Genomic DNA, 70,851 nt, shown 5'->3' on the forward strand with positions numbered 1-70,851 from the left:
TCGGGGCGAACAACGGTTCCCCCGGACGTCTTCTCCCGAGACCTGCATCAACCCTCCGTCAAGACCGACGACACGCCCGAGCCCGAGAAGGCCTCGGCCGAGCCTGAGGCACCCTCGGCTCAGTCCGAGGTACCCTCGGCTCGGCCCGAGGCACCCTCGGCCCAACCTGAGGCACCCTCGGCCCAACCTGAGGCACCCTCGGCTCAGTCCGAGGCACCCTCGGCCCAGCCCGAGGCACCCTCGGTTCGGCCCGAGGTACCCTCGGCCCCCGAGGGTGAGGCACTACGCATCGAGGAGTAGCGAAGCGGGGTCACGCCTAATCGAAACTGGCAGACCCCATACCTGCAATATCTCCATCGAGGAGAGCTACCCCTCGACCGAGCCGAAGCTCGGCGGTTGGCGCGGCGCGCCAAGTCGTTTGTCTTGCTGGGGGACGGGAAGGAACTCTACCACCGCAGCCCCTCAGGCATCCTCCAGCGATGCATTTCCATCGCCGAAGGCCAGGAGCTCCTACAAGAGATACACTCGGGGGCTTGCGGCCATCACGCAGCACCTCGAGCCCTTGTTGGAAACGCCTTCCGACAAGGTTTCTACTGGCCGACGGCGGTGGCCGACGCCACTAGAATTGTCCGCACCTGCGAAGGGTGTCAGATCTACGCAAGGCAGACTCACCTGCCCGCTCAGGCCCTACAGACGATACCCATCACCTGGCCTTTTGCTGTGTGGGATCTGGACCTCGTCGGCCCTTTGCAGAAGGCACCCGGGGGCTACACGCACCTGTTGGTCGCCATCGACAAATTCTCCAAGTGGATCGAGGTCCGACCCCTAAACAGCATCAGGTCCGAACAGGCGGTGGCGTTCTTCACCAACATCATCCATCGCTTTGGGGTCCCGAACTCCATCATCACCGACAACGGCACCCAGTTCACCGGCAGAAAGTTCCTGGACTTCTGCGAGGATCACCACATCCGGGTGGACTGGGCCGCCGTGGCTCACCCCATGACGAATGGGCAAGTAGAGCGTGCCAACGGCATGATTCTACAAGGACTCAAGCCTCGGATCTACAACGACCTCAACAAGTTCGGTAAGCGATGGATGAAGGAACTCCCCTCGGTGGTCTGGAGTCTGAGGACAACGCCGAGCCGAGCCACGGGCTTCACGCCGTTCTTTCTAGTCTATGGGGCCGAGGCCATCCTGCCCACAGACTTAGAATACGGTTCCCCGAGGACGAGGGCCTACGCCGACCAAAGCAACCAAGCTAATCGAGAAGACTCGCTAGACCAGTTGGAAGAGGCTCGGGACATGGCCTTACTACACTCGGCGCGGTACCAGCAGTCCCTGCGACGCTACCACGCCCGAGGGGTCCGGTCCCGAGACCTCCAGGTGGGCAACCTGGTGCTTCGGCTACGACAAGACGCCCGAGGGTGGCACAAGCTCACGCCTCCCTGGGAAGGGCCGTTCGTCATCGCCAAAGTTTTGAAGCCCGAAACGTACAAGCTGGCCAACAGTCAAGGCGAGGTCTACAGCAACGCTTGGAACATCCAACAGCTACGTCGCTTCTACCCTTAAGATGCTTTCAAGTTGTTCGTATACCTCGTTCCCACGCAAAGTTTAGTCATCAAGGAAGGGTCAGCCTTGCCTTGGCAAAGCCCGACCCTCCCTCGGGGGCTAAAAGGGGGGAACCCCCTCTGCGTCGAAATTTTCCTCGAAAAAAGATCCTTTCTGCCAGAATGTTTTTCGTGCTTTTCGACTACTTCGAAAGTGGATCCTAAAAACGACGGAGTACACGTAAGCAACCAAGGCTGACCTAGCCGAGGGACTCCTACGCCTCCGGGATACGGATACCTCACTCATCACCTTCTGCGATAAGCAACTCGCGTTCGGATAAGTGATTCCGCGGGCCGAACAAGTCTTCACGCTCGAAAGCTCCTCTGCCGAAGCGAATCTTCGGGCCTTCTCGACTGCGTCGGTGATAGAACCCTATGGATGGGCAAGAGTGCGCGTAAGCGGCAAGGTCGACCGAGCTGAGGGATTCCTACGCCTCTAGGACACGGATACCTCACTCATCACCTTCCGTGAAAAGCAACTCTCGCTCGCACAGACAATTCTGTTACCGACGAAAAAGTCCAGATACTCGAAACAAGAGGAAAAGAAGCGCAGCTTTACAACACGACGATGGTGTGTTTGGGCCTCGGCGGCCGCAGAAAACACACGCTACAAGATAATCCGATCCTGCAGGCTCGGATCTTGACAGTTGAAGGGAGCAGCAGCACCCTCGGCGTCAACTACACCTTCGGAGAGGTCCGACCTAGCCTCGGACGGCGACGCGGTCCGAGGATCTCCACTCTGAAGGACGACGTCATCACCACGCCCAGGCCATCACCGCCAGGGTCTCCTCCAGGAATCCGGCTCAAGCAGACGGCTCGGCCGGTCACCCCGAGGTCTCGGCCAGCTGTCCCCCGAAGACATCAGCCCGGCCCGAGGCCTCGACAACTCAATTCCGGCGTCGGTCCCGCCAGTGGACGACTCGGCCAGGCTCTGGCCGACCAAGTCTTCTTTTCGAGCCAACTCTGCCTCTGTCCGTGCTGACACCGCTACCCCTGGCTTCGGCTCATCGAAGAGCGGCCGAGGGGTTCCTTTAACTAAGCAAGAGAAGCCTCGGACAGCAAGGCCGACTGAGCCGAGGGACTCCTACGCCTCCGGGATACGGATACCTCACTCGTCACCTTTGCACGGGGCGACTCACGCTTGGTGATGAGGTTCAGATAACCAACAGGCGAGTCTTAGTGCTCGAAAATGAGGAAAAAACACGGCTCCGCGCCAAAAATACATACATGTTCAGGCCCTGATAGCCACAATGAACAAAAGACCGACATTCAAGGTGCCATTACAAACGGAACCCCGGTTCCACCTCCGCAGGTACGAACAACCCCACACGATTGGGGGGGCTGCGGAGCAATAGAAGGCCGACGGACGGCTCACCGTCGCCCGCTCCAGCAGTAGCGACAACGACCCCCGCTACGGGTGGCCGAACTGTAGCAGCGATGGCCTCAGGGCAGACGCCGCTGCAACCTTGCCCTCGCCCACGACGACGCTCGAGGGGCGAGGACAAGTACAAAGAGCCGGAGGCCTGAAGCGCGGATGGTGGCGGTGATCCCGTCGGCGACGGGGACTTCTCGAGCCGCCCCCACCTCGGCACCGACGACAGGGGCCGTCAGCCCTCCGGCAGATCCCCACTCAAATCCTCCCGGACGAGTGGAGTACCGACCTCCACGCGGAGGCGCCGTACCGGTGCAAAGGCAGGACAGCCCCAGAACACGAACGCCGCCCTAGCAGCGCGCGACGTCTTGGGCGGTCCTCCCGTGCGCGCGGCGCGACAACCGCCCTTGCGGCAGGAGGGGGCACCAGGAGCCAAGCCGGCGAGCCCAACGCGCTGAAGCTGACGACGCCCGCCGTCGACCAGCCCCACGTTGTCGAAGACCGCCCCTCTCGCAGGGCCAGTGAGCGCCCTCTCCCTCGAATGCTGAAGGAGAGGCTGACCCACGAACCCGTGCGGGAGGTAGAGCTCCGGCTCAACCCGGCCTCCGCCCCAGCGAGGATGATGAACATCCTTGAAGATGAGGGTGGGACCAAGATCGCAGCCCGGTTTGCTTCTCCCCACCCAGGGGCTGGTGGTCACCGTCTTGGGTGACCACCGGCGAGGGGATGCAACCGGGCTGACTGATGAAAATCCTTGAAGCCGAACGATGGCTGAAAGGTACCAACTTCCACAAAGTTGCGTTCCTCCAACGACGAGGCGGAAGGATTGCGGGTGTCCCCCATCTGGGGGCTCGGAAGGTGGAAAGACACGATGCATAAGGGAGCGTGAAGACATGGTCGCCTTTCAAGGGGGTCACCCTCCTTTTAAAGGCGACTCTCCCTACTTGCGTCCCCAGCCATCGTGGGCTGAGTCTTCTCCAACACGCTCCAATTTCCTCCCCCTATGGTGCGGGGGCTGGGTCCCACGCGTCATGCAAGCTGGCCTAGGGCAGAAGAAGCCAAACCGCCACGCGCGGTGCATGCAACCGCCCAGCGGTTACAAGCATTCCTCTACTTTCGCCCAGACCAGTGGGTGAAAGGGCGGACAGCCGTGCAGGCGGCATGCAACCGCGCCAAGTGGGCGCGCCCCTCCGACTTCCAACGCACCCAGCATGGAGGCCCAGGCCCACGCGTCATGCAACCGGCGCGCCGGTTGCTACATGCGAGCAACTGCACCGCCACTCGCACCACTACCATGCCTCCTCGACTGTGGAACCAGTACCGCGACTCGAGGCAACCCTGCGTACGACCCAGTAGTGCCAGCCAGGCGCGACGGTCAATACGGCCAAAAATGGGCCGGCAGTAATGGCGGTGGCAGGCGGGCAGGAGCAGCGGTCACGTCATCAGCCAAGCTTACGTCCCATCCAAGGGCAGCGAGAGAACCCTCTCTCACGGCGTGAAGACGGCGCGCCCGTGTTCCGTTCCTCGAACGGATCGCACACGCGCAACGGCCGCCCCACGAACCACTCGCCCCGTCACATTAACTCCGCGGCGGGACAGGCGGCGCCTCTGGCAGGGGAAGCGAGCGACGCTTCGCCTTCGCCATAATGACCGCGTCAAAAAAGGTACGCCACGTCATTCGATTTTGTACCCTTTTCCTTTTCCTCTTTCTCTCTCTTACAACAGGGACCGGGAAAGGGGGATACCCCGAAAAGGATCCTTCTCCGTGAAGGAAACAGGCCCCGAGCCTCCCTACTGATCAGAGGTTCAAAGGCTGGCCCCTTGGAGGGGTTTAACAGCCGCCTCGGAGCGCGTGGGCTCCACACCCACTACTGGTCAGAGGTTCGAAGGCCGACCCCTCGGAAGGGTTCAACGGCCGCCTCAGGCCACTCGGGCTCCGCGCCCACTACTGATCAGGGGTTCGTAGGCTGGCCCTCGAAGGGTTCACAGCCGCCTCAGACACAGAGCGAGGGATGACCCTGGGTACGTTCGATACATAACCAAGGCTCGGGCTACGCTCCCGAGGTACCCTAGGACATTTCCGAGACCAGCGGGAACGATCTTGTAACGGAATCCCATCAGAGGGAGGCATCGAGCCCTCGGACCCCGTCGGAAGGGGACCGGGTCCAGCAGATCACCCGCAGGTACTTTTGAGCGTGCCTCCGGGCCCCTAGCCGACCCCTAACAAATGGGGCACGGGCGTCCACTCGGATTACCCGCCAGCAGCTCACCGGAGACACCATGTTCGCCGCCCTCTGAGGGCAACATGGCGCTTTCCCCCCTCCTCCTTGCGGAAAGGCGACGCAGGGGCATATGTAAAAAAGTCGAGTCTGTCCTTGACCGTCCTCTCGCCCTGTGCAGAGGCTCGGGGGCTGCTCTCGCAAACCCGGCTCCGGCCAAACCGTTGACAGCGTCAACATACCAGCCCGAGAACTTGGGACCCGACCGTGCACCCGGGCTACGGCCAGCTCGCATGAGGGAACAACCAAACCAGCCGAAGCATTGCGCGAGGCATTAAGACCTTGGAGGAGTCAAACCACTCCTCCGAGGCCTCGGGGGCTACACCCGACGGGTGCGCTCGCGCGCACCCGCCGGAACAAAACGCAACCGAGAAAGGCTGGTCCCCTTGCAAAAAAGTGCGACAAAAGCCTCCAAGCGAGTATTAACACTCCCTTCGAGGCTCGGGGGCTACTGTCGAGGACCATAATTAGGGGTACCCTCAAGGCTCCTAATTCTCAGCTGGTAACCCCCATCAGCACAAAGCTGCAAAGGTCTGATGGGTGCGACTAAGTCAAGGATCGGTCCATTCGAGGGACGCGATCACGCCTCGCCCGAGCCCAGCCTCGGGCAAGGGCAGCCGACCCCGGAGGATCTACGTCTCGCCCGAGGCCCCCCTCCAGCAACGGACACACCTTCGGCTCGCCCAAGGCCCAGTCTTCACCAAGAAGCAACCTTGGCCAAATCACCACGCCAACCGACCAAATCGCAGGGGCATTTAATGCAAAGGTGGCCTGACACCTTTATCCTGACGCGCGCCCTCCAGTCGACAGAGCCAAAGTGACCACAGTCACTTCGCCGCTCCACTGACCGCTCTGACAAGAGGACAGCGCTGCCTGCGCCGCTCCGACTGCTGTGCCACTCGACAGAGTGAGGCTGACAAGCAGCTAGGCCCGGCCTCAGGCGCCATAGGAAACTCCGCTCCGCCCGACCCCAGGGCTCGGACTCGGGCTCAGCCCCGGAAGACGACGAACTCCGCTCCACCCGACCCAGGGCTCGGACTCGGGCTCAGCCCCGGAAGACGACGAACTCCGCTTCGCCCGACCCCAGGGCTCGGACTCGGGCTCAGCCCCGGAAGACAACGAACTCCGCTTCGCTCGATCCCAGGGCTCGGACTCGGGCTCAGCCCCGGAAGACGACGAACTCCGCTTCGCCCGACCCCAGGGCTCGGACTCAGCCCTGGCCTCAGCCGACGGTCTCCGCCTCGCCCGACCCAGGGGCTCGGACTCGACCTCGGCCTCAGAAGATAGACTCGACCTCGACCTCGGAGGAGCCTCCACATCGCCCAACCTAGGGCGCCACGGACCGACCACATCAACAGGAGGCACCATCATTACCCTACCCCAAGCTGACTCAGGCTACGGGGAACAAGACCGGCGTCCCATCTGGCTCGCTCCGCCAGACAAGTAATGATGGCGCCCCGCACGCACTATGACGACGGCGGCTCTCAGCCCCCTTACGGAAGCAAGAGGACGTCAGCAAGGACTCGACAGCCCCGACAGCTGTCCTTCCGCCAGGCTCCAGCGCTCCTCCGACGGCCACGACACCACACGAACCGGGTGCCAAAACCTCTCCGGCTGCCACGATGGCATGTACTTAGGGCGCTAGCTCTCCTCCGCTAGACACATTAGCACACTGCTACACCCCCATTGTACACCTGGATCCTCTCCTTTCGCCTATAAAAGGAAGGACCAGGGCCCTCTTACAGAGGGTTGGCCGCGCGGGGAAGGACGGGACGGCGCTCGCGTGAGGCCGCTCGCTCCCCCCCCCCCCCCGCATGGACGCTTGTAACCCCCTACTGCAAGCGCACCCGACCTGGGCGCGGGACAAACACGAAGGCCGCGGGATTTCCACCTCTCACGCCCGTCTCCCTCCGGCTGCCTCCCCCCTTCACGCTCCGTCTCGCGCCGACCCATCTGGGCTGGGGCACGCGGCGACAATTCACTCGTCGGTCCAGGGACCCCCCGGTCTCGAAACGCCGACAGTATTGTTGTTCTTGTTCACTTGTTTGAGTGGTTGTATGAGTCAACCCTTTATTTGTTGAATCTGATGTCTTGCAATTGTGCATTTTCAGATCCATACAAAAAAGAGGAACCGACTAGAACACCATAGGCTTAATAAATTGGTCTATGTCAGTTACAACATGAAGATGGAAAATAGGTTTCAAACATTAAGAGAGCTGGGATCCAAAGGAAAAAAGAAGCAACCCACTGGTGCTTGAAGAGTTCATGTGGGAAAATGAATGGGTTGAAGAAAATGAAGATGATGGTGACAACAACATATGGCATGTTGTGGATGAGGCATTAGGAGCAACTCAGGCTCTTCGAGGTAGAAACTTGCCAAGAATAGCTGCTGCAGGTGCTGGTTCGTCTTCTCACCCTCAACGAACATATGTTAGGACAAGGAAGCTGTCGGCGTTTCGAGACCGGGGGGTCCCTAAGCCGACGAGTGAGTGTGCCGCGTGCCCCAGCCCAGATGGGTCGAGCGCGTGGGCGAGCGCGAAGGGGGGAAAGGAGCGAGGAGGCCGAAGTCCGGCGAGAGAGAGGTGGGAATCCCGCGGCCTTCATGTTCGTCCCGCGCCCAGGTCGGGTGCGCTTGCAGTAGGGGATTACAAGCGTCCACGCGGGTGAGGGAAGCGAGCGGCCCCAAGAGAGCGCCTGTCCCCGTCCTCGTCCCCGCGCGGTCAACCTTCTCTAAGAAGGCCCTGGTCCTTCCTTTTATAGGCGTAAGGAGAGGATCCAGGTGTACAATGGGGGTGTAGCAGAGTGCTACGTGTCTAGCGGGGGGAGAGCTAGTGCCCTAAGTACATGCCAATGTGGCAGCCGGAGAGATCTTGGCACCCTGCTGGCGTGATGTCGTGGCTGTCGGAGGAGCAACGGAGCCTGGCGGAGGGACAGCTGTTGGAACGGTTGTGTCCTTGCTGACGTCGCCCTGCTTCCGTAAGAGAGCTGAGAGCCGCCGTCGTCACGGGGCTAGCGGGGCGCCATCATTGCCTATCTGGCGGAGCTAGCCAGATGGGACACCGGTCTTGTTCTCTGCGGCCTGAGTCGGCTCGGGGTAGGGTGATGATGGCGCTTCCTGTCGACGTGGCTGGCCTGTGCCCTAGGTTGGGCGACGTGGAGGCTCCTCCGAAGCCGGGGTCGAGTCTGTCTTCCATGGCCGAGGCCGAGTCCGAGCCCCTGGGTCGGGCGAGGCGGAGGTCGTCAGCAGAGGCCGAGTCCGAGCCCCTGGGTCGGGCGAGGCGGAGGTCGTCAGCAGAGGCCGAGTCCGAGCCCCTGGGTCGGGCGAGGTGGAGGTCGTCAGCAGAGGCCGAGTCCGAGCCCCTGGGTCGGGCGAGGCGGAGGTCGTCAGCAGAGGCCGAGTTCGAGCCCCTGGGTCGGGCGAGGCGGAGGTCGTCAGCAGAGGCCGAGTCCGAGCCCCTGGGTCGGGCGAGGCGGAGGTCGTCCGTAGAGGCCGAGTCCGAGCCCCGGGGGTTGGGCGAAGCGGAGTTCGTCGTCTTCCGGGGCCTTAGCCCGAGTCCGAGCCCTAGGTCGGGCGAAGCGGGTCCGAGCCCTGGGTCGGGCGGAGCGGAGTTCGTCGTCTTCCGGGGCTTAGCTCGAGTCCGAGCCCTGGGTCGGGCGGAGCGGAGTTCGCCGTCTTCCGGGGCTTAGCCCGAGTCTGAGCCCTGGGTCGGGCGGAGCGGAGTTCGCCGTCTTCCGGGGCTTAGCCCGAGTCCGAGCCCTGGGTCGGGCGGAGCGGAGTTCGCCGTCTTCCGGGGCTTAGCCCGAGTCTGAGCCCTGGGTCGGGCGGAGCGGAGTTCGCCGTCTTCCGGGGCTCAGCCCGAGTCCGAGCCCTGGGTCGGGCGGAGTCCTATGGTGCCTTTGGCAGGGCCTGGCTTCCTTTGCGTTAAATGCTCCTGCGACTTGGCCGGTCGGTGCGGCGATTCAGTCAGGGTTGCTTCTTAGCGAAGGCAAGGCCTCGGGCAAGCCGGAGATGTGTCCGCCGTTGAAGGGGGGCCTTGGGCGAGACGGAAACCCCTTCGGGGTCGGCTGCCCTTGCCCGAGGCTAGGCTCGGGCGAGGCGTGATCGAGTCGCTCGTATGGACTGATCCCTGACTTAATCGCACCCATCAGGCCTCTGCAGCTTTATGCTGATGGGGGTTACCAGCTGAGAATTAAGCGTCTTGAGGGTACCCCTAATTATGGTCCCCGACAGTAGCCCCCGAGCCTCGAAGGGAGTGTTAGCACTCGCTTGGAGGCTTTCGTCGCACTTTTTTGCAAGGGGACCAGCCTTTCTCGGTTGCATTTGGTTCCGGTGGGTGCGCGCGAGCGCACCCGCCGGGTGTAGCCCCCGAGGCCTCGGAGGAGTGGTTTCACTCCTTCGAGGTCTTAATGCCTTGCGTAATGCTTCGGCTGGTCTGGTTGTTCCCTCATGCGAGCTGGCCGTAGCCCGGGTGTACGGTCGGGGCCCAAGTTCTCGGGCTGGTATGTTGACGCTGTCAACGGTTCGGCCGGAGCCGGGTTTGCGAGAGCAGCCCCCGAGCCTCTGCACAGGGCGAGAGGGCGATCAGGGACAGACTCGGCTTTTTCACATACGCCCCTACGTCGCCTTTCCGCAAGGAGGAGGGGGGAGAGCGCCATGTTACCCTCGATGGGCACCGAACATGGTGTCTCTGGTGAGCTGCAAGCGGGTAATCCGAGTGGACGTCCGTGCCCCGTTCATTAGGGGTCGGCTAGGGACCCAGAGGCACGCCCAAAAGTACCTGCGGGTGATCTGCCGGACCCGGTCCCCTGGCGACGGGGTCCGAGGGCTCGATGCCTCATTCTGATGGGATTCCGTTACAAGATCGCTCCCGCTGGTCTCGGAAATGTCCTAGGGTACCTCGGGAGCGCAGCCCGAGCCTCGGTTATGTATCGAACGTACCCCTGGTCATCCCTCGCTCGGCGTCTGAGGCGACTGTGAACCCTTCGGGGGCCAGCCTTCGAACCCCTGATCAGTAATGGGCACGGAGCCCGAGTAGCCTGAGGCGGCCGTGGGACCCTTCGGGGGGCCGGCCTTCGAACCTCTGACCAGTAGTGGGTGTAGGGCCCACGCGATCTGAGGCGGCTGTTGAACCCTTCGGGGGGCTAGCCTTCGAACCCCTGATCAGTAAGGAGGCTCGGAGCCTGGTTCCTTCAAGGGGAAGGATCCCTTTCGGGGTATCCCCCTTTCCCGGTCCCTGTTGCAAGAGATAGAGAAAGAGGAAAAAAGGGAAAAAGGATACGAAACCGAACGACGCGGCGTACCTTTTTTGGTGCGGTTGTTTCGGCGAAGGCGAAGCGTCGCCCGTTGCTCCTGCCAGGAGCGTCACCTGTCCAGCCGCGGAGTTAATGCGACGGGGCGAGTAGTTGGCGGGGCAGCCGTTGGGCGTGCGCGAGCCGTTCGAGGAACGGATCACGGGCGCGTTGTCTTCACACCGTGAGAGGGGGCTCTCTCGCTGCCCCCGGATGGGATGTGAGCTTGGCTGTCGACGTGCCCGCTGCTCCCGCGCGTCTGCCACCGTCATTACTGCTGGCCCTCCTTTGGCCGCGTTGGCCGCCGTGTCAGGCTGGCGCCGCTGGGTCGCGCGCTGGGTTGCCTCGAGTCGCGGTATTGGTTCCGCAATCGAGGAGGCACGGTGGTGGCGCAGGCGATGCAGTTGCTTGCATGCAGCATCCGGCGCGCCGGTTGCGCGACGCGTGGGCCTGGGCTTCCATGCGGGCGTGTCGGGAGTCGGAGAAGTGCGTCCACTTGGCGCGGTTGCATGCCGCCTGCATGGCTGCCCGCCTCTCTCGCCCGTTGGTCTGGGCAAAGGTGGAGGATCACTTGTAACTGCTGGGCGGTTGCGTGCACCACGCGCGGCGGTTTGGCTTCTTCTGCTCGGAGCCGGTCTGCATGACATGCGGGACCCAGCCCCCGCGCCGCAGGGGAGGGCTTTGAAGCGTGTTGGAGAAGACTCAGCCTGTGACGGTTGGAAGCGCAAGCAGGGTGAGTTGTCTTTAAAAGGAGGGCGACCCCTTTCGTAAGGCGACCATGTCTTCTTCCTCCCTCATGCGCCGCATCTTTCCACCTTCCATGCCCCCGGATGGGGGAAACCGCCGTCTTTTCGCCTCATCGTTGGAGGAACGCAACTCCGTGGGAGTTGGTACCTTTCAGCCATCGTTCGGCTTCAAGGATTTTCATCAGCCAGCCTGGCCGCACCCCTCCACCGGCGGTCACCCAGGATGGTGACCTCCGGCTTGATGGTGGGGGAAAACGAACCGGGCTGCGGCCTCTGCCCCTCCCTCAGCCTCAAGGATTTTCATCACCAGGGCTGGGGAGGGGAGTATGCCGAGTTGAGGTCGGCCCCCGCGTGGGCGGCAGCCCGCTCCTTCACTCAGTGACTGGAGGGAGGAGCGGTTGTCGTCCGCGGCGCTGGCATCTGCAGCGTGCCTGGCTTTCGGACGCGAGCGGCTTCGGAGCCACTCGCGGCGCCGGCGTCTGCCACGGCAACTGGAAGAGGTTCTTCCGCCGGCGTGATAGCCAAGGTTGGCCACGGACCGACCCCCAACTCTACGGCCTTCTGCCCGTCCTTGCCTCTCGAGTTTTAGGGCATGGGCGGGGGCCTCAGCAGCATCCGCCCTGAGGTCATCACTGCTGCTGTTCGGCCCCCCGGGGCAGAAGTCTTCATCGTCGCCGCTGCTGGGGCGGGCGACGACGAGCCGCTCGTCGGTCTTCTGTCGCTCCGCAGGCCTACCCCCATGGAGTGGGGTTGTTCGTACCCGCGGAGGAGGGAACCGGAGTTCCGTTTTGTAATGGCACTTCGAATGCCAGGGTTTTTGTTCATTGTGGCTTTCGGGGCCTGAACATGTATGTAATTTCGGCACGGAGCCGTGTTTTTTCTTCATCTTTGAGCGCTAAGACTCGTCTGTTGATTATCTGAGCCGCTTCACCAAGCATGAGTCGCCCCGTGTCAAGGTGACGAGTGAGGTATCCGTATCCCGGAGGCGTAGGAGTTCCTCGGCTCGGTCGGCCTTGCTGTCCGAGGCTCCTCTAGCTCAGTTAAAGGGACCCCTCGGCCGCTCTTCGATGAGCCGAGGCCAGGGGTAGCGATATCAGTATGAACAGAGGCGGAGTCGGCTCAAGAATGAAACCTGGTTGGCCGGAGCCTAGTCGGGTTGTCCGTTAGCGAGACCGATGTCGGAGTTGATCGGCCGAGGCCTCGGACCGGGCTGGCGCCCTTGGGAGACGGATTGGCCGAGGCCCCAGGGGTAACCGGCCGAGCCGCCTGCTCGGGCCGGATTCCCGGAGGAGTCCCTGGCAGCGATTGCCCGAGCGTGGTGATGACGTCGTCCTTCGGAGCGGAGAACCTCGGACCGCGTCGCCGTCCGAGGCTAAGTCGGGCCTCGCCGGAGGTGTCATCGATGCCGAGGGTGTTGCTGCCCTCTTCCATCGTCAAGACCCGAGCCTGCAGGGTCAGAGTGTCTTGTAGCGTGTGCCTTCTGCAGCCGCCGAGGCCAGGACACACACCCTCGCTGCATTGTAAAGCTGCGTCTCTTTTCCTCTTGTTTCGAGTATCTGGACTTTTTGTCGGTAACAGGGATGTTTGTGCGAGCGAAAGTTGCTTCTCGCGGAAGGTGATGAGTGAGGTATCCGTATCCCGGAGGCGTGGGAGTCCCTCGGCTCGGTCGGCCTTGCCGCTTACGCGTACTTTCACCCGTCCGCGAGGCCCTATCACCGACTCGGTCGAGAAGGCTCGAAGGATCGCTTTGGCAGAAGGGCTTCCGAACGTAAAGACTTGTCCGATCCGTGGAGCCACTTTATCCGAATGCGAGTTACTTATCGCAGAAGGTGATGAGTGAGGTATCCGTATCCCGGAGGCGTAGGAGTCCCTCGGCTCGGTCAGCCTTGGCTGCTTACGTGTACTCCGTCGTTTCCAGGACCCACGTTTCGAAGTAGTCAAAAAGCACGGAAGATATTCTGGCAGAAGAGATCTCTTTTCGAGGAAAATTTCGACGCAGAGGGGGTTTCCCCCCTTTTTAGCCCCCGAGGGAGGGTCGGGCTTTGCCGAGGCGAGGCCGACCCTTCCTTGTTGACTAAACTTTGCGTGGGTGCGAGGTATATGCACAACTTGAAAACATCTTAAGGGTAAAAGCGACGTAGCTGTTGGATGTTCCAAGCGTTGCCGTAGACCTCGCCTTGGCTGTTGGCCAGCTTGTACGTTCCGGGCTTCAGAACTTTGGCGATGACGAATGGCCCCTCCCAGGGGGGCGTGAGCTTGTGCCTCCCTCGGGCGTCTTGCCGCAGCCGAAGCACCAGGTCGCCCACCTGGAGGTCTCGGGGTCGGACCCCTCGGGCGTGGTATCGTCGCAGGGACTGCTGATACCGCGCCGAGTGTAGTAAGGCCCTGTCCTGAGCCTCTTCCAGCTGGTCCAGCGAGTCTTCTCGCCTAGCTTGGTTGCTTTGATCGTCGTAGGCCCTCGTCCTCGGGGAGCCGTATTCCAGGTCAGTGGGCAAGACGGCCTCGGCCCCGTAGACCAGGAAGAACGGCGTGAAACCCGTGGCTCGGCTCGGCGTTGTCCTCAGGCTCCAGACCACCGAGGGGAGTTCCTTCATCCATCGCTTGCCGAACTTGTTGAGGTCGTTGTAAATCCGAGGCTTGAGCCCCTGTAGAATCATGTCGTTGGCACGCTCTACTTGCCCATTCGACATGGGATGAGCTACGGCGGCCCAGTCCACCCGGATGTGGTGATCCTCGCAAAAATCCAAGAATTTTTTGCCGGTGAACTGGGTGCCGTTGTCGGTGATGATGGAGTTCGGGACCCCGAAGCGATGGATGATGTTGGTGAAGAACGCCACCGCCTGCTTGGACCTGATGCTGTTCAGGGGTCGGACCTCGATCCACTTGGAGAATTTGTCGACGGCGACCAATAGGTGCGTGTAGCCCCCGGGCGCCTTCTGCAAGGGACCGACGAGGTCCAGACCCCATACAGCAAAGGGCCAGGTGATGGGTATTGTTTGCAGAGCCTGAGCGGGCAGGTGGGTCCGCTTCGCATAGAATTGACACCCTTCGCAGGTGCGGACAATTCTAGTGGCGTCGGCCACCGCCGTTGGCCAGTAGAAGCCTTGCCGAAAAGCATTCCCGACGAGGGCTCGAGGCGTTGCGTGATGGCCGCAAGCCCCCGAGTGTATCTCTTGCAGAAGTTCCTGACCTTCGGCGATGGAGATGCATCGCTGGAGGATGCCCGAGGGGCTGCGGTGGTAGAGCTCCTTCTCATCGCCCAGCAAGACGAACGACTTGGCGCGTCGCGCTACCCGCCGAGCCTCGGCTTGGTCGAGGGGTAGCTCTCCTTGGCGGAGATATTGCAGGTACGGGGTTTGCCAGTCTCTGTCAGGCGTGGCCCCGCTCTGCTCCTCCTCGATGCGCAGCGCCTCGCCCTCGGGGGCCGACGGTACCTCGGGCTGAACCGAGGACGCCTCGGGATGGGCCGAGGGTACCTCAGGCTGGGCCGAGGGTACCTCGGGCTCGGGCACGTCGTTGATCTTGATGGAGGGTTGGTGCAGATCCCGAGAGAAGACGTCCGGGGGAACCGTCGTTCGCCCCGAGGCTATTTTTGCCAGCTCGTCCGCAGTCTCGTTGTAGCGCCGAGCGATGTGGTTAAGTTCGAGCCCGTAGAACTTGTCTTCCAAGCGCCGAACCTCATCGCAGTAGGCCTCCATCTTCGGGTCGCGGCAGTGGGAGTTCTTCATGACTTGGTCGATGACGAGCTGCGAGTCACCGCGAGCGTCGAGGCGTCGGACCCCTAGCTCGATGGCGATTCGCAATCCGTTGATCAGAGCTTCATACTCAGCCACATTGTTGGACGCCGGGAAATGGAGGCGTAGCACGTAGCGTAGGTGTTTCCCGAGGGGTGAGATGAAGAGCAGGCCCTCGCCGGCTCCCGTCTTCATCAGCGACCCGTCGAAAAACATGGTCTAGAGCTCCGGTTGGATCGGAGCCGTCGGTAGCTGGGTGTCGACCCATTCGGCTACAAAGTCCGCCAAGACCTGGGACTTGATGGCCTTCCGAGGCGCGAACGAGATGGTCTCGCCCATGATTTCCACCGCCCACTTCGCAATCCTGCCCGAGGCTTCTCGGCACTGGATGATCTCCCCCAGGGGGAAGGATGACACCACAGTTACCGGGTGAGACTCGAAGTAGTGTCGCAACTTCCGCCTTGTCAGGATCACTGCATACAGTAGCTTCTGAACTTGTGGGTAGTGGATCTTGGTTTCGGACAGTACCTCGCTGACGAAGTAAACTGGCCTCTGAACGGGCAATGCATGCCCCTCTTCTTGCCTCTCGACCACAATCGCGGCGCTAACCACCTGAGTGGTCGCGGCGACGTAGACCAAGAGGGCTTCTCCATTAGCTGGCGGTACCAAGATAGGCGCCTTTGTAAGAAGCGCCTTCAGGTTCCCGAGAGCTTCCTCGGTCTCGGGTGTCCAAGTGAAGCACTCGGCCTTCCTTAAGAGGCGGTACAGAGGCAGGCCCCTTTCGCCGAGGCGTGAGATGAACCGGCTCAGGGCCGTGAGACATCTCATGACCCTCTGTACGCCTTTTAAGTCCTTCATGGGCCCCATGTTAGTGATGGCTGCGATCTTCTCCGGGTTGGCTTCGATGCCCCGCTCGGAGACGATGAACCCCAAGAGCAGGCCCCGGGGCACCCCGAAGACACACTTCTCGGGATTGAGCTTGACGCCTTTTGCCTTGAGACACCGGAATGTCACTTCAAGGTCGGAGAGGAGGTTGGAAGCCTTCCTTGTCTTGACTACGATGTCATCGACGTAGGCCTCAACTGTGCGACCGATGTGTTCTCCGAACACATGGTTCATGCACCGCTGGTACGTCGCGCCCGCATTCCTCAAACCGAACGGCATGGTGACATAGCAGTACATGCCGAAGGGTGTGATGAAAGAAGTCGCGAGCTGGTCGTACTCTTTCATCCGGATTTGGTGATACCCTAAGTAGGCGTCGAGGAAGGACAGGGTTTCGCACCCAGCAGTGGAATCCACGATTTGATCGATGCGAGGCAGAGGGTAGGGAACCTTCGGACATGCTTTGTTGAGACCAGTGTAGTCTACACACATCCGCCATTTCCCCCCTTTCTTTCTCACAAGCACAGGGTTGGCAAGCCATTCGGGATGGAATACCTCTTTGATAAACCCTGCTGCCATTAGCTCGTGAATCTCCTCGCCTATCACTCTGCGCTTCTCCTCGTCGAATCGGCGCAGAGGCTGCCTGACGGGTCGGGCCCCGGCCCGAATATCCAGCGAGTGCTCGGCGACTTCCCTCGGTATGTCGGGCATGTCCGAGGGACTCCACGCAAAAACGTCGGCGTTTGCGTGGAGAAAGTCGACGAGCACTGCTTCCTATTTGGGGTCGAGCCCGGAACCGATCCGGATCTGCTTGGAGGCGTCGCCACTGGGGTCGAGAGGGACGGCCTTAACCGTCTCCGCTGGCTCGAAGTTGCCAGCATGTCGCTTCACGTCTGGCACCTCTTTGGAGAGGTTCTCCATGTCGGCGATGAGGGCCTCGGCGTACTCCACGCACTCCACGTCGCATTCGAACGCGTGTTTGTACGTGGGGCCGACGGTGATGACCCCGTTGGGGCCCGGCATCTTGAGCTTCAGGTAGGTGTAGTTGGGGACGGCCATGAACTTCGCGTAGCATGGCCTCCCCAATATCGCGTGGTAGGTTCCTCGGAACCCGACCACCTCGAACGTCAGAGTCTCTCTTCGGAAATTGGAGGGCGTTCCGAAGCAGACGGGAAGGTCGAGCCGTCCGAGGGGCTGGACGCGCTTCCCAGGAATGATCCCGTGGAAAGGCGCAGCGCCTGCTCGGACGGAGGACAGATCGACGCGCAGGAGCCTGAGGGTCTCGGCGTAGATGATGTTGAGGCAGCTGCCCCCATCCATTAGGACCTTGGTGAGCCTGACGTCGCTGATGATGGGGTCGACGACGAGCGGGTATTTCCCCGGGCTCGGCACGTGGTCGGGGTGGTCAGCTTGGTCGAAGGTGATGGGCTTGTCGGACCAATCTAGGTAGACTGGCGCCGCCACCTTCACCGAGCAGACCTCCCGGCGCTCTTGCTTGCGATGCCGAGCCGAGGCATTCGCCGCATGCCCACCGTAGATCATGAAGCAGTCGCGAACCTCGGGGAACTCTCCTGCTTGGTGATCTTCCTTTTTGTCGTCGTCGCGGGCCCTGCCACCCTCCGCGGGTGGCCCGGCCTTGTGGAAGTGGCGCCGAAGCATGACGCACTCCTTGAGGGTGTGCTTGACGGGCCCCTGATGATAGGGGCACGGCTCCTTGAGCATCTTGTCGAAGAGGTTGGCACCTCCGGGGGGCTTCCGAGGGTTCTTGTACTCGGCGGCGGCGACAAGGTCCGCGTCGGCGGCGTCGCGTTTCGCTTGCGACTTCTTCTTGCCTTTCTTCTTGGCGTCGTGCGGAGTAGACGCCTCGGGAGCCTCTTCCGACGGGCGGCCCTGGGGCTGCTTGTCCTTTCGGAAGATGGCCTCGACCGCCTCCTGGCCAGAGGCGAACTTGGTGGCGATGTCCATCAGCTCGCTCGCCCTGGTGGGAGTCTTGCGACCCAACTTGCTCACCAGGTCGCGGCAGGTGGTGCCGGCAAGGAACGCGCCGATGACATCTGAGTCGGTGATGTTGGGCAGCTCGGTGCGCTGCTTCGAGAATCGCCGGATGTAGTCCCGAAGAGACTCTCCCGGCTGTTGCCGGTAGCTTCGGAGGTCCCAGGAATTCCCGGGGCGCACGTGCGTGCCCTGGAAATTGCCGGCGAAGGCTTGGACCAAATCGTCCCAGTTGGAGATCTGCCCCAGAGGCAGGTGCTCCAACCAGGCGCGAGCAGTGTCGGAGAGGAACAGGGGGAGGTTGCGGATGATGAGGTTGTCGTCGTCCGTTCCACCTAGTTGGCAGGCCAGGCGGTAGTCCGCAAGCCACAGTTCCGGCCTCGTTTCCCTCGAGTACTTTGTGATAGTAGCCGGGGGTCGGAAACGGGTCGGGAACGGTGCCCGCCGGATGGCCCGGCTGAAGGCCTGCGGACCGGGTGGTTCGGGCGAGGGACTCCGATCCTCCCCGCTGTCGTAGCGTCCCCCACGCCTGGGGTGGTAGCCTCGGCGCACCCTTTCGTCGAGGTGGGCTCGACGGTCGCGACGACGGTGCTCGTTGCCGAGGTAGCCCGGGGCCGCAGGCGCGGTGTTGCGCGTGCGCCCGGTGTAGACCGAGGCTTCCCGCATAAATCGGGAAGTCGCGGCATGAGGTTCCGAGGGGTATCCCTGCCTCCGGGAGGCAGAGCTCTCGGCCCGTCGGGCCGCAGCGCCTTCCAGGAGATTTTTGAGCTCTCCCTGGATTCGCCGACCCTCGGTGGTCGATGGCTCCAGCATCGCGCGGATGAGCATTGCTGCGGCTGCCAGGTTCTGACCGACCCCGCTGGACGCGGGTAGCGGCCTGACCCTGACGTCGTTGGCGACGCGGTGCTAGAAACCCTAGGGCAGGTGACGTATTTCTCCGGCCGGGGGCTGGCCCGCCCATACCTGCCCGACGTCCCGGCGGATCGACTCAAGTGCTCCTGCTCCCTCGTCGAGCCTGGCCTGCGCCCCGCGGACTTGCTCGAGCTGTGGGTCGTGACCCCCCGCCGGAACGGGGACCACAGCTAGCTCCCGCAGGATGTCGGCGCGAGGCGCCGGCCTAGGGAGATCACTGTCCTCCGGCATGCCGAGGTGGTTGCCTTCGGAGGGATCCCCTAGCTCGACGTGGAAACATTCGCAGCTTGGGCCGCAGTCCTTGTCGTCAAGGCTGCGGCTACCGTCGGAACAGTCGGAGGGGCAGTAGTCACATGCGGTCATAAGGTCCCGCATGGCACTGGGGTTGCCAAATCCAGAGAAATCCCAACAGATGCTGGGATCGTCATCTTCCTCGGACCCAAAGGGCCCGTAGGTCGAGACGTCCGTCAACCGGTCCCAAGGCGACCGCATACGAAACCCCAGAGGGGTTGCACTCGCCTCAACGAGAGCGCCCGCCAAAGCGAGGTCGCTAGGCGGGTTGAGGCCGAGTCGAAATAATGTAGGATGGGAATCAGTCAGTACCTTTCGGTCGACGAGGGGCGATGTAGTCACGTCGGGGGCTGATCGCGCCGTCGTCCTAGGTACGAGGGCGACGTCCTGCAGGCCCTCCGCGAGCTCGCTGGAGTCGTCCACTTGCTCGGGATTGGCGTGTCGCGGGGGGACGGCGCTCGCCTTCGTCTCGAACGCGAGGTCGACGCCCGACGCGCCCTCTGTTGGGGCGCTGGGGACGTCAATTCGCTCGACAGCCGACGAAGCGCGGCCTCCCGCCCGGCCTTGGTTGCCCCGCCTCCTCCTCCGTTGGCGGGGGAGAGGACGGGGCGAGCTCGAATGTCGTTCTTCCACCGCGCGGGGAAGACGTCGTCGATTCCGCCACCGGAGGGCGGGTTGTCGGCCGCCATTGTCGTTGTCGCGCGGCGGTGGAAGGAGTATCATGTCGTAGCTGCCGTCGAGGGACATGAACTCAAGACTCCTGAAACGGAGCACCGTCCTGGGTTGGAGAGGTTGTTGGAGACTGCCCATCTGGAGCTTGACGGGAAGCTGCTCGTCAACACGCAGCAGGCCCCTACTTGGCGCGCCAACTGTCGGCGTTTCGAGACCGGGGGGGTCCCTAAGCCGACGAGTGAGTGTGCCGCGTGCCCCAGCCCAGATGGGTCGAGCGCGTGGGCGAGCGCGAAGGGGGGAAAGGAGCGAGGAGGCTGGAGTCCGGCGAGAGAGAGGTGGGAATATCGCGGCCTTCGTGTTCGTCCCGCGCCCAGGTCGGGTGCGCTTGCAGTAGGGGATTACAAGCGTCCACGCGGGTGAGGGAAGCGAGCGGCCCCAAGAGAGCGCCTGTCCCCGTCCTCGTCCCCGCGCGGCCAACCTTCTCTAAGAAGGCCCTGGTCCTTCCTTTTATAGGCGTAAGGAGAGGATCCAGGTGTACAATGGGGGTGTAGCAGAGTGCTACGTGTCTAGCGGGGGGAGAGCTAGTGCCCTAAGTACATGCCAATGTGGCAGCCGGAGAGATCTTGGCACCCTGCTGGCGTGATGTCGTGGCTGTCGGAGGAGCAACGGAGCCTGGCGGAGGGACAACTGTTGGAACGGTTGTGTCCTTGCTGACGTCGCCCTGCTTCCGTAAGAGAGCTGAGAGCCGCCGTCGTCACGGGGCTAGCGGGGCGCCATCATTGCCTATCTGGCGGAGCTAGCCAGATGGGACACTGGTCTTGTTCTCTGCGGCCCGAGTCGGCTCGGGGTAGGGTGATGATGGCGCTTCCTGTCGACGTGGCTGGCCTGTGCCCTAGGTTGGGCGACGTGGAGGCTCCTCCGAAGCCGGGGTCGAGTCTGTCTTCCATGGCCGAGGCCGAGTCCGAGCCCCTGGGTCGGGCGAGGCGGAGGTCGTCAGAAGAGGCCGAGTCCGAGCCCCTGGGTCGGGGGAGGCGGAGGTCGTCAGCAGAGGCCGAGTCCGAGCCCCTGGGTCGGGCGAGGTGGAGGTCGTCAGCAGAGGCCGAGTCCGAGCCCCTGGGTCGGGCGAGGCGGAGGTCGTCAGCAGAGGCCGAGTCCGAGCCCCTCGCTCGGGCGAGGCGGAGGTCGTCCGTAGAGGCCGAGTCCGAGCCCCTGGGGCGGGCGAGGCGGAGGTCGTCAGCAGAGGCCGAGTCCGAGCCCCTGGGTCGGGCGAGGCGGAGGTCGTCCGCAGAGGCCGAGTCCGAGCCCCGGGGATTAGGCGAAGCGGAGTTCGTCGTCTTCCGGGGCCTTAGCCCGAGTCCGAGCCCTGGGTCGGGCGAAGCGGAGTTCGTCGTCTTCCGGGGCTTAGCCCGAGTCCGAGCCCTGGGTCGGGCGGAGCGGAGTTCGCCGTCTTCCGGGGCTTAGCCCGAGTCCGAGCCCTGGGTCGGGCGGAGCGGAGTTCGCCGTCTTCCGGGGCTTAGCCCGAGTCCGAGCCCTGGGTCGGGCGGAGCGGAGTTCGCCGTCTTCCGGGGCTTAGCCCGAGTCCGAGCCCTGGGTCGGGCGGAGCGGAGTTCGCCGTCTTCCGGGGCTCAGCCCGAGTCCGAGCCCTGGGTCGGGCGGAGCTTCCTATGGTGCCTTTGGCAGGGCCTGGCTTCCTTTGCGTTAAATGCTCCTGCGACTTGGCCGGTCGGTGCGGCGATTCAGTCAGGGTTGCTTCTTAGCGAAGGCAAGGCCTCGGGCAAGCCGGAGATGTGTCCGCCGTTGAAGGGGGGCCTCGGGCGAGACGGAAACCCCTTCGGGGTCGGCTGCCCTTGCCCGAGGCTAGGCTCGGGCGAGGCGTGATCGAGTCGCTCGTATGGACTGATCCCTGACTTAATCGCACCCATCAGGCCTCTGCAGCTTTATGCTGATGGGGGTTACCAGCTGAGAATTAAGCGTCTTGAAGGTACCCCTAATTATGGTCCTCGACAAAAGCGTTCAAGAAATACAGCAGCTCAAGATATTGGAGAAGAGGATAGTGATGATCAAGAAGATGGTGTTGCTGCAGCACAAGCACAACAACAAGTCAACAACAAACCCAACAAGCAACTGGATACATGGACGAAGATGGTGCTGCTGCTGATACATTTTGTTTGGATGCTGATCTGCTCTAGGTAGCAGCCAGCCAGCTGGTAATATAGTACTTTACTAAATTACTGCAAGTAATTATACCAATATTACTTTCAGTTTAGACTTTAGATAGATTCAGTTTTACACTTTTACCTAGTTACTGCTAGTCTGCTACTAATTATGTCTATATTATTGTTGTCCTATTTAGAGCTAGTTTGGGAACCTTAATTTACCAAGAGATTTCTATTTTTCCATGAAAAATGAATTAATTTTTCTAGAGAAAATAGAAATCACTTGTGAAACTGGGGTTCACTTGTGAAACTGGGGTTTTACTAGCCCTCAAAGTGGAAACCATTACGTTGTCATTTACATTACACCAATCCATTCCTGCCACAGAACTAATTATTACTCATTTGTCTGGCTGCTTCAGTTATTGTGACGTCGCCTCAATGCAACCTTTGATTGAGTTCTTACGGAGGTTACAATACATACATATTTTTTTTGGCGAACTAAACCATCATGGATGACAAAATATATGTACATTTTGTTATTACATAGGAATACGGCGAGCTCTCATGCCCTCCATCGTTTCAGGCAACCGTACTAACGTATTAAGTTCTCAAAGCAAATCACCTTTACATATAATAGAACCAAGAACAGAAGAACTTGGCGATGCGTTCCAATTACCAAACATTTTTTTAGTCCCACAGGTGAATGTTTTCTACCACTGATGCGATGAGAAACTGACCACGCAAAACAACAACAAAATTAACTAGAAGACAGCAGAGACAATAGTAGCACTAGCATACCAACAACAGATTGCATAATAGCATAAGTGGTAAGACCCACAGAACAGACCCGATGTTCTCTCTCTTTCCTCCATAAGAATAAACCCAGCTTAGTCGACCTCCTCCATCTTGCTCTCGCCAGCGTCATCCTCCAGAGGGGGCATGTCGGTGTCAGCCTCCGGAGCCTCCTCGTCCTCGTCGATGCTCAGGCCCAGCTTGAGCATGCGGTGGATGCGGCTGCCAAAGGTGTTGGGATCGTCGAGGCTAAAGCCAGAAGTGAGCAGCGCCGTCTCGAACAGCAGCATGACAAGGTCCTTAACGGACTTGTCGTTCTTGTCAGCCTCGGCACGCTTGCGGAGCTCCTCCATGATGGCGTTCTCGGGGTTGATCTCCATCGTCTTCTTGGAGGACATGTACCCAGACATGCTGGAGTCCCTCAGCGCCTGGGCTTTCATGATCCGCTCCATGTTGGCGGTCCAACCGTACTCGCCGGTCACCAGGCAGCAGGGGGAGTCCACCACGCGGTCGGAGACCACCACCTTCTCCACCTTGTCGCCCAGCACCTCCTTGATGACCTTGCAGAGGCCCTCAAACTTCTCCTTGAGCTCCTCCTTGCGCTTCTTCTCATCCTCACTCTCGTCCAGCTTCAGGCCCTCCTTGGTGGCAGAGACGAGCTTCTTGCCCTCAAACTCCTTCAGCTGTCCAATAGAATACTCGTCAATGGCATCCACCATGAACAGCACCTCATAGCCCCTCTTCTTCAGCTTCTCAAGGAACGGGGAGTTCTCCACAGCCTTCTTGCTCTCACCAGTGATGTAGAAGATGTCGTTCTGGCCCTCCTTCATCCTGGTCACATAATCCTTGAGGCTGGTCAGCTCATCCCCGCTCTTGGTCGAGTGGTACCTCAGGAGCTCAGCAATCTTGGTCCTGTTCGTGGAGTCCTCGTGGATGCCAAGCTTGAGGTTCTTGGAGAAGGCCTCATAGAACTTGTTGTAGTCCTCCTTGTTCTCCGCAATCTCAAAAAACAGCTCAACGCACTTCTTGACAAGATTCTTGCGGATGACCTTGAGGATCTTGTTCTGCTGGAGAGTCTCACGAGAGATGTTGAGGGGAAGATCCTCAGAGTCAACAATACCCTTGACAAAGCTCAGCCACTCTGGGATCAGCTCCTCACAGTTGTCCATGATGAAGACACGTCGCACATAGAGCTTGATGTTGTTCTGCTTCTTCCTGGTGTCAAAGAGGTCGAAGGGGGCCCGCTTTGGCACAAAGAGTACAGCCTTGAACTCAAGCTGGCCCTCAACAGAGAAGTGCTTCACGGCAAGATGCTCCTCCCAGTCGTTGGTCAAGCTCTTGTAGAAAGCAGCATACTCTTCTTTGGTAATCTCCTCAGGCTTCCTCATCCAGATTGGCTTCTGCTTGTTTACCAATTGCCACTCATGAGAAACCTCCTTGATCTTCTTCTTCTTCTTTTCCTTTTCTTCCTTTTCATCATCAACATCCTCAACCTTACCCTCCTCATCCTTCTTATCCTCCTCATCTTCATCATCAGAGATCTCCTTCTCAGTGGTCTTCTCAATCCAGAGAGAGATTGGGTAGCTGATGAACTCGGAGTGCTTCTTGATCAGATCCTTGAGGCGGCGCTCCTCAAGGTACTCCAACTGCAGAAAATAAAAGTCATATATATTGTAAGAACGAGTCCAGACCTATAAATAGCCAAACAGTAAAAATAAGTAGCAGTGTCTAGCAGATACATCATATACATGCACACACAAACTCTTCTTCGAATGTTCAGTGCAACAGCAAGTGAAAATATATTTTTTAATCAGTGCCCAGTGGTTGAACCTAATTACCTGTTCACTTGAACAACTCTAAACAGAACAGTTATTATCATATCTTCGTACATAACTTAATATCATATCAATGCTCAATTCTGAATACGTGCCCACCAGATTTAAAACAAAAAGAAACATTTTTCTAATAATCAAATTAATGAAGGGAACTATATCATTCAACAGCAATAAACAAAAAACTAGTTCCTGATAATCCTACGATGAACCAATCAACCATAAATTTAAGGCAACCACTGATCACTTTTACCATCCACATTTACAGTCAAAATCAGTCAGTCATTTTCGTTTCATATTTCTACATTTGGTCAACCTAACAGAACATAAGCACAATTTCCATAGTAGCTTAGAAATAAACCCACTATCCACATAATAGGTAAGGGATTTCAACAAAGCTACTATAGCCAAAAGGCATTGGCAGTGCAATCCATGAGCGCTATGTTAAACAGTAAATAACCAACCATGGCTGCATGGCAATAGAAACTAACACACTGACATGCAAAAACATGATCCAAGTATATTTCTGCTATACCTGATCATCCTTGAGGTAGAGGGTCATCTTTGTACCCCTGCCAAGTTGCTCCCCAGAGGTATCACGTGCGACAGTGAAGGAGCCACCAGCCTGAGACTCCCACACGTACTGCTCATCATCATTGTGCTTAGTGGTCACGACAACCCTCTCTGCAACAAGGTAGGCAGAGTAGAAACCGACACCAAACTGGCCAATCATGGACACATCAGCACCAGCAGCAAGTGCCTCCATGAATTCCTTCGTGCCTGACCGCGCAATGGTACCAAGGTTGTTCACAAGGTCTGACTTGGTCATACCAATGCCGCTGTCGATGATTGTCAGCGTGTTGTTGGCCTTGTCGGGGACAATGTGGATGAACAGCTCTGGCTGTGCATCCAGCTTGGTCTTGTCCGTCAAACTCTCAAACCTGATCTTGTCCAAGGCCTGTTTGGAAACAGCAGAGAGACATCAAGGTTAGTGGCTTAGTAGTTTGATTCAACCATCATCCCAGAAGAGCACAGGGACTTCAAATGTATTTTGTCACCACCCAGCACCCACTGCAGATTTGTTAAACAAAACACGAATTGTACAGACAATTTAATGATATCATACTGATCAATCAAGTTATACTGTTTTGTCCCACCCAGCACACACTGCAGCTTCTACAGATTCTAGACTAGCACATTGTTAAACTAAAACGAAGTGTACAGATAATTTAATGGCCTCACACTGATCAAATCCCCCTAATACACATGCTATGTTCAAACATCTCATCGTAAATAATAACGATCTCAAGTCTCAGTGACTAAAACATAATTTGAGTAGAATAGATTGCTGAAAGCCGTCACAGAACTTGCAGATAATAATAAATGATAACTAGACACCGAGATACAAAACCGATCCAATAAGATTTACGGCAGACGTCTAATCCAGCATGTAGAGCATTTAAAAAGCGCCGGCAGCAACAGGATATAACCCATCACCACCAGATTCAAATCAAATGAAGACTCCGACCCATCGATTGGACGGTTGGAGGGTTTAGCGCACAGATCTAGTCTACGTAGTAGTCTATTTTAACTTTAAAACCGCAAAGAGAGAAGAACGATCGGGCCGTCTGGGGGAGCGTGAAACCCACTCACATCGGAGGAGTTGGAGATGAGCTCCCTGAGGAAGATCTCCTTGTTGGAGTAGAAGGTGTTGATGATGAGCGAGAGCAGCTGGTTGATCTCCGCCTGGAAGGCGAACGTCTCCGTCTCCGAGGCCATGGCGAAACGACCTTCCCGAACGCGAGGAGAGCGCGAGCGGTAGGCGGCGGCTAGAGGGGACTGAGAAAGTGGCACGAGACGAGGGTTTGTGGGGCGAAGATGCGTTGCGGCGCGGTGAGGATTTTATCGTTGGGGGAGGAGGCGAGGGGTTCTCGAATGTTCTACGAGCCACTGGGGGCCGGGGAGCGCGGTTGACTGACCTGCCGACCGATGGGCCCGGAGTTACGCCGGCTCCAGCGCTCCGCCATGGTGGGGCCGGAGTCGCTGTCCCATGTGTCATTCGCTTATGACCTTTGTTCCCTTTTAGCACCAATATGAAAAACTAGAGACAAACCAATTAATCCCTTTTAGTCGCCATAGTTTTGCTTGCTAATATAAAATTGGATTGCTCATTTCAGTCCAATATTAATCGACCAGGATTGTTAGTTTCTTGCATGAAAACATACATATTTTCATGTCGACATTCTTGGTTTGTTTTGTCGTGACATGTTGAGAATTATGTTATCTGGATCGTCAGATCCACTTCCGTCACTCATGTAAGTAGTACAGGCACGAAATGTTGTGGAAGCCCGTCTTCTTTCTCAAAAGCACGATAGAGTGAACATAAAAAATACAATTTATGGTTGGACCTTTGATCTTTTTCTCTTCTATTTTATTATGAGAGAGATACATGTTCTATATATTATAGAAATGAGATCCTTCAAGGACATATTTGGTATTTGCCCATTCATTAGGGTTTCCTAACAAAAACGACACAGAGTTCACTTCGCCGGGAAAAGGAAAAATACACCAACTCCTACTGGGTCCAATCCGGCCCACTAACTCTCATACTGGGCTTCAACGCTCGACGCGGCCTGTCAGTCTTCTTTGACTCTTTCTGCACTGTGACAGTACACGTCTGCAGACTGCATGTCTGCATGCATGCATCTCCGAGCCGGGCTACGGCGTTTTAGAGGCCGTTTGGGACGGCTCTCCCGTGGCTCCAGCTCCGGCTCCCCGACGGAGCTCTCCCAAACGAGTCTACTGAAATAGCTCTTTAAAGAGAGCAGAAGCCAGTTTAGCTCCTAAAAGCCGGAGCCCAAAAAACCTTTTCTCACACCGGCTCCTCGCCCATCCCAGTGCGCAGGCACCACGTGCAGCCTCTCCCACCACGCGCAGCCTCTCACTGGCGTTCAGTAAAGAGCCGTTTTGTCAAACGATTTGTAAAAGACATCGGCTCTAGCAGAGAAGCTGCTCCTTTAAAAGAGCAACGGTTGGAGTCAGTTTTAAAGGAGCCAGAGCCCTCCCAAACAGGGCCTTAGAGTTTTGATGACTACTAGTGGCCAGTGGTAGTGGAGTGGCAGCCCACAAATTCCGGCAGATTTCCGAGCGTGGTGGGGGTCTGGGGGAGGTGGCAGTCGCTCCGTCGACGGGCTGCCCTCCATCACTCTCCTGCCATCCGTCCTGTTCGGATCCAGAACAAACCACTGCCACGCGCCCACGCCTCGACGTCTCCTCTCGATCTCGCACGTCCTGACCGGCCCATCGCCATCGCCACAGCATCGGGACCGAGCAGCTCGCCGAGGATGCTGCAGCTGGGCTGAGCCTGAGGAGAGCGACCGATCGAGAGATCATCGATCGAGGATCAGGGACGACTCAGGGTGTGACCGTCCGTGTGCGCGAGGTTGGGCGCGCGGGCAAAGATGGAGAGTTACCTGAACGAGAACTTCGGGGGCGTCAAGGCGAAGCACTCGTCGGAGGAGGCCCTGGGGCGATGGCGGAGCGTGGTCGGCGTCGTCAAGAACCCCACCAGGCGGTTCCGCTTCACCGCCAACCTGGGCAAGCGCTCCGAGGCCGCCGCCATGAAGCGGTCCAACCAGGAGAAGCTGCGGGTCGCGGTGCTCGTCTCCAAGGCCGCGCTCCAGTTCATCCACGGCCTGCCGTCGCAGGGCGACTACGCCGTCCCCGCCGACGTCAAGGCGGCCGGCTTCGGCGTCTGCGCCGAGGAGCTGGGCGCCATCGTGGAGACCCACGACGTGAAGAAGCTCAAGTCCCACGGCGGCGTGGACGGCCTCGTATCCAGGCTGTCCACCTCGGCGTCCGACGGCCTCGACGATAGTAACGAGCCGATGACGGCGGCCCGGCAGGAGCTCTTCGGCGTCAACCGCTTCGCCGAGGCGGAGCCCCGCAGCTTCTGGGTCTTCGTGTGGGAGGCGCTGCAGGACATGACGCTGATGATCCTCGCCGCCTGCGCGCTCGTGTCTCTAGTCGTCGGCATCGCCACCGAGGGGTGGCCCCACGGCGCGCACGACGGGCTAGGCATCGTCGCCAGCATCCTGCTCGTCGTCTTCGTCACCGCCACCAGCGACTACCGCCAGTCGCTGCAGTTCAAGGACCTGGACAAGGAGAAGAAGAAGATCGCCGTGCAGGTCACGCGGCGCGGGTACCGGCAGAGGCTCTCCATCTACGACCTCCTCGCAGGCGACATCGTGCACCTCTCCATCGGCGACCAGGTGCCCGCCGACGGGCTCTTCGTGTCGGGCTTCTCGATGCTCATCGACGAGTCCAGCCTCACCGGGGAGAGCGAGCCCGTGGCGGTGAGCGCCGAGAACCCGTTCCTGCTGTCGGGGACCAAGGTGCAGGACGGCGCGTGCAAGATGCTGGTCACCACCGTCGGCATGCGCACGCAGTGGGGCAAGCTGATGGCCACGCTCAGCGAGGGCGGCGACGACGAGACGCCGCTGCAGGTCAAGCTGAACGGTGTGGCCACCATCATCGGCAAGATCGGCCTCGCCTTCGCCGTCGTCACGTTCGCGGTGCTCACGCAGAGCCTGTTCTGGCGCAAGCTCGCCGACGGCTCCTGGCTCAGCTGGACTGGCGACGACGCGCTGGAGCTGCTCGAGTTCTTCGCCATCGCCGTCACCATCGTGGTCGTGGCCGTCCCCGAGGGCCTGCCGCTGGCCGTGACGCTCAGCCTCGCGTTCGCCATGAAGAAGATGATGAACGACAGAGCGCTCGTGCGCCACCTGGCGGCCTGCGAGACCATGGGCTCCGCCACCACCATCTGCAGCGACAAGACCGGCACGCTGACCACCAACCACATGACCGTCGTCAAGGCCTGCATCTGCGGCAAGGTGAGGGACGTGAACAGCTCCGTGGAGACCAAGACGCTGCCCTCCGACCTGCCGGCGTCCGTCGTGGCCATGCTCCTGCAGTCCGCCTTCAACAACACCGGCGGCGACATCGTGCTCGACCAGGACGGGAGGCGCGAGATCCTGGGCACGCCGACCGAGGCAGCCATCCTGGAGTTCGGGCTGTCCCTGGGCGGCGACTTCGCGGCGGTGCGCAAGGCCAGCACGCTCCTCAAGGTGGAGCCCTTCAACTCGGCCAGGAAGAGGATGGGGGTGGTCATCCAGCTCCCCGGCGGCGCGCTGCGGGCGCACTGCAAGGGCGCGTCGGAGATCGTCCTGGCGTCCTGCACCAGGTACCTGGACGAGCGCGGCAGCGCCGTCGCCCTGGACGGCGCGACCGCGGACCGCCTCAGGGCCACCATCGACAGCTTCGCCAACGAGGCGCTCCGCACGCTGTGCCTCGCCTACGTGGACGTCGGCGACGGGTTCTCCCCGAGCGAGCAGATCCCGACGGACGGGTACACGTGCATCTGCGTCGTGGGGATCAAGGACCCCGTCCGTCCCGGCGTGAAGGAGTCGGTGGCGATCTGCAGGTCCGCAGGCATCACCGTCAGGATGGTCACGGGCGACAACATCAACACGGCCAAGGCGATCGCGCGGGAATGCGGCATCCTGACTGACGGCGGCGTCGCCATTGAAGGCCCCGACTTCAGAGTGAAGACTGAAGAAGAGCTGCAAGAACTGATACCAAAGATACAGGTGGGCAGATAGCTAAACTACTTATAGCTTGCCTACATTTCCGGAACTCATGCTTATCTACCTGGTGTTTTGATCTAGGTGATGGCAAGATCTTCGCCGCTTGACAAGCACACCCTGGTGAAGCATCTACGAACTACGTTTGACGAAGTTGTCGCGGTGACCGGCGATGGCACGAACGATGCACCCGCGCTACACGAAGCCGACATTGGGCTTGCGATGGGCATTGCTGGCACTGAGGTACGTACGTACACTATTCACTCCAATTCATTCTCGTAGACTTATTACACTATTAATTCTTCTGATGTCTGTTTCTAATGTTTGTTTGTTTTTTTGTTTGAAGGTGGCCAAGGAGAGTGCCGACGTCATTATCCTCGACGACAACTTCTCCACCATAGTCACTGTCGCCAAATGGGGGCGATCGGTGTACATCAACATCCAGAAGTTCGTGCAGTTTCAGCTGACAGTCAACGTCGTCGCTCTCGTTGTCAACTTCTCCTCAGCTTGCTTGATAGGTAAGCTTCCAAAGAACTGGTGAAAGCAATCTGTCGCCATGCATGCTTGCTTGATCTGCTGCTGCTGCTGCTTGTGTTGTGGATCCAGGGAGCGCTCCCCTGACAGCCGTGCAGCTGCTGTGGGTGAACATGATCATGGACACGCTGGGAGCGCTGGCGCTGGCCACGGAGCCTCCGAACGACGAGCTGATGAAGAGGACCCCCGTGGGGAGGAAAGGGAACTTCATCAGCAACGTCATGTGGAGGAACATCATGGGGCAGGCCCTGTACCAGTTCCTCGTCATCTGGAGCCTGCAGTCTCGAGGGAAATCGCTCTTCGGGATCGAGCGCCGCGCCGACTCGGACCTCGTCCTCAACACCATCATCTTCAACTGCTTCGTCTTCTGCCAGGTACGGTACGGTCAAGCGGGAGGCTCTCTCCATTCGTCTTTGCTGTCTGCATGGGAAGCTCGCTCTCTACTCCACTGAAGTACCTTGACAACCATAATATAATGCAGGTTTTCAACGAGGTGAGCTCGAGGGAGATGGAGAGGGTGAACGTGCTCCGAGGCATCCTAGACAACAACGTGTTCGCCATGGTGCTCGGCAGCACCGTGGTGTTCCAGTTCGTGATCGTCCAGTGCCTGGGCAGCTTCGCCAACACGACCCCTCTCAGCGTCGCGCAGTGGGGCGCCTGCGTCGCCATCGGGTTCGTCGGCATGCCCGTCGCCGTGGCGGTGAAGATGGTGCCGGTGGAGTAGGCGGGCCTCTCGATCTCTCTCGGAGTTGAGAAACTGGAGGCAGGCAGGCGGGCAGTAGTTGTTGGCTTGAAATGTCTATAACAGCAGTATTCTTTTTTTTTTGTGGTAAGAACAGAACAGAACAGAACAGGCTTTATCCATCTGTGATTCTTGTTAAGTAACCCTAGTTAGGGTTATGTGGGCAAATACCTGCTTTGTCCCTGAGGGGTCTCACATCTCTATATAAGGAACATGTACACCACGTCATAATACAGAGATCAGAAAGAGGCCAGAGGTCCAACCCTGTATCCAGTGTCTCGTGTGTTTTCTCTGTCGTGCTTATGGGAAGGGAGACGGATTCTCTACATCTTCTCGCGCCTCTACTGCTGACGGAAGGGAAGGGAGCGGATCCGGTGATCCGTGGTAACGTAGTTCTCAACACGTTATCAGCACGCTCTACCGCGACGTTGCTGCGGATCAGATCTGCATCAACTCTACATCAAGCCGGCAGGTCTCCGGCCTAGCTGAACTGTCCTACGCGACAGGCTTCGATTCTCCCTCTACGTAATGGAGTGGTATGTTTGCATGTCTTTCTAAGTCGATTGGATCTACTGTTCTCGAAGAACAGGCGGTGCGGCGGCCCTTGCAGTGGCCTCCGTTGCTTTTTTGTGGAACGCCAGAGCCGGCCACGCATGTGAGCCGTCGATGTCTCGTCGTGCTCACACCGGCCTCCAGCCTGCAGCTGCAGCAGGCCTAGATCAGAGCCTACGTTAGAAATCAAAGGGTTCTGGTAGCTGCGAAAGTGTAACCGCGTGGGTGGCAGCTATGGGCTGTGAACCAATCCTGATAAGGACGTGCGGGAAAGAGAAGAAAAACCGGATCTGCATGCCACGAATAAGCAGCTACCTCATCCAACCAAAGTAAGAAAAGATCCAGTCAAAGTCAAAGTGCATGAGGTGCATACATGCAATGGCCATATTGCATGTGCGGTCAACAGAAAAAGCTATGGTCGTGGGATCCATAGACCGCTTATGCACATAGGATAATAGCGCCTCCTTAGCATTTTTTGATTTAATTCGACTTAGTTGCTAATCTCATTTTTGTTTTTTTATATAAATAAAATTCCGGCTGAATTTATATAGATTTATAATTATGCTCCCTATTATTAATTCTATGATATTTCATGATTAATGACGCAAATAATAAATAAAACTAAGCATGTTTTTCTGTCGCAATTTATATCTTCATTAATTATTTCCTGTCGCAAATAATTAGTGCAAAAATACATGCTTGAATATGGTAAAATGCTTGTGACACCTGATGTGCTATGTTCATGCATTAGTTCTAGAGTTTATTTTCTGCTTTTATTTCCCGTAGTAGATAATTGGCAGAAATTATTAAAACGTGTGAAGGCTATATTGTACATACTCAAATCACTCTAAATATTTGAGTTGCGTTGAGCTTTCAGACTCACGTCGAGCGATTAAATTGTACAGTGGATATTCGGACACACTGATTAGTCTATGTTATTATCAGTTGAGTTATGGCATTAGATGAGCATTGGTTGCGCCCTGACAACATGACACAGTATTTGTGTCGTAAGAACTTGGTTGCGTCATGTGATTGCTATGTTGTACTCTCGCTTAATCGGACCACTCCTGTTGAGTTGGACCGGCATCGCCGAGTCACGTATTTTTTGCATGCCCTATAGGCACTGTTCGTCTGTCGTTATCACCGAGCCACAATTGCGTCTGTTGCGCACGTTGTGCGGACTTGTCGCGTACCTCGATTACCGAGCCACAACTGCGCCTGTTGCGCTTGTTATGGAGGCTTGTTGTGTTGTCGTAGCCCAGATGGCCACACACACGTTGACGCCAGATACGATAGAGCTTGTACTCGCGTGGATTGTGGTGGGTCGTTCAAGCCCTAAAGTCACATTACGCGCAACCTTCGTAAACAATTTTGTTTTCACTTTATATTTTGTTTGATTGTGTTGTGTGGCATCGTATATTTATATATATCGTCAAGTGGCCATAACAACTATATTAAATCTAGGAAATTAAATCGAAATACAATGAAACACAGATAAGTTAAATCTCTGCTCTCTCCTCGTGCATAAAGTTTTACCCGAAGTAACCTGAAGAAATTCAATATTTTAATGCATGAAAGCCTTTTTGGCACAGAAAATATCACAAATTGGGATTATATTAGTAAGCAAAAAGACCTTACCAAATGATTTAAGATCAGAAATCTCAGTCATACATTGCTCAACCAGATGTTAGCACATTGCTCTCTTTGTCGTTAGATGACATGAAGCAAACTATGAGATAAAAGGACATTTAACCGCTAACAACACGAAGTTGCGAGTATACCGAGAGATTATTCTGAGAATTTTTTCACAATGTTGGTGTGAAAACCATAGTGAGTTCCCGTCGAACCACTTTACTTGTTCCATCTAGGACCTCTATGCTTGTGTCGCATACATCTCTCGGAATTGTAAATACTTATAGTCACTGAATTGACTCGGGATAGTCCTTTGACAAGTTTGGTATACATTGTAAGCTAAATGGTAAAGGTCGGTCCTGAATGGACACATACCTGGGGTTTATGTAGCCGAACTACACTGAATTCCACCCTTTGCATGCTTACCATTATCTACCTCTGATCTACCAGAAGTGAGAAGAGTAGACAAATAACTATGAAATCCCACATCACCACAGAGCTTGAAGCTAAATTAGACATTAACATGTTCTTGGTCCTCGGAGCCAGAAGAGTCATATGTCTTTACCACTAGACTACTAGTGATGATAATTTGTGATAGAAATACGAAGATCTTGTAGAGACTTGTTGTATCCTCTCTACCCCTGATGATTTCTTCGTATGAGAGCAGTACTATCTGTTGTTGAAGATGGATCCTAGACGGATACCAATATTGTTTCGTTCTTGCCAAGCAGTTATCATCATTTACTTCATCAAAAGCTAGTTAAATGGTGATTTTTCCTAGATAAAATGAATTCTTGGTCTTGTCTGTTCTATTCCAAAGCTTCTCTTTTTGCTGAACAATGAAGAGATCGAAATAATGCTATATAGAACAATTTGGTATATAATATGAGGAGAAATGTTTGCCCTGCTGGCAACACCACAAATTAATAACTATTGTTATAAATTCTCTCTCAAAATTATAATACCTAAAAATGTTGCATAAATCGATACCCAATTTCAGAACGGTATGAGTAATTGGGTAAACCATGGGCAATAATAAAAACGAGCTGGACTATACATCTCTGCATATAAAATTATCTGCTTGGCAGCATTGGCATGATGTCGTGCACTTTACTACCGATATAAACACACATTTTTCCTATGTGCCTCAAAGCACAATGCAACCAGTGAATGTCCTTGTGAGCGCTAGACCCTGATGGTCATTTTACTTGTTGATCTGAAGTCAACTAATAGCTCCAAACGACGAATGGTATGCATGAGCCCCTGAAGGACCCTCATGGATAAAATAGTGTTGCGCATATCAGTCTAAATCTTAATGATTATGCATTTGGTAGTAATAACAATAAGTTTGCAGAATTGTAACCTGAAGCAACTTGTTGTTGCGTGTCTCGCTGGATGTTGAGACTAACCCTTCATTTTGAAGGACAAATATGTAGTATTCATGCCACTACATAAATCTAAGTCCAAAGCTCACTGCATAAAACCCCTATCTGTAATGTGCGTAAGATTTCCCAAATAAATCACCACAATAGCATACATTGCCCACAACTGGATGATTGTGGTTGGGGATTTTATCTGTATGCTTTTAGAACATCTCGGCATTAGGGGGAGGAATGCCCATATAATGCAATGCCTCAATATTCTATTAAACGCACAAAATCCAAACTGAACCTGTCGTTCAGTGTGTACTCCTGTGCATATGGAGTTTGCCAGAAATCGTTGAGGATTAACCATATTGGTTTGAATGCTTCTACCTGATGTAGATGTGGATATACCCGGGATTAATATCATATCCACATTTGACTTATTGGCATTTGATCTATTCTCGGGGACGCCTGCGAATATGATCCATTAGCCTTAGTCGAAGCATATGTTATGATTGCAGATTTATGTGGTCTGTAATAACTCTCCTCCGATGAACTCGCCCTGCTGGTAATTTGCCTCACAAAGAGGTTCATCTTGATGATGAAGTTCCTAGCAATGCGCGCAATATCATTGTGCTAGGAATACGGAACAATGAATTTTTCGTTTTTGGGAAATGACGAAGATCATTATTAAATGTGGGAGACAAATGTGTCGACATCTTTCTTGCCTCTCTAGATTGCAAATGGATCCAAAACAAAGTCCTAGGCATGAGTGCTTGAAGCTCTCTTATCGGGTCAATGATAAATGCAATCGAGGTTGAACCAATAATCGCAAAATGGAAGTCGCGAGCTTGAAATTCGGACATTTATGGGCACTATTGAAATAATGTGTGGTGAATGTGATGGTTCAAGTGGTCTAGTGAGAGACCCAACCCACATATGTGTTGAATAAACACAGTTCCACTATGTAATATATCTGGCAAATGGCATGAATTAAAATATGCAGTTAATAGGATTCTGAAGATCCGTCATGAGATCTTAGGAGGACTCATATCTTTGAATTATAAATATGCAACATATAAATCTTATACCGAATAATACATTCCTGATGAATGATCACTCTCCTATGTAGGGAGAATATCTCCTAGTTGAGACTATCGTTCCCAGATGGAACCTATCCAGAAGAAACAAAGTCTGTGTTGAACACCAAAGTTTGATAATCCCTATAAAGGGATAAAGACCCATACAGACCCGAAAAGGAATAAGATGAGGTACCAAAGGACTTGAAGTTCACCGAATAAGCACATGTGCATTCCATGAGTTTTACTCATGGTAATTTCTACTAGATGTGGAATTACGGTATCCTCTAAAGCCCTGATGGCAGAAACCTATAAGGTTTAGGTGTTACTGGCAAAATATCCCCATTATGCCAGAATGACAGACTATAACGATGTATCTGATCGATGAAAAATCCCTGATGGATTACGATCTTAGATGGACTTTTGTGACACCATCATAGATGTTGCAATGGATGAACGCCTCGAGCGATGTGTCATATTTAGAATATGTACTATTGCAACTATATTATCCCCTAAGTCCTATTGAAGGACATGTTATTTGCTTTGCACAACTATGCATAAATTGTGGTGTAAGATAGAAAATGATAGCACCCCAACCTCATCCATTCTCGTTATTCCAGATGAACAATGAGACATATATCTTGAAGAATATGCTTGAGTTATGAGGGATAATGACTTTAACATATGTCATCGTCAGGGGGAGCGAATGCTTATATTGATCACAACTGTGAGACAATAATTGTCATATTCTATGCCCTGAAGGCGTGAGCTTGATGATCAATATGTGAACCTTTATGGAACTTTCTATCATATATATAGATCTAGTCGATCGAACACCATCAGTCAAAGTGGCTTATTTATATTGATACGTGCACTTACCTCGTATATCCTAGAAGTGTGTAGAGGTAAAGTTCCTGAAATAGTCCTTGCAAGGATATGCAATCCGTTTGCTAAATCTTTATGTGCATATACTTCGAGAAGAAGATGTTTTGCCTTATTGATACAGTTTTGCAAGGATTAGGGGGAGCACATTTCTAAAGTTAGCCCTTGTAGAAGATTCGATAGAATCTAGATCCCAAAGGATCGAAATCTGTCCCGATGACAGTTGTTGTACTCTTTTTCCCCTTAGTGAGTTTTCTTGAAGTTTCTCACATGAGGTTTTTAACGAGGCAACAAAGTGCAAATGTAATTTGTATTACCATGCACTCTTTCTCCACATTTTTTCCACTGGGTTTTTCGGAGTTTTAACGAGGCATGTGTTGGTCGCGGTATTCGCCCAAGGGGGAGTGTTAAGTAATCCTAGTTAGGGTTATGTGGGCAAATACCTGCTTTGCCCCTGAGGGGTCTCACATCTCTATATAAGGAACATGTACACCACGTCATAATACAGAGATCAGAAAGAGGCCAGAGGTCCAACCCTATATCCAGTGTCTCGTGTGTTTTCTCTGTCGTGCTTATTATGGGAAGGGAGACGGATTCTCTACATCTTCTCGCGCCTCTACTGCTGACGGAAGGGAAGGGAGCGGATCCGGTGATCCGTGGTAACGTAGTTCTCAACAATTCTACTACATTTGGTGTTTTTCTTGTAACATGCTCCTTGCTACATTACTGCATATGTGGGCCAGCTGAAGAACTGAAATTGTGGAGCGCTACTTAGGGCTGTCAGTAGCAGATCGCGTACCTACTTGGAGACAGGCCCATCTGCATCTCCGAGGCCCAACAACAATTGACGCCCAACATCCAAGCCATTGTTGTGGGCACTGGGCGGCAGCAGCAGCACCTGGCAGCCCGCGCCGGGACAAAACTCAAGGCACTACGTGCGAGCGTAATCATGGCATCGATGGGTCACATCACATCACATCGACTGCCATGGCCATGCATATCGCCACTGCCAGCCAGTCCGCAGCCGGTGCTCCACCGTGCCTAGCTGGCTGGGTGGGATTGGCCAGCAGCCTGGACTGCTGCGGCTTCAGGCTCACCTGGCGTCCTGCCGGTTTAGGATAGCAGGAATGCAGGATACAAGTTTTTGTCATAAGCAACCGACCCATTTTTTGTCTTAAAAAAAGGCCTAACCAACATCGATTTGTTGACGCAAAGAGCAGCCGGATGTTTCATATATCTTAGAATATATGCTTGACGACGACGCTTTAGTTGTTTTGTACTTTTGTAGTAGGACCATCAAAATATTGGCAGCAGGCCATATTAACAGCAAAGAAAACATCTACCCGTGTCAATGTGAGGTACATGCATGTACAATACTCATGTACGCAATGCAAAAGGCATTTTTGGGCTCAAGCGGTGTGCCTTCTATAGAAGACAACCATTTTCACTAATGAACATAGGTGAGCTAATTGGCTTGCAATCATTTATATCCGCCATCTTCAAAAGATTCTCGGTATGTTTTTTTGTTGTTGTTGAGATAATAACATTTAGAACCACTCCCAAATAATGCTAAAAGGTTTCCACCAAAAAAAGGTTATTGGAGATAGGCTAAATTTTTTTTAGAGGGGAGCTGTTGGAGCAAAGAAAATCACTATTCTCTACTAATATCTGTTTTGAGGTTGCTTTACGGAAAGCTGCTCTTGATAAAAGAAAATAACTCCATTACATGTAAAAAGTATTCCATGCTTTATCCTTGTAAATTTTAGGTGTACATTGCCTGATCACGTTTCTGCAAACCCTCATCAGCAAAGCCTGAACGTACGGTTTATCCATGAGACTGTCGGCTGCGCTTGTCTTTCAGTCAGTCAATCAGTCAGTCAAATGACTGTTACCCGACCGAAAGCAGCAGCAGCGGCTGCACTGGATCGGATGCATGCATGTGTAAATAAAAGAGCTTTTTTTCCCCGCGCCTGCCTGGCTGCAGTGCACTCATGGCTCGCTAAAGCTAGGTCGGCTATTGTCATTTGTCAGTCAGTCACTCACGGCCAGCGAACAGTGACAGCATGCATGCATATAACTAACGCGGATGAGTGAAAGAAAGAACAACTACGAGTCTACGACTGTTAGCTACCACCACCACCAAAGCGAAGCGAAGCGAGCCGGCTGCATTGCATGCATTGCTCACGTAGTACGGCAGGAACTCATCGACTTTTGATCGATCAGCCGCAGCCCACAGTGTGCTGATAAGATACACTCAGAAATATCTCTTAGAACAACGAAAGTTTTCTCACAGAAAATTGTGTGTGTGTGTATATATATATATATATATATATATATATATATATATATATATATATATATATATATATATATATATATATATATATATATATATATATATATATATATATATATATATATATTTAAAGCACCAGTTTCAACGGTCGTCATGCGTCATTTTTTTACAAATAACCCCTCACAGTTATTTCAAATTAATCCGTTGCGCGTCTATAGATATCAAACGATGCCCGACACGGGCTAGATGCACGCGGGCCATAACTATGGCACAGACACGTCATGTCGGCCTGCTAACTGTGTCGGGCCAGCCCGTTAGCCCGTTGATCCATTTAATTAAATCAGCGTAACGACGCCCGACACGGTCTAGATACACGCGGGCCACAACTATGGCACAGGCACGTCATGCCGGCCTACTAACTGTGTCGGGCCAGCCCGTTAGCCCGTCGATCCATTTAATTAAATCAGCGTAACGACGCCCGATACGGGCTAGATGCACGCGGGCCACAACTATGGCACAGGCACGTCATGTCGGTGGGCCAGCCCGTTAGCCCGTCGATCCATTTAATTAAATCGGCGTAACGACGCCGGACACGGGCTAGATACACGCAGGCCACAACTATGGCACAGGCACGTCATGACGACCTGCTAACTGTATCGGGCCAGCCCGTTAGCCTGTCGATCCATTTAATTATATCAGCGTAAAATGTTAAAATGAAAGAAGGGCGGGAGACACTGGGTGAAACTGTCTAACCAGTAGAACATCACGCTAAAACGTTTTTAATATTGAATATAAATTGTATATAGGTATATACGTTTTTTTGTAAAATAAAAATAATCGTGTCGGGCTCGGCCAGCACTACGGGCCGAGGCTACAGCCCAAGCACGACACGACGTTCTTGGCTCTTGCAAGCATTAGGTCGTTTCTGAGACCACATTGGCGCAATAGACTACATGGTGTTTGAGGTTGCTGAATTGGATGAAGCAGCAATGATTTATCACACTAACAGCAAAATGAAATGTTATTTGTTGGTTTTAAACGTTAGTAACTACTACGAATTAACATAATTTATATGGAGCGCATCCAGTTTTTATTGATGCCTGACTTTAGCAATCACTCCATATTTTGATCTATCTTTTTTATAAGTTTGACTTCATGGGACTTATTTTAGAAACTTGATCTCACAAACTTTCTCTTATTTGGTCTCTTTGGTCTCTGTATGATGGAATTATATCATTTTATAATCTTTGTTCATTCAGTCAATCGTTGTGGACTCTCTTCTACTCGCTCACTTCATTGGTCGTGTTGTACCAAGACATATTTGCATGGAGTAAACAATAACATCAGTTAGCCAAATCAAAAAATATATTATACAGAGAGCGGAGACAATCAAATAAAAAATCTTGAAAATTTTTTGATGGATAGTTTACGTGGGTATTGTTGTAAGCCGTCGCAATGCACGGGCAACCGACTAGTATATATATATATATATATATATATATATATATATATATATATATATATATATATATATATATATATATATATATATATATATATATATATATATATAAAGGGATCACCTGACCGGTCAAAAAAGAGCATGTACTACGGTGTGGCAACAGGAAAAGGGAACACTACTGCTTGATGGTGGTGTCAACAGGCCAGGATGCGATGTGACACTGACACAACAACAATAGTCCGCATTATCATGTGGGCTGTGTGCACATCAATATGTATAGGCTGCATGAGTAGTGTTGTTCTGAAAAAAACCGGTTCCCGTCACCCAATCACGGCTCAATCATAGAACCAAGCTACGCCCATCTATCTATATCCTGCAGCACAGCACAGCGCAACAGAAACAATCACTCCCGGCCTGAATGCTGTGCTGGTCAGTTGCATCGTTGGGAATGGGACCCCCCCTCCCTGGACTGGACTGGAGGTTTTGCCTGGTCAGAGCCAGAGAGTACAGGCCTGCCTGCTCCTCTAAATCTTCTCTTCTCCAGATTAGGACATGTTTAGTTCCTTTAGTCACTCTTCTAAAGTTACTTTAGTAACTAAATTTCAGTCATTGAAGTCTCTTGTTTACTTTCAGTGACTAATGGAAACAAACTAAAGAGGTGTTTGTTTGATATTATAATCTGCCTAGATTATATCATCCAATGATTTTTGTTCAAAATTTGTTGGATGATATAATCTGGATAGATTATAATTTCAAACAAACACGCATAAGGGGGCCTTAGTAGTGTGCTTGGATTCCCTTTTCCAGTCCACACACTGCACGCAGAAGGGCATCTAGAAGACAAAATTGGAGTGCTTGCATTGCACATGCATGCATGATGTGTGCTCAAGGAAAGCATGCATGATCCTTGAAGGAGTAGATTTCATATTGCTACGTAGTACGTACATAATGGTAAACAGACAGAGAAGCACACAAGCCACATGAACATTTCCATCTCCGACAATCGACGTGTTCTTATCATTAGAAAGTGTAATCGGCGTCAAACTATGCATCGATGGAGGGGGACCAAACCGAAGAAAGAAGGAGAGAGAGAGAAGAAAAGGAAAAAGGCTAAATCAACAACAATCACCAAGGGTAGCGAAAACGAGTCACAATAATCATCGAGAAAAGAAGAAAAAAGAAAAGATGCCTGGCTTTCCCGCATGCCAAATACTAACAATCCGCACGTATCGCCGGGGACACGTATTTGCTCCGATCCTTCTTCGCCAGCCCGGCTGCGGCTGGCTCTCCTAGCCCGCTGCTGACGACGGCGAGCTCCATAGACGATGGCTTAATTTGCTTGCTCCGAGAAGAAGAACGGCGACTTAATTAGAAGGCGAGAAAGGAGAAGCTAGCTACAGGGGTCACCGGAGCGGCGGCGGCGGGCCTCTCCGGGCAGACGGGGCCTGGTGGGACGGCGCGTCGGCGGTGGCATTGTTGGCGGCCTCCTTCATGTCCCGGCGGCCGGTGAGGAGCAGCTAGCTGCTGGGGCCTGGGCAGACGAAAGCGCGTGTTTGAGAGGGGGATAGAGTGGGAGGGGAAGGTTTGTTTGCACTAGAGAGAGAGAGTAGGGATGGCAACGGGGAATTCCCCGTCGGGTTTTAGCTCCCCAAACCCGTCCCCGCGACAAAAAAATTTCCCCGCGGGGATCCCCACGAACGCTTGCGGGGGACATTTCTTCCCCATCCCCGTTCCCCGCAGGGATAAATCCCCGTCGGGGATCCCCATCCCCGCTTAAATTATAAATAAATCGTACTTCATTTGTTATTAATGTAAAATATTGTCACTTATACACATTGTTAAATGTAAAATTCATTATGTGCACATTAAAATCAAATGTATTTGTACAACGGGTGATCTCTTGACAAGGTAATTCTTTACTTTTATCATTAACTATTACATGAAAACATTGTCATATGTAAGTTTAACGGGTCCCCGCGGGGAACGGGGATGGGGAATGCTTCCCCATCCCCGTCCCCGTTTACCCGTCGGGGGAGAACTTTTCCCCATTTACATCCTCGTGGGGAAAGAAACTTCCCCATCCCCATCCCCTAATAGAGGAATTCCCCGCGGGGAATCGGGGATCGGGTCCCCATTGCCATCTCTAAGAGAGAGAGAGAGGGGCAGGCGCAGGCCAAGGCCGCCAAGCCAATGCCGATAGTATAGTAGGCATTTAACCACACACACGCAACCTAGCAAGAGCTCGCACAAGCCATGATCTTCTACGCCTGCACACATGTGGCACGCCTATCCTGAGCCAGCATATACTCCCTCCGTTTCTTTTTATTTGTCGCTGGATAGTGTAAAATTGCACTATCCAGCGACAAATAAAAAGAAACGGAGGGAGTATAATACAGTAGTTAAACAAGTAAAGGCAGACGCGCAGAAGATCTACTCTACTGTTCGCATCGCACAAGCAAGTGACCAAAGAGCGAACGAGGTCCGAGGCTTTTGGTGATCAAAGTGGACAACGTAGTGCTAGTGGTCCAAAATCCCTTCACCCACATGCATGCGCTCTTCCTTCCAGCTTCCCCAGCGAAAGGCGGGAAGAAGCCGTGACTCCGCGTGAGCTTCTCTCTTCTACGGTTATGCTCGGCAATCCCTACTACTACAGAGCTTCATTTTCAAGGATCGTCCTTCATGACACGCAAAACTCGTAGGTTTATTTCCCTCGTAATACCATGAAAACCACTCAAACTGATCGTTATCCTACCGAATGGCCGTGACCATCCAAGTCCAACACGAGAAAAAGTCACACGCAGCACAACGCTCCACATAGTATCACCCTACTAGTTAAAGAAGAACGAGCGACCGAACGAGCTATAAAATAGAGGGTCAGACTCATTTTCAACTCATATTAGTTCTTTTGTATAAGATAAAAAGTGTAATATTATTTTTGTGTGCCGTCACAACGCACAGACATTATACTAAGGTGCCGTTTGGTTCACGAAATGTAACGTAAATGGTAATGTTAATGATTCACACTCGAATACTGGTGGTGTACAAGTTTGAATAAGTCGGTATCCATTTCTAGTGTTGTATCGATTACGGTTGGACTTAAACAAACATAATATAACGTTATCGGTTACCCATTACGTTACCAATATGTGAATCAAACGATGCCTAGTTAGTAAAGATGGTCAAACGAGCCATCCGGTACAACACTGGCACTAGCACTATTATGCACGACACTATTAAGCACTATTAGTAACCGTGTGGTGCGGTGCGGTGCCGACACTAGTGCCTAACTATCGGTCTAGACACTATACTATAGTGCCTAATCGTGTCATTGCCGGCACTATAGTGAATTTATTATGAATCGTGCTGGTCTAAACCGTTTAATCGTGCCACTATTCACTACTGGAATCGCCGGCTTTGCCGAGTGCCTGAAGCACTTGGCAAAGCCTTAAAAACACTCGGCAAAGGCTTTGCCGAGTGTCGCACTCGGCAAACAGGGCTCGACATACAGTGCATCGGCAAAGCCTTCTTTGCTGAGTACTTTTTTCTCGGGCACTAGGCAAAGAGGTTTGCCGAGTGCCAGGGAGCACTCGGCAAAGAAAAGCAGCCGTTACGGCGCCGGGTTGACGGAGACGGCGTCTTTGCCGAGTGTCGGCCTGACAGCACTCAGCAAAGAATCCGCCAGAGGGGGTCCCCATGTCACGTACTTTGCCGAGTGCTTGGTATAGCACTCGGCAAAGCATGTTTCTTTGCCGAGTGCCATAGACATTACACTCGGCAAAGAACCTATACCGGTGCCCAGGTTTTGGTTCTTTGCCGAGTGTTATGACCTTTACACTCGGCAAAGCACCTCTTTGCCGAGTGTCACACTCGGCAAAGTGACCAGTATACACCTTTTTATTTGTTTTTTATATTTCATCCAAACAAACAAAAGATACCACATATACATCACATATATACATTACAAATATCAACACAAACATAAATATCCAACACAAACATAAATATCCAAGTTCTCAATGCAAACATAAGTATCAAGAACATAAGTCTCATAAGTCTCAAGCTCTGACATAAGTATCCAACACAAACATAAGTATTCAACACAAGTTCTGAAGTCTAAACACTGAAAACATAACTCTCATGTAGGTGGGCGGTTCGACTGGTACTGCGTTGGGCTGAACTCTTCATGATGGTTGTTGGATGTCGCCCTAGATTGACCCTGCACAGAGAAGAGATTGCATGTGTTATACCAGATGCATTACCAACATCTAACTACAATTTTGATACTCATAGGAGTATGGAAGATAGCAGGGTCAACTGTAGGGAACAATGGAGGTGGCGGAGCGAAGCCCTGTGCGGCGCCAAGGCTCTGCATGTACTGGAACATCTCTGCCATCCTCTGATGATCTGCCAGGCGAGCCTCCCGCTCCGCCATTATCCTCGCCTCCATCTCGTGACGTTCCGTCCTCTCTTCTTCTAGTTGGGTCTGTAATATTACAAGCCAACGTTATAATAACTCAAAGAGAAGGTATATAACTCAAGGAAGGACGAGTTACAGAAGCACTAACCTCGAGTTGTTGTATGCGATGCTGTGAGTTGTCGTGCCGAGGTCGTATGGCTAGACTCAAGCCCGTGCTCCTTGCTCTCATCTGAGACAGAGTGGGAGTGGAGGACGAGTCGATTGCCCCGTCGGCAATCCAGTACCGCCCATGTCTCTTGCATCCTCCGACCCTCATGAGCACGTCGGGGTCGATCGGCTCGGTGCTCGGATCATATTCTGGGCCATGGACCTCCTGCGCCATGGCGGTGTAGTCATGAAGGCGGTTGTAGACGGCGGAGTTGGTGTAGGCCTCGAGCCCGTCATCCGGGTTGTAGGTGACGTCGGACGTCGCCTTGCCCTTATGGGCCATAGCATAGGCCGAGAAGGTGGAGCAAGGCCGGCCACCCTGTGACGCCGACAGCAAGAAAATTAACGAGATAGTTAGAAATAATATCTAATCCAGTGCTATATACCTAAATAAAAAGAGGGCGTACCCATGCTTCGGCATATTGGCACAGGCTCCGACTGCCTTGGTGGTGGGAGGGACCTTGCATCATCATACGCCGTTCCCGGCTAGCGTTGTGCGCCTCGTCCTACTCAGTCGAACATGCTCTTTGGCAGAACGTGATCATCCGGAAGTAGGCTCCCAATAACCGTCAACAAGCCATCGAATGCGTCTCTACTCATGTTGTACTGCGACTTGAACGCCATTACACGCCCAATGGCATCCAGTTGAGAAACCTTTGTCTGGCCATGAAGGGGCTTCTGTGCCACGTCAAACATGTCGTAGAACGCCTTTGCAGTCGGCTCTGGCTCGTCATCCATACATCCTCCTGTGTACTGTGCCTCCTGATAGTCGTTCAACATATCCGCTACCCCCGCATCCGCGTCATAATCCTCGACACGTTGTCTCAGCACATCCTCTCTCGTACGATGCACTTCACCATGAAATATCCACCGAGCATAGCCCGGCGTAAATCCATTCTTCCAAATATGTTCTACCATGGCCTTCTTTGGTTTTCTTTTCCGGTTGGCACATTTGCTGCACGAGCATGGGACTAGACTCACTCCTTTAGCAGCTTCGCCATATGCCCGTTCCATGAAATCGTCGGTCTTTCTAATCCATTCAGTGGTGACATCGTTCCTTCCTCTACGGCCCATGTACATCCACTCACGGTCCTCCATCCTCTAACAGAAGCCTAGCAACAGAAAATTTCGGCAGCACCTCCCCTGCACGGGGAGGTTTCGAAATCCTGCAAATAAAACTATCAACACGATGGCTGACATCCACACATAATTCAACGGCACGATGACCAGCAATCAACAATACTACATATTAACCTAATCATACACGTACATAAATTTAACACAACAAGACTACATATTAACCTGATCATACACGTATATAATTAACTCAATATTAAACCTAATCATTTCATATAAATCATACACGTAGAACATAAAGCTTTTTAATTACAATATCACAAAACGAAAGCAAGGAATCACCTTGCAGGTTTGGTCGCGGGCGAGACGACGGGGCGCAGGCGAGACGACGGGTCGTGGGCGAGGCGGCGGGCGGTCGAGGGCACGGCGGCGCAACGGGCCGGCGAGGGCAGGGAGGGCAGGGCGGCAGGCGAGGTCGCGGGCAGGAAGGGCACGGCGGTGGGCGCGGCGCGGGCGCGGCGGCGGCCGTGGGCACGGCGGCGCGGTGAGGGCGTGGGCACGACGAGGGCACGGCGAGTGAGAGAGTGAGGAAGAAGAAGAACTGACCAGCGCTATGTACGAGTGCTTTGCCGAGTGCCCGTGATCTGGCACTCGGCAAAGATTTTTTTTTAATTTTCAAATACGCTTTGCCGAGTGCAGATCGGGGGCACTCAGCAAAGTTGTCTTTGCCGAGTGTCCCCTGGGCGACACTCGGCAAAGACTATTTTACAATTCTTTGTCGAGTGTCATTTCTAGACACTCGGCAAAGTACATTTTTATTTTTTTATTTTTCCAACCAAAATTTTTGTGGTGTGTTCCTACACTATATAGACCTACATGTACCATTTTGAGACAATTAGAAAAGTCTTTTCTATAGCTAGTAGATTTAGTTTGTTTATTTGAATTTTTTCGAAAAAATCATATTTCAACTACAAGTCACTCGAAACTTGGAAAACTGTGCATGCAAAAATAATATCCATGCTAGTTAGCACAAGTTACGACCGATTTCAGGAGCGGACCAGAAACTTCGAGCACCATGCTCACTCAACATGGTCGTGAACTTGCCATCCAGTTGTTTAAAAATTTTATAAAACACAAATAAACTCAGAAAATCATGAAACTTGTCCACGTGTCATGATATCATATGTAGAGGCTGTGATAAAAAAATTAGAATGTTTGAAGAAAGTTGTGAGACATTATGTGTAGAAACCTAAGAGAACTACACATGAAATCATAAAGTTTCATTGTAGATCTCTTAAGTTTGTACACATAGTGCATCACAGCTTTCTCGAAACTTTTTCAAATTTTTATCACAGCCTCTACATATGATATCATAACACATGGACATGTTTCATGATTTTCTGACTTTGTTTGTGTTTTATACAATTTTTAAACACGTGGATGACAAGTTCACGACCATGTTTAGTGAGCATGTTGCTCGAAGTTTTCGGTCTACTCCTGAAATCGGTCGTAACTTGTGCTAAGTAGCATGGATATCATTTTTGCATGCACGGTTTTTCAAGTTTCGAGTGACCTGCAGTTCAAATCTGAATTTTCCGAAGAAATTCAAATAAACGAATTAAATCTACTAGCTATTGATAACACTGTTATAATTGTCCCAAAATGGTACATGTAGGTCTACATAGTGTAGGAACATACCACAAAAAGTTTGGTGGCCAAAATAAAAAAATAAAAATATGCTTTGCTGAGTGTCCACAGAATACACTCGGTAAAGACCCTCTTTGCCGAGTGCCAGATATTTGACACTCGGCAAAGAATCTGTTTTGCCGAGTGCCGGCTTTTAGCCCTCGGCAAAGACTGACGGCCGTCAGCTGTAGACGGCCGTTAACGGCCCTTTGCCAAGAGCCTTCTTTGCCGAGTGTTTGCCGCTCGGTAAAGCAGTCTTTGCCGAGTGTTTCTCTGTGCCGAGTGTCCTGCACTCGGTAAACAAGCTCTTTAACGAGCACAGAACTTTGCCGAGTGCGGCGCTCGACAAAGTCTTCTTTGCCGAGTGCCCGATAAAAAGCACTCGGCAAAGCCGCCGGCACTCGGCAAAGGCCCGGAATCCGGTAGTGATTAGACACTACAACTTTCACATTTATATCGTTATAAAGTGAATTTGTTATGTTTAAAATTATAAAAAATCACAATTACATCTACATACTATCGGCTGGTCTAAACCATGCCTAAGCGTACCGACCGCTTAATTATGTCATGCTTTTGTCAGCCCATCATGTCAGGTGATATACCCAAGCACAACACTAGACTTATATTGTGCCGGCACTAATACTATATGAATCGTGCTCGTGTCGTGCCGAAGCACTAAGAGTTATACTGTACTTAGTGCCGATCTATCTATTAGTTATCATTGTATCGGGTTTCGTTTGCCCTCCAAATCTCTACTTTGGAAAAGCGAACGGTAGGCAGCTTTTCTAAGAAAGAAGAGGAGGGAGCACCGGAGCAGTAGGCATGTGGTGTTGACCAGGGCAGGGCCTCGACCTTGCATGTGGGATCATGCAGAGAGCTATGTGACGGACGGGACCTGTCATGCTAATAAACCCCGTCTCCTCAAAGACCTTCCCAGACCTTTTTCCCACCCCACGCACGTCTTCGGCTCCTGTTTGGTGCAATCGCATAACCGAGGACGCTGCAAGTCCAGTTGATGATTCTGCTACAATGTCCCTGTTAATCTTTTGGATTCTCCAGAGATGTAACGCTTTCGCTTTGGCGAAAAGGAATAAACCGATGCCTAAACACGGCTAAGCTAACGTACTCTATTCGGTGTCCTATTAGTTGTCATTTAGGACAGCGACACAGTCTCCAAAATATAACTTTGACTAATGTTTTTATATTAAAATATAAATAAATTCTTAATACATTTATACTTTTATAAAAATATTTTTAAAACAAATCGGTACATATAAACATTAGATTTTAAAACTAAATAATAAAATAGTTATTTGTAGTCAAAAAATTTTATATGTTTGACTTAAACATTGTCTAAAACGACAACTAATATAATACTAGGTGAGTGCCCGTGCGTTGCGACGGGAGTAAAAAAATTTGTATGAAACATAGAAACGGAACGATAAATATCACTATGATATGCAAAATCCGTGTGGTAAACATTATCAATATCACACAAATTATTTCTAAAGAGTCAATTTCGAATTTTGTAATGACAGACAAATGTGTCGACAACCATACACTAATCTAATCCTTTTTAGCGATATCGATAAGTCGATGTTGTATGTTTGCAGGGATGACATATCGGTATGAATTGTCCTCATAATTTAACAGACTAATCACAAAGTTTATTCGAAGAATCTTTGCATCCTACACACAAAGACAGTAGAGAACAAAACGTCAAATTTGTATTATGTAATCGGAATGTATGTTTGAACCTGAAATGAACGTACTACACTCACCCTAATAAATGCCACGGACACAAATTAGATCCGAGCTAAAATGCTTTGGGGCCATAATTTAGGGATTCAACTGAAGTTTCCATTTCTCTTTTGTCGTTAATAGTGGCTACACAACTGGTAAGGAAACACGCATAGAAAAGAAGAAAACGAGAAATGATCACATGATGGAGGGAAGGGGATCACAAGCATGATGGAACCAGGCTGTGTGCAGGATACGCGGGTGGCAGCGCGGCTAGGAAAGCAGGGCACGCATTGAGCAGCGAGCATGCGACAAGGGAACGTGTAGAGGAAGAAACCGACATGCGGGGTCCATTTGTAAGTGAAATAGATAGGGAAAGGTTGGGATTAGTTGGGTTTTCAGGAGTGGCCTGAGTAGACCAGCACAGCCGTGTGGCGGGCGAGCGTGCCATGCATTTTTTTATTTTTATTTTATATCCTTTCAAATATAGAAGTACTCTTAGCTAGTTGTTAAAGTACTTTTTAGATGCTAATTGGAAAACATGACCAGGGTTCAATGGTTGTTTAGAATATCTTAGTTCCAAGTTTGTAATGCCATTTTCACGCATGGGGTGATATAGAATCAATATTACTAACACAGTTTCATTTGAGAACTTTATCCTCGGTATGATGTGGCCATGTGGGTATATGAGATCTGAATACATGCAGAATCACATAAGACAATGAGGGGAGTCTAGACAAAATAAAAACTCACATGAATGAAACTCACGGAACAAGCGCCGACATAAATAAGGACACAACAGTTGACAAAGTATTACAGATAGCATGCTACGTACCACAGATACAAGTCAACCAAGTCGACGACTTACACAAAGTATGGTACACAATAACGTGTTGCATTTGTTCAATCAGTAAAATACACATGGTTGTTTAAACTTGAAAATTTATAGAACAATGAGGATCATAATGAGCAGTTTCACTAACGACGGCGGTTAGCTTATGAAATCTGAGCTCATGGTAACAACCAAAAAGGGGAGCAGTATCACTAACAGTAGCAGCGAACACTCTAAAATGCACGAACTCAGCACCACCAACACAGAAGCAGCTGACTGGGTTTCTAAAGTCTAACTAAGGTGAGCAATGTCAACCTCGCTGAGGATCTTGAAGGTGGCCACCGCATCGAACTTCTTCCCGTCCTGCCACTCGTCCTCGTCCTCTAGGTTGTTGTTGTCGTCATCCTTGTGGGTTTGGCATGATGGGGAGGATAGGTCATTCACGCTCTTCGACCTGCATAGATCATTGACCAGCATAGCCACCTGATAGAGGTTGGAGATCTCCACGACCATGATGTCACCCTTCTTGAGCAAAGGCTGCTTCCATGGCTCTCGTCGATTTCCATGGCCAAGCAGACGAACCAAGTAACATCAGACCTTAGCAACAGACAAAAAAGGATGATCATATCACTGTACTTCTACCAACATGGGTGTAGCGACCTGTTTAAGGTACCAAGGCACCGCCACTGATTTAAATAGAAAAAAATATGTAACACAATGGAGTATTTCTCAGATAGTAGCATAGGAAAATTAGGAACAAGCATTAATGCCTTAGACAAAAATCAAATGCATGCAATTTTTTATCACCGAATATATCATTGACTTAGTAGGTAGCCATACTAATTACCAAACCTATTTTCCAAATCCATAGCACGAGTAGCATACATATCGCAAACATCAGGAATTATGAGACATGAGAAAAGGGGGATTGGTTTCATACTTTCATATACCTCAAACAACAATAACAGTTCGTGGTGTAGATAAAATCTTATTTCCTCCGAAGCCTGGCATGCACGCTGTAACTGGTTAACTGTTGTTTCTATCTTCTACCACAAGGGAAGTATACAAATCCAACATTAGTGTAAAAATCAGTAGCGGTGATTATTGATATGTAGAATATAGAAACAGTCATATGTCTGGGTTCGATCCAATCACGTTGAAGTATCTAATTTATAAAGAGCGGTAAACATGTTAGAACTATTCCATGGGTTATAATTTAATATAGGTTATTGAAAACAAACCTTAGATCATGACAGCCATGTCTGGTTGCTCCTTTGATTTTGTAAAATCTAGGATGATGTCCACTGTCATTTTCTTTGCCTTGCCATATGGGTTGATAGGATTCTACGATGGTTTAGAAAAAATATTAGAATCATGATATCATCTATAAAATTAAGGAAAGTAAAAGCTCATGCATTTAGAGGATAACCTGGGCATTCCATGGATACTCACCAAAATTATACGATCATGATACTCATTAATCTTGATATGAGATTACACATAGTAGAGAACCTGAGATAAAATACCTCTATTTTTAGTAGGTACAAGACAACTCAGTAGAAAGAAGCACAAGGCTACAAAATAAGATAAAGTTAGTTGAATAAGATCATTATTTAGGTCACTAACTGATTGTGTACTACAGTAAAAGCTTATATCAACCTCTCAAAGATAAAAGAGTTTCATGATTTTGGCTGTAGTTGTAGCCTACTAAACAAATAGCAAGCATCAGAGTGATGATTAGGTGTGTGAATGATGAAACTGGTTGCATTTAAATTTAGGTCACCAAGAGCATTCAACACTGAAAATTTTACTCTTGCCACAGGAAAAGAAATATCAGAACATATAAATCATCGGTATCAGGCTTGGCAGCCCTCAGTTGCATTCCCAGCATCTCCCTACCTAGGAACTCCACCGAGTTGGCTGCCTCCTTGAAACCATTTTGTTGGCCTTGAGGAGCTCCCATCACCACCATGCCTTTGTCGAGCATCTGATCATTCTAGAATTTGACCAAAAATAAGAGAGACCAATTCTAAAATAAAAATGAACTGACTTACTATCCGAACCTGGTGCCATTATCTTTTTCTAGGACTCAAAAGCATATGATTAAGTTTATTACTGTGAATTCAGATTTAAAATGTAGCATCCACAGATCTAAGATGCTGGTAAAATAAGAACAAAAGATGCAACTACAACAAAATGACTGTGTTGCATCATTCCCATTTGCCAACTGACACAAAGGTAGGTTGAGGAAGTATGGCTAGACTATTTTGACAGCCAAGCAGGATAAGGAAGGAAAGAGGGAGAGTTTCTGCTACAACAGAAACATAGAAACAACCTACTTCTGAATTCAAAAAAGAAAAACTCAACCGCACAATTTCTTGATGAATAACGACTTCAAATTCAGAAAAGGTAGCAACCAGTTACTGTATATAATTCATAATGGTTACACAACTGTTAAAATTATACACATGGTCCAAAATTAGTGACAATGACAACCTAACTATATAAACACTAAAAGCAGGGGAACCCTTTTCTCTAAAAAACAATATGGACACTAAAAGCGAATATACCCTCAACAGTACACTCATGTGATTTGATTGGTCAATTCAGAAGTAAATTAAACATGATTAGAGAAGTGTTCACTGCAATTGATCCGATCTACGATCCAGCGTCCACGCAATCGTTCCTCAGTTGGTTCAGTCCAGCTGTTTATATTTATTCATCAGGTCACATCTTAGGCCCACCTACTTGGCAATTCCATAAAAAAATGAGCAGGGCAGAAACAGAAGAGTTTTGTCACTGGGGAACAGAACAGTTCGACAGGCAACAAGTTGACTCCTTTTGCTGTAATTTAGTAGGAACTCCTCTAATCTTCAGATTTCTTGACCAAGATCAGTGAAGGCAGCATTAATATCTTGAACAATCCCTCCTAAACAAAAGGTCTAAACCGATCAGCTCTCCTGTTCACAACACGAACAACCGATGAACCAAGCGAAGGATTCACATCCCATAAATAAACAAGGAAAAAAGAGAGCAAAAGACGGACTCGCCATCCAGAGGGGCAGCGCTGGCGCCTGCCTGGTGACGATGAGCCAGAGCCAGCCGTAGCCGAGGAAGTTCTGAGCGGAGCCGATGAGCAGCATCGCCCATGACGGCAGCACGGCCGAGAGCGAGCCGGCGAGGAAGCCGACGCAGTCGCTGAGGTCCTTGGTGACACCGAGCGCGGCCACCTGGCGTTGGTTGTAGCCCAGCGCGGCCTTGTTGACCAGCGAGATGGCGCCGAAGAGGTACCCGATGCCAGCCATGGACTGCAGCCACATTGCGGCGACGAACACCAGCCACCGGTTCGTGGAGAAGGCCCGCAGCCTGTCCCCAAGCGCCCCCATCGGACTGGCCACGGAATCACCAGCACCAGCAAGCAAAAAGATGGGATTTTGGTGCTGGAATTGAGGGGGTCAGGCTTAGAGCTGGCGGGTGCGGGCTGCCGGGAAGGACGCGGTGAATGCTGTCGCCGCGTATGGAATGGGGCGAGCTTGGAGGGGGACGGGGTTGGTGGGTAGCGAGGTTGGTGGTGGGCGGGATTGGTGGGGGCGTGGAGGTGGCGGCTTTCCCGGCATCTCCACAGCGCAGAGGTTGGCGTGGCGGCTCTCCCTTGCGAGCAACCGAATCTCGCATTCATCTCCCTCGCGCGACATCACTGGGACGGATCTCGCGCGGAGCTGGCGGGATTGGTGGGGGCGCGGGGGAGGCGGGTATCCTGGCGCGCGGAGGTGGTGGTTTTCCAGGCGTCTCCCCCGCGCGGCCTTCCTTCCTCTCCCTCGCTTGGCAACCGGATCTCGCGCGGAGTTGGCGGGTGCGGGCTACCGGGAAGGAAGCGCGGAGCTGGCGGGTGCTGGCGTGCTGGTGGGTGAGGGCTGCCGGGGAAGGAAGGGCACCATTGGTGGGGGTCGTGTGTGGCATCGCGTCAACCGGATCCGCGGAGCTGGCGAGTGCGGGCTGCCGGGAAGGAAGTGCGGAGCTGGCGGGTGCTGGCGGGTGAGGGCTGCCGGGGAAGGAAGGGCACCATTGGTGGGGGTCGGGGGAGAGGCGGCGGCGGGCATCACGGGCGGGGGCGTGGTGAAGCTGTGGACGCCCTCCGTCCACCCTTAAGATTAAATAGAGATAGAGATTAGAGAGAGTACGCGCAGACTGCAGAAGAAGAAGAAAAAGGTAGAGCTGAACCGTGGTGGGCTCCAAATGGTTTGGTGGCAGGGTTTTCTTGGGGACTAAGGATGGATAAAATACTCGTGGTTCGTGAGCTCGTTCGACTCGTGGTCAGCTTGACTCGGTCGATTTGACTCGTTTCAACTTTTTCATGAGCTAAGATAACATCTTAGCTCGGTTCATTAACGAGCTAGTTCGACACGAGCTCGAGCCAACCCGTTAGCTCGAATAAGCTAGCATTTATTAGCAAAATAAAGTCTACGCTTATAATTGATGAACTAATAAGTGACAATTATAATTTGGATTACTTGTAATGTTGCATTATCATTAGTATTTATTTTATATTTATAGACTATTAATTCACCATATAATGCAATATTATTTTTCAAAGTGCAGCTCACAAGTCGGTATCGAGGCGAGCCTCCTTTTACAGCTCGTTGAGTATGCGAGCCGAGCTCGATCAACTAGCGAGACACACCGAACCAAACCGAGCTCGTTTCTAGCCTAGTCCAGGTGCAGACCCGACCCCGGAGCATTGTCCCGAGGGCATTGGGACCATTTCGGCCGGCCAGCCAGCAAGCCATAACGCCATTGATCCTCGCTAGGGATGGCAATAAGATTTAAATGTTACACTATAAAACCTAAAAATAAAAATTTTCTATTTATTTTCAAACTAAAAATAATTTAGAACTCGCCGCACCGTACGTCAGTCGGGCGTTTCCGATGACACGGTCTCCAAAATATAACTTTAACTAATGTTTTAATGTTAAAAAATAAATAAATTCTTAATACATTTATATTTTTATAAAAGTATTTTAAGACAAATCGGTACATATAAACATTAGTGAAAGGGAAATAGGGCTTAAATCTTTTTCTAAATGATTTTGATGGTTGAATGCCCAATACAAAATTGGACTAACTAGCTTGCTCTAGATCATATATTCTACAGGTGCTAAAGGTTCAACACAAACCAATAAAAAGATCAAAGTTAGGGTTCAAAAGAAAGGAGCAAAAGAAACCGAAGAGAACCCTGGTCTGACGCACCGGACTGTCCGGTGTGCCACCGGGCAGTGTCCGGTGCACCAGAGGCCGTACAGTCTGAACTCTTCACCTTCGGGTTTCTCAGACGCCACTCCGCTATAATTCACCGGACTGTCCGGTGTGCCACCGAACTGTCCGGTGTGCCACCGGAGCAACGGCTAGGAAGCGCAACGGTCGTCTGCAACGTGAACAGTGTGCGGACAGTTCGCGCAGAGGTAGAGCAGCGCCAGAAGGCGCACCAGACAGTGAATAGTGTTTGTCCGGTGCAGCACCAGAATGTCCGGTGCGGCACCGGAATGTCCGGTGCCCTAAGATGTCAGAGCTCCAACGGTCGAAACCGTCAGAACCCTAACGGTTGGGTGACGTGGATGGTGCACCGGACAGTGTCCGGTGGCGCATCAGACTGTCCAATGCGCCCATCGACAGACAACCACCCCAACGGTTGAATTGGTGGTTGGGGCTATAAATACCCCCCAACCACCACCACTCCAAGCATCCAAGTACTTCATTAGAGTTTAACCACTCGAAGTGATGTCAGGAGGATCCGCCAAGAGGGAGATGGAAATGGCCACAAGCCACGGGAAGGCTCCATCAAGGGAGTCCGGCGCCAAAGGAAGGGAGGAATCACCTCCCCGCGTCAAGTCGCATCGGAGTGGCAACAAGAAGAAGAAGATGAAGAAAGTGGTCTACTACGAGACCGATTCTTCGTCGCTCTCCACCTCCGGCTCCAACACTCCGTCCGTTACTTCTAAGTGCCATGAGCGCAAGAAGTTTAGTAAGATCCCCCTACTCTATCCTCGTATTTCTAAACGCACTCCTTTACTTTTCGACCCATTAGGCAAACCACCGGTTTTTGGCGGTGAAGATTATTGTATGTGGAGTGATAAAATGAGGCATCATCTAACCTCACTCCACGCTAGCATTTGGGACATTGTTGAGTTTGGAGCGCAGGTACCATCCGTGGGGGATGAAGGATATGATTCGAACGAGTTCGCCCAAATCCGGCACTTCAACTCCCAAGCCACTACTATACTCCTCGCCTCTCTATGTCGAGAGGAGTATAATAAGGTGCAAGGGTTGAAGAGTGCCAAGGAGATTTAGGATATGCTAAAGACCACGCACGAAGGGGATGAGGTGACCAAGATCACCAAGCGGGAGACGATCGAGGGGGAGCTCGGTCGATTCGTCCTCAACCAAGGAGAGGAGCCACAAGCAATGTACAACCGGCTCAAGACCTTGGTCAACCAAGTGCGCAACCTTGAGAGCACCAAATGGGATGACCATGAAATGGTCAAGGTTATTCTAAGATCACTTGTTTTTCGTAATCTTACACAAGTTCAATTAATTCGTGGTGATCCTAGATATAAGCTAATGTCTCCCGAGGAGGTTATAGGAAAGTTTGTGAGCTTTGAGTTGATGATCAAAGGCTCCAAACAAATTGTCGAGCAAGGCGGCACCTCCACACCCGAGGTGCAACCTGTCGCATTCAAAGCGACGGAAGAAAAGAAAGAAGAGTCTACATAAAGTAGGCTCTCCATCGACGCCTCCAAGCTCAACAACGAGGAAATGGCGCTCATCATCAAGAGCTTCCGCCAAATCCTCAAGCAAAGGAGGGGGAAGGATTACAAACCCCGCTCTAAGAAAGTGTGCTACAAATATGGTAAGCCCGGTCATTTTATTGCAAAATGCCCTATTTCTAGTGACAGTGACAGGGGCGACGACAAGAAGGGAAGAAGGAAGGAAAAGAAGAAGTACTACAAGAAGAAGGGCGTCGATACCCACATATGTCAGGAATGGGACTCCGACATGAGCTCCACTGACTCCTCTTTCGACGAGGATGCCGCCAACATCGTCGTTAACAAGGGCCTCCTCTTCCCCAACGTCGGCCACAAGTGCCTCATGGCTAAGGATGGCAAAAAGAAGAAGGTAAAATCTAGAGCCTCCACTAAATATACAACATCTAGTGATGAGGGTAACTCTAGTGAAGATGAGGATGATTTGCTTAGTCTTTTTGCCAACCTTAACATGCAACAAAAGGAAAAACTAAATGAATTGATAGGTGCTATTCATGAGAAGGATGAACTCTTGGATAGCCAAGAGGAATTCCTTATTAATGAAAACAAAAAGCATGTTAAGGTGAAAAATGCTTATGCTCACGAAATAGAGAAATATGAAAAATTGACTAGTGAGCTTAGCATTTGTCATGATACTATCTCCAACCTTAGAATTGAAAATGCCAAATTAATTGCTAAGGTTGAGAAGTCAAATGAATGTGATGATTCAATTGTCAATCTTAAAAATGATAATGCTAGTTTAATTGCTATGATTGATAAATTGAATGAATCAATTTATAGCCTTAAGATTGAGAATGATAAATTAATTGCTAAGGCTAATGATTTGAATGTTTGCAATGATTCTATTTCCTGTCTTAGAAATGAGAATGCTACTTTATGTGCTAAGATAGAGGAATTAAGATCTTGCAAACCCTCTACTTCTACTGTTGAACATATTTCTATTTGCACTAGATGTAGAGACATTAATGTTGATGCTATCCATGATCACCTAGCTTTAATTAAAGAACAAAATGATCACATAGCTCAACTAACTGCTAAAATTAATGAGCATGAGATAGAGAACTGTTGGAACTTGCTCCCCTGGGCAAGATGATCCAACGGGTGAGTGGAAAGAATGCAAACGCGGTTCAACTCGAGATGGCAATTGCTCTGTTTATCCAGCCTCTCAAGGGCACTGTACGAGGGTATTTATAGGTGCCCGAGCGTCCAACGTCCCGATGTAAGGATGCTTATGCCCTCAGGCACCTAGATTATCCTCAGAATATTCCCATAAGGGAGGGTTACAGACTGTCATTACAGAAAAGCTATTACAAATCAGGCCCGTAACACGCCTGAGCCGCGCGGGGCCTGTTACAATGGGCCGAATCCCACGTGGGCCTCCAAGTCGGGTGGGGACGTGGGATGGAGAGACTTCGTCGTAGGCCTTCATCTTGCAGTGAAGACAGCGAAGGGTGAGCCGCGCCGGTCCTCTTGCCTCCGTTGGAGCAGCGAGTTGACGAAGGCCTGGAGCGAAGGGTAGCGTCTTCGCCTTCGCCCCAACATTTGCCCTCCGAGGGACCAGTTCGACTGAGTCATCTGGTGCCAAAGACGTCACTAGATGGTGGAGACACTGCCCTCGCTCGAAGTGGTTCCACGGGGGGTTTTTGATGTGACCGTTGATGGACGCGGTACTGTTGGACTGCGGGCTTCCCGAAGCGTCGCACCCTTTGTATAAAAGGGGGCGGCGCTGCTTAGGCTCTCTTACCTTTCTGTGCGCCGCAAAACCCTAGCATTTTGAAAGTGATCGCCCGCTCGCCTGCCCTCCTTGCTCCTTCTCATCGGAGATCTGGCCCACGTCAAGCAGACTGCGCGCCACCACCGACGGTACGTAGTAATGTCGTCTTCTTCTTCATCCGCTGCGAATACGCCGCTGGGCAAATCGTCGTCTGAGGAGACCATGAGCGATCTGACGGCGGTGGAGCTGCACCTGGGCCACACGGTGGAGTTCGGCGTTTTGAGGATCTCCTCGGTTCGCGTGCAAGACATGCAACAGTTGGGGTATTTTGGGAACGGAGTTGGACGAGTTCCAGGGGCGGAGGAGATTCCAGAGCCGGAGGGTGAGATTGTTGTGTTCGAGGCATTTTTTACTGCCGGCCTTCGGTTACCCGTGCATCGTTTTGTGGCGGAGGTGTTGCAGAGGTTTGACGTGCAGATTCATCAATTGACACCTAATGTCGTGGTGGCCCTGGTGAAGTATGTCTGGGCAGTGACTTCTTATGGCGGTCAGCCCTCCGTAGAGGTCTTCGCCAAAAATTATTGTTTGCACTGGCAGAAGAGGAAAGTTGGAAACAAGATTGCACAGTTTGGGTCATGCACCTTTACGCCGAGGACTGGCAAGACTTCGGTGGAGGTTGTGGAGCTAGTTCCTTGTGCCCGCAACAAGTGGGGCAACTGGTATGATTATTGGTTTTATGTGGCGGAGGGCGAAGTCAAAGACCTCCCCGGACTCCCGGCGGCCATGATGTGCTCGCACTGCTATGTGGCGTTCCCGCCGTTTGAGGTGGCAGAGGATGATAGTGATGAAAGGGCCCTTTGTTGCGCTGCCTGCATGAGTAGCGGGCGCGATTTAGTTGAGGAATTCATCGGCTACGGAGTGTGGCCCTTGGCGCATGGCTGGGCGTTGGGCGAAGTATGCCCTCGCTAGATGCCCTCCCTGGTCGAGCAGCTAGTGCGAAGTCCGGCCTTCGCGTTGGATCTGCATGGCCGGGATCCCGCCGCATTCGTGTGTGAAGTGGAAGACGGAGATGTGCGGATTGTGGGGCGTTATGTGCCGAAGACGGAGGCTTTGCGGAGTTGGGATATCCGTGGATCCAACGTTCGCCTGAATAGGGTCTTTGAGCTGAATCGCTTGCCATACAACGGCTATCCCAGGGATGACGCTGCCGTGGCCGTTGACCGCCGCGGGAAAAGACCAGTGGCCGTGACTGAGGAAGGCCCTTCGCAGGAGGCTGCTCCAGCCGCGAAGAAGAGAAAAATAGGTACTATAGTGGGGGACTGGGGGTCTCTGATAGTTTTGCTGTGGAGTTGATGGGGACGTGCGCAGCCCCCGGGGGAGGGATGTCTTCGCCCGAGCTCCGGGAGTCTTCGGCGCGAATGCTGAAGGTTACCAGGGGTCGATGGCCAAAGAATGTTCCGATCCCCCACGCGGCTGGTGAAGACTTTTTTACGTCTCGCATGGCTGATGACTTGAAGATTTTTCCTTACGGACGGAATGTTGCTGCTGTTGTATCGACACTGATGGAGAAGGACCGTCAAGACGCTGCGCAGAAACGCCGGGCGGTCATTAGGATCGGGGATCCTTTCCGCGAGGCGAACAAGGCACGAGGAGGCACGAAGTCTGCCGCCCCGGGCAGTAGCAAACCAGTGCCGGCTGCGAAACCGGCCACCCCCGGGCCCAGCAAGGCTTCGGCGGGTGTGAAGGCTACTGCTTCTGGCGCGGGCAAGCCACCCTCAGGCGGGCCCTCGAAGGGGCGAAGGCTGCCTTCGCCGGCACGTACGGACGATGCGGCGGCGCGCGTTGCCGACTTCGACACGAACATCTGTGTCGGGGATTATTTTGTTGGTGAGTTTTTTTTGACTAGGTCTTTAACCAATATCATGGTGCAGGGTCGGATGCGGAGCAGCTATCTGTTGTCCCGACTCCGGTGGTGGCCACTTCACCAACAGCGGCGGTTGGGGCGAAGGGTCCGGCGCGGGACCCGTGGTCCACCTTCTGCGCGAGCGGCGAGATTGCGTCGGCCGCCGCCGCTAAGGACGTGGCGGGCTCCGTGTCCCGGCAACTGAGGCAAGCGTCGCAGCAGCTGGCGCAACAGCTGAAGCATGTAAGTCATGTTGGACTTCGATTGTTGTTATTTTTATGAGGTTACGAGTCTCATGGGTTTATGTGGCAGGCGGCCGACTTCGCCGACCACGTCGCGTCGGGTGCTTTGCCTGCGGAGTTTGCTGCTGAGGTCGAGCATCTCCGGGCGCAGCATGCGGATGCTGTTCGGGAGAAGTCAGCTGTGGAAAGCAAAAGCTGCAGGCTGACAGAGAGGGTGACCACTATGGAGGCCGAGAAGGCGGATCTCCAGTGCCAGCTGGTGGAGGAGAGGAGGGAGGCGAACAAGGCCATCGCTGATGCGCATGCTGTGCAAGCCGAGGCCAAGGTGGCGCGGGCGGAGGGCAGTCTCGCCCGCCAACGCACCGAGGAGCTGGAGGCGAGGCTCAACGCCCTGTGCAACCGCGTGGACAAGGCCGAGGTCGCGACGCGCGCGGAGGTCGAGCGGATGCATGCGCAGTTCGTGGACGCGTACCGGGAGCTGGGTGCGCGGACCACTGCCTTCGAAGCACACGGCCAAGAAGCGGGCCTTTGCTTCCTTGAATGGTTGCAGGAGGAGCTTGGGGTGCTCCCGACCATTGTACTGGTCTCATGTCCTTTGCCTCCCTCGTCACCTGCGAGGGGGCCGTGAATGCTTTGTCCCATGAGGGGTGCAGGCATTACGAGGTCTTCGACCAGTCTGATGAAAACTTTGAACGTGAAATTTTCAAGGTCGAGGACCCTGTGCTGAAGCAGTCAGCGGGGGCGCTCTTCGACAGGATGTGGGGCCCGCACGACCGAGAGACGGTCCGGGAGCGGTCCGACCGGATAATAGATGAGGTAAAGGCTATTTTGTGTGTGGTTATATGTGTGGGTATGTGTGGTTTTGCTGAATAAGTGTGTTGCAGATGGTGCATGCCGAAGGCGTCGAGGACCTTGGTGGTCTAGACGGCACGCTACCCGAGGCCGCGGAGGTGGATCCGGCGCCACCATCTGATGCCGGCGAGGGCCCCTCGTCGACCCCCACGCCGACTGCAGCTGGCGAAGACCCTACACCAGCCCCTGCGCCGATGTGTGAGAACGCCTCGAAGGCGGTGGTCGAACCAGCTAGCGAAGACCCCGCGGCGGCGACCGAGCCTTCGCAGGTGTAGGAATAGGGGTTAGGGACTGTATGTGAACTTTTTGTCTGTGTGATACTGAACCTCGGTTGCTGCGCAGGTTCCGACGTTTGGGCCTGCGCAAGAAACCACTACTGACAATACTGATTTTGCGGCGGAGACTTCAGTTGTAGTGCCCACCGATGATAGTGTGCCTGGCTCTATGCCTGAATGTTTTGAGTCCGATGGTGAGTCTGGGAGTTTGTTTCCTTGGATGGAGGAGTCCTCGGATGAAGGCTTAGATTATTTTGTTGCGTTGGATGTGGCTGCGGCGGAGACTTCGCCGCGTGTGGAGGGTGCTGAGGATCTTCCTGGTACAAGTACTGGGTGTAGGCGGCGAAGGGTGGTGGGAAAACAGTGTGTGGGTGAATTTTCGCGGAGTGGCAGGCGCCGTCACACGGGGATGGAGCGTGGCCGACTTCGAGTAGACAGGGTTGGTAAGCGAGAATTGTTGTCTTCGCCGAATGGGGCGGGCATAGGCGTAGGGGATCTTCGGGAGATTTTTGAGGGTGAGGAATTGAGGATAATGTTGTTTAATTACATGGAGATGGGTATCATTCCGAAGGTTGAGCCGATGTGATAGGCGATGCCCTCGCCGTGTGTGTAATAGGCGATGCCCTCACCGTGTGTATGTAATTGTAATGGTGATGTGGCCTGTTGGCCGTATTCGTATACTTGTATTGTTCCAGCTGCGTACGTGGGCGGCGTTGTGCGGAGTATCTTTGTAATGATAGACTTCGATTAAAAGTTATTCTGGGTGCGCCCTTAAGTAACTGTTGCGCTGTCTTTTGAATAAAAGACTTCGATTAACGCTCCTGTCGTGCTGTTCCGGCTGCACCCTTAGGCGACTTTTGCTCGGATTGTCTTATAAAGAAAAGACTTCGAATAATGCTCTTGTTGAGCTATTCCGGCTGCACCCTTAGGTGACTTTTGCGCGGAGTGTCTTTTGAAGAAAAGACTTTGAATAACGCTCTTGTTGAGCTATTCCGGCTGCACCCTTAGGCGACTTTTGCGCAGAGTGTCTTTTGAATAAAAGACTGATTAACGCACTTGTTGTGCTATTCCGGCTGCACCCTTAGGCGACTTTTTGCGTGGAGTGTCTCTTGGATAAAAGACTGATTAACGCACTTGTTGTGCTATTCCGGCTGCACCCTTAGGCGACTTTTGCGCAGAGTGTCGCACGCGAGGGGAGTCTGTGCTGCCTCTCGCGGTGACTTCGGGGTGGTCGAATGCCAAAGACCGTTGATGCGGTCTTTTTCGACATGTTGCATCTTAGTTTTTGCGAGGGATTTTTGCAGATATATTACATGGCACCACCTCGTTAAAAACCTCACCCCCAGGAGGAAAAGAGTGCGGGCCTGAATAATGTTGTTTGGTGAATTACAAGGGCGCGTAGGCCCTGAGAACTTAGACAAAAAATTTGCGTAGATTGTCAATATTCCAGGAATGGTCTTGGTCTTCGCCGGATGGCGTTGTTAGCCTGTATGCGCTGGGGGACGCCTTCGACTTGATGATGAACAGACCTTCCCACTTTGGCTCCAGCTCGCCCCGTGACTCTGTCTGGGTGGTTCGGACGAGTACGAGGTCTCCTTCGTTAAATTCTCTTGGGACGACTGCATGGTCGCGCCAGGCCTTCGTTTGAGCTTGGTATTTGTTGAGGGCCTGCAGGGCAAAGACGCGGTCTCCGTCGATGAGGTCTTTGGACGTTGGTTCATCGACGTCGGGGACGGCTGATGCACTTGTTCGAGGTGACCCGTGCTTTATTTCTTGCGGGGTCATGGCCTCTGATCCATACAGTAGTCGAAAAGGAGTGAATCCAGTTGCCTGGCATTCGGTTGTGTTGAGTGCCCAGACTACTTCAGGTAGCTGGTCAGCCCATTTACCCTTCCTGTCGTTGAGAAGCCTCTTTTTGATGGCAGTGAAAATCTTACCGTTGGCGCGCTCGACGCCGCCGTTAGATTGCGGGTGATATACTGAGGCAAAGGCAAGCTTGGTGCCGATGGAGAAGCAGAAGTCCCTGAAATCCTGGTTGTCAAACTGTTTGCCATTGTTGACTGTGAGCTCGGACGGGACTCCGAATCGGCAAACAATGTTTTGCCAGAAGAACTTCTGGGCAGTCTTCGACGTTATTGTGTATACTGCCCTTGCCTCGATCCACTTGGTAAAATACTCGACGGCGACGAAGGTGAACTTGAGGTTCCCTTGGGCCGTGGGTAGTGGCCCGACAATATCCAGCCCCAGCGTTGAAGTGGCCATGTGTGGGCAATCAACTTTGTGTATTGCAAAGGGTTGCTTGAACAGGGAGAAAACTTCTGGCAGGCTTCACATGACCTTATGACTCAATTCGCGGCACAGATTATAGCGGGCCAGTAGAACCATTAGCGGATCACCTTGGCAGCGAGGGCCCTAGGCCCCGAGTGAGAGCCACAAGTTCTGCTGTGGACTTCGCACAGGATCTGGACGCCTTCGGTTTCGGTGACGCATTTAAGCATGGGTTGACTGACCCCCCCTTCTTGTAAAGCTGGCCCTCAATGATTGCGAAGTCCCGGCTTCTGTGCTTGAGGTGCTTGGCCTCGTTGACGTCGCTTGGATGGTAATATCCCTGCAGGAACATGGTGATTGGGGCCCACCAATCTTCGGTCATGATGAGGTTGACTATGCGATGGCCCTCGGTGTCGTTGGTTATTTGTAGACCCTCTGGACTGCGGACGGCTGGCGTGCCGATGACGTGGTAGAACACGTCAGAGGGCAAGGGTTCGCTTCTGGCGGCTGCTTTGGCCAATGCGTCGGCCTCCTCGTTCTTGGCTCGGTCCACATGCTGCAAGGTAAAGCCCTTAAATTGTCTCTCAAGACTGCGAACAACCGTGAGATACTGCATGAGATGCAGGGTCTTTTGCTGAATATTCTTTTTCAACCTGGCCGACAACCACTTTGGAATCTGTTTTGATTATGCAGGTGGTGACACCAAGCGCTCTTAGCTTGCGAAGACCCAGGATGACAGCTTTGTATTCTGCTACGTTGTTGGTGCATCTGTCAGAGTCTAAAGCAAAGCTGAGGCGTGCTGCGTATCTGTGTTTGACCCCTGTGGGTGATGTGATGACTGTGCTGCGCCTGCCCCCGCATGGCACCATGCGCCGTCGCAGTGAATGGTCCACACTTTCTCTGCAGGCTCGTCCTGCTGCATTATGGGCCCTGTCCAGTCAACGATGAAGTCCGCCAGGATCTGCGACTTGATTGTTGTCCTGGGCTCAAAGGTGATATGCTAGCCGGAGAGCTCGGCTGCCCATTTGGCGATCCGGACAGACGCCTCCGGGTTGCGGAACAGCTCTCCCAGTCCTCTGTCCGAGGTGACCCACACCTTGAATGCTTCGAAGTAATGTCACAGCTTGCGTGATGCCATGACGACTGCGTAGGAGATTTTCTCCAACTCGGTCATGTTACACTTGGAGGCCGTGAGGACCTCGGAGACGTAGTAGACTGGACACTGCCAGGTCGTGCCCTCCCTGTTTTGCTCTTGGACTAGGGCTACGCTGACTGCACATGGTGAGGCAGCGATGTAGAGTAGCAGCGACAGCGAAGGGTCTGGACTGGTGAGAATAACCAAGTCTGTCAGGTGCTGCTTGAGTGATGCGAAGGCTGCCGCCTGTTCTGGTCCCCACGCGAAGTCTTTCGCGCCACGCAATGTTTTGAGGAAAGGTAGACTCTGCTTGGCGGACTTAGAGATGAATCTGTTCAGAGTGGCTAATCTGCCTATTAGACGTTGGACGTCCCTGGTTGACTATGGGGGTGTCATGTTGATTATTGCCTGGATCTTGGTCGGGTTGGCCTCGATCCCGCGGTGCGACACCAGGTAGCACAGTATCTTCCCCTGGCGGACCCTGAAGATGCACTTCTCGGGGTTAAGGCGAAGTCGTGCGTCCCTCATGTTTGCAAATGTCTCTGCGAGGTCGGCCAGGTGATCCGCCTTATTTTTGCTGGCGACAACGATGTCGTCCACATACGTGAAAATGTTCCGGCCTACTTGGCTCTCGAGCACCGTCTTGGTGAGGCGAGAGAAGGTTGACCCAGCGTTCTTGAGTCCCTCCGGCATCCTGATGAAGCAGTATGTGCCGAAGGGTGTAATGAAACTGGTACTAGCCTTGTCTTCCTCCTTCATATATATTTGGTGATAGCCAGAGAAGCAGTCGAGGAGTGACATGACTTCGCATCCGGCCGCACTATCGATGATCTTATCGATACGTGGCAGCGGGAAATTATCCTTGGGGCAGGCCTTGTCGAGGCTGGTGAAATCGATGCACATCCGCCACTTGCCACTCTTCTTTTGCACCATGACTACGTTGGCGAGCCACGTAGGGTAGGCGACTGACTCGATGAAATTGGCCTCCAGCAGGCGGTGTACTTCGGCTTTGGCGGCTTCTGTTTTTTCATCGGACATTTTGCGCAGCCGCTGCTTCTTTGGGTGCACCGAAGGGTCGATGCCCAGACTGTGCTCGATGCCGGTGCGACTGACTCCGACCAGGTCAAGGGCAGACCAGGCAAAGACGTCCTTATTTCTGGAGAGACAGGAGATGAGTTTCTCCTCGTCTTGCGAAGTCAGGTCTTTGCTTATGATGACCGTTTGCTTGGGCGTTGCCAGGTCAAGGGAACTGTCTTCGTTCTGTCGTTGCTCTGCAGCTGTGCCTTTTCATGCTTGTTGGCGGTTGGGCAGGTAGCCTCGGGGACTTCGTGCTGCGTCGTAAGGCAGTGTACGTTCCGTTGACCGGGAACGAAGTCTCTCTCAATATTACGCGTAGTCTACTGGTTTCCGTACACCGTTATTATGCCTTGGGGACCCAAAATTTTCATGCAGAGGTATAATCCGTGGATGGCTGCTTCAAATTTGTTGATCGAGCCCCGACCCATTATGGCGTTGTAGGGATAGACCATGTCAACGATGTCAAAGGTGACCTGTTCGCTTCACACATTGGGCGCTACGCCGAAGGACAGGGGTAGCTCTATCTTGCCCACAGGGAAGGTGCCCTTGCCACCGAAGCCATATAGAGGATTGTCCGAAGGCTTGAGTAAACTGTGGCTGATGCCCATGCGGTCGAAGGCGTGGAGGAAGATGATGTCCGCCTGGTTGCCGTTGTCAACTAAGACTTTGTGCAGGTCCCAGCCTGCCACACTGCAGTTGATTACCATGGCGTCAACGTGGGGTGCGCTGCGCAGGTCAACATCTCTGGCATCGAAGGTCAGCGGCACATGGGACCACTTTGTTTGCACGACTGGGCTGGTGATGGCGACGTGGTTGATGCTTCGGTAGTGGTCCCTCTTTTGTAGCTTCGTGTCGAAGTCGACGCTGGACCCTCCAGTGATCATGTGAATGACCCTGTGATACGGCTGATCAGCGAAGTCTTCCTGTTTTGGTGCTTAGGGGTGATTTTGGTGGTGGATGTTTGGCTGATGCGGGTGCGGAGGCGGAAGTGGGGGTGGTACGACTTGTATCTCCTGGTGGTGTTGGTATGCGTGGTTGGGTAGATGCTGGGCGGGGCCGTGGTTGTATGGTTGTGGGGGTGATGTTGATATGTGTGCGCGACAACTCTTGGGTTGTCGGCGGGTTGTGCCCGAGACATCCTGTCCCTGGTGGACTTCGTTTCTGGGCAATCCCTCGTTGGGTGCGCGCAGTCTTCGCCGTGAAACATGCAGTAAAATCTGCGCGGCTGCTGCGCTCGTCCTTGGCCACGACCACGCGTGCCATTGCCGCGGTGCTGGGGGGATAATCTTGACGGCGAGGGGCCTCGCCAGCGGGGTGCTGGTTGGCAATATTATGCACCTGCTGCTGACTGCGGCTATCCCGACTGGAGTCTGACTGCGAAGGTCTTGTCCATGTTTGGCTAGACTGCAGAGGGTCCTTGGGCTTTCTTTGAGACTCGACCTTGCACTGGTGGAGCTCTTCGGATCTGGCGTACTTTTCAAACAACTGATAGAGTTCTTGGAGGTTTTTGGGTGGGTCCCTGATGCAGTGACTGTACAGGACGCCAGCCCGAAGGCCACTAACGGCGTAGTGTATGGCAATTTGGTCGTCGACCGAGGGCATTTGTGACTTGAGAGTCAAGAACTTGCGATAGTACTCCCACAGGGTTTCTTTCTCCTGCTGCTTGCAGAGTGACAGTTCGGCCAAGGCATCGGTGTCTGGGCGGTACCCTTGGAAGTTGAGCAGAAATTTGTCCCGGAGACTTCTCCAGGAGTCGATGGACAACAGGGGCAACCTGGTGTACCAGGTCAAGGCCGGACCCTCAAGGGCGATGATGAAGGACTTGGCCATCGTGGCGTCGTCCCCGCCGGATGATGCGACAACGACTTGATAGCTCATGATGTACTGTGCTGGGTCGATGCTGCCGTTGTACTTGGGGTAGGTCCCTGCCCTGAAGTTGGCGGGCCATGGTGACACTTGCAGTTGCGGCGCCAGGGGGCTCCGCTCATCAAGGTAGTTGATGCCTTGGAATGCTGCGGCGTGTGGGATGAAGGGTCCATGCTGAGGAATGAATAGGTCTCTGACTGGTGCGCGCTGTTGGGGGGGGGGGGGGGGGCGAGCCGTGCTGCAGATCATGTTGGCCTTCGTGCTGCATGAGCACAATCTCTTGCTCGAGTTCCTGAGCCCTTTGCTCCTCGTCTCGTATCATCTGACGCACCTTGGCCTGCACAGAGACACGTTGGCGCTTGGCCTCGAGGATTTCTTTCTGCTTCTGGAGGTTGCGGTTCTTGATGCGCAGGGCCCACAGCTATAGCTGTTCTTCTGCTGAAATGCCGATGACTTCGCCGTCTTCTGTGGCGTCCTCGCCCTCTAGTGGAGCGAAGCCTAGGGGTGGTTCCTGTGGCTGTCCTTCGGAGCTGCAGGTGCGGAGGCTGCCTTCGGGAGTTGGTTGATCATTGCGCTGTCTCTTGCTGACGGCGTCGTCTTCGCAGGCTTCTTGGTGGGTGGTGTCTGCAAGGGCCTTGCCCTTTTTTCTCGGCTAGCAGTGCTGCCTTCGCTGCTTCGTCAACGAATGGCGCTGCCTTCGAGCTAGCTCTCTTGGGTGCCATCGCGGGTGGTTTGTTCGTAGCACGAACGGTGGGCGCCATATGTTGGAACTTGCTCCCCTGGGCAAGATGATCCAATGGGTGAGTGGAAAGAATGCAAACGTGGTTCAACTCGAGATGGCAATTGCTCTGTTCATCCAGCCTCTTAAGGGCACTGTACAGGGGTATTTATAGGTGCCCGAGCGCCCAACGTCCTAATGTAAGGATGCTTATGCCCTCAGGCACCTAGATTATCCTCAGAATATTCCCATAAGGGAGGGTTACAGACTGTCATTACAGAAAAGTTATTACAAATCAGGCACGTAACACGCCTGAGCCGCGCGGGGCCTGTTACAATGGGACGAATCCCACGTGGGCCTCCAAGTCGGGTGGGGACGTGGGATGGAGAGACTTCGTTGTAGGCCTTCGTCTTGCAGTGAAGAGGGCGAAGGGTGAGCCGCGCCGGTCCTCTTGCCTCCGTTGGAGCAGCGAGTTGACGAAGGCCTAGAGCGAAGGGTAGTGTCTTCACCTTCGCCCCAACAAGAACGAAAAATTTAAATTTGCTAGAAGCATGCTATATAACGGGAGACGCCAGGCATTAAGGATGGCATTGGTTTCCAACAGGGAAGCAATGTCAAGCCTAATGCCCCCAAGAAATTGTCTAATTTTGTTAAGGGTAAGGCTCTCATGGCTCAGGATAACGAGGGTTACATTTTATATCCTGCTGGTTATCCTGAGCACAAGATTAGGAGAATTCATGCTAGGAAGTCTCATTCTGTTTCCCATCATGCTTTTATGTACAAGAATGATGCATCTAGCTCTATGCAATCAACCCATGTTAAATTGCCTAAAAATAAAACTCCTACTGCATCAAATGAACCTAATGTTTCATTTAAGATCTTTGATGCATCTTATGCTTTAACTAACAAATCAGGCAAAGTAGTTGCCAAATATGTTGGGGCCAAACACAAGGGCTCAAAGACTTGTGTTTGGGTACCCAAGGTGCTTGTTTCTAATGTAAAAGGACCCAAGACCGTTTGGGTACCTAAGAACAAGGCCTAAACTTGTTTTGTAGGTTTATGCATCTGGGGGCTGAAGTTGGATCATTGATAGCGGATGCACAAACCATATGACAGGGGAGAAAAAGATGTTCTCCTCCTACGAGAAAAACGATGATCCCCAAAGAGCTATCACATTCGGGGATGGAAACCAAGGTTTGGTCAAAGGACTTGTTAAAATTGCTATATCACCTAACCATTCCATTTCCAATGTTTTTCTTGTAGATTCTTTAGATTATAACTTG

At 52.8% G+C, this 70,851-nt stretch overlaps 2 protein-coding genes and 1 long non-coding RNA gene across 3 annotated transcripts; 1 reads left to right on the plus strand and 2 right to left on the minus strand.

The window, feature by feature from the left end:
- Positions 1-22,614: 22,614 nt before the first annotated feature.
- Positions 22,615-26,497, minus strand: LOC100384478 (uncharacterized). Its single transcript, NM_001177009.1, has 3 exons — positions 26,210-26,497; positions 25,092-25,514; positions 22,615-24,370 (listed from the first exon to the last, which is right to left on the minus strand). The coding sequence occupies exons 1-3, from the start codon at positions 26,333-26,335 to the stop codon at positions 22,820-22,822; spliced, it is 2,100 nt and encodes a 699-aa protein (NP_001170480.1). The 5' UTR covers positions 26,336-26,497; the 3' UTR covers positions 22,615-22,819.
- A 1,136-nt stretch (positions 26,498-27,633) lies between these two features.
- LOC103654477 (calcium-transporting ATPase 10, plasma membrane-type) lies at positions 27,634-31,642 on the plus strand. The gene is made up of 5 exons (XM_008681307.3): positions 27,634-30,204; positions 30,283-30,441; positions 30,545-30,716; positions 30,805-31,106; positions 31,214-31,642. Exons 1-5 carry the CDS (start codon positions 28,018-28,020, stop codon positions 31,454-31,456), a joined length of 3,063 nt encoding a protein of 1,020 aa, XP_008679529.1. The 5' UTR covers positions 27,634-28,017; the 3' UTR covers positions 31,457-31,642.
- Positions 31,643-51,826: 20,184 nt separating this feature from the next.
- On the minus strand, positions 51,827-52,216 carry LOC103654480 (uncharacterized). The gene is made up of 3 exons (XR_002268870.1): positions 52,153-52,216; positions 51,942-52,044; positions 51,827-51,865 (listed from the first exon to the last, which is right to left on the minus strand). It is a non-coding gene; the product is annotated as an uncharacterized lncRNA (long non-coding RNA).
- Between the last annotated feature and the right edge of the window lie 18,635 nt (positions 52,217-70,851).

This window comes from Zea mays, chromosome 4 (assembly GCF_902167145.1).
Source record: "Zea mays cultivar B73 chromosome 4, Zm-B73-REFERENCE-NAM-5.0, whole genome shotgun sequence".
Classification (NCBI taxonomy): domain Eukaryota; kingdom Viridiplantae; phylum Streptophyta; class Magnoliopsida; order Poales; family Poaceae; genus Zea; species Zea mays.

Bases quoted from the DNA above. Each gene is read 5' to 3' on its own strand.
- LOC103654477 (XM_008681307.3), top strand. From the start codon at position 28,018: ATGGAGAGTTACCTGAACGAGAACTTCGGGGGCGTCAAGGCGAAGCAC. The intron at 30,717-30,804 runs GTAAGCTTCCAA...TTGTGGATCCAG, and splicing joins CTCCTCAGCTTGCTTGATAG to GGAGCGCTCCCCTGACAGCC. The intron at 31,107-31,213 runs GTACGGTACGGT...AATATAATGCAG, and splicing joins ACTGCTTCGTCTTCTGCCAG to GTTTTCAACGAGGTGAGCTC.
- LOC100384478 (NM_001177009.1), bottom strand. From the start codon at position 26,335: ATGGCCTCGGAGACGGAGACGTTCGCCTTCCAGGCGGAGATCAACCAG. The intron at 25,515-26,209 runs GTGAGTGGGTTT...GTTTCCAAACAG, and splicing joins TCATCTCCAACTCCTCCGAT to GCCTTGGACAAGATCAGGTT. The intron at 24,371-25,091 runs GTATAGCAGAAA...TATTTTCTGCAG, and splicing joins TCTACCTCAAGGATGATCAG to TTGGAGTACCTTGAGGAGCG.